This window comes from Stegodyphus dumicola, chromosome 1, assembly GCF_044657685.1.
Source record: "Stegodyphus dumicola isolate Sdum_Otavi_A_Nest chromosome 1, ASM4465768v1".
In the NCBI taxonomy this organism is placed as follows: Eukaryota; Metazoa; Arthropoda; class Arachnida; order Araneae; family Eresidae; genus Stegodyphus; species Stegodyphus dumicola.
Window position 1 is genome coordinate 112,432,663 of NC_140768.1, and position 72,089 is coordinate 112,504,751.

At 33.3% G+C, this 72,089-nt stretch overlaps 1 protein-coding gene and 1 non-coding gene across 4 annotated transcripts; one reads left to right on the top strand and one right to left on the bottom strand.

Moving 5' to 3' along the window:
* Nucleotides 1-1,441: 1,441 nt before the first annotated feature.
* On the bottom strand, nt 1,442-53,884 carry LOC118185593 (bcl-2-like protein 1). 3 transcript variants are annotated; one of them, XM_035355481.1, is made up of 3 exons: nt 53,301-53,883; nt 43,974-44,070; nt 1,442-2,189 (listed from the first exon to the last, which is right to left on the bottom strand). In XM_035355481.1, the coding sequence occupies exons 1-3, from the start codon at nt 53,772-53,774 to the stop codon at nt 2,170-2,172; spliced, it is 591 nt and encodes a 196-aa protein (XP_035211372.1). In that variant the 5' UTR covers nt 53,775-53,883; the 3' UTR covers nt 1,442-2,169. The 3 variants fall into 3 exon arrangements, with proteins under 3 accessions (XP_035211372.1, XP_035211371.1, XP_035211374.1); XM_035355483.2 differs by lacking the exon at nt 1,442-2,189 and adding an exon at nt 40,540-40,744; XM_035355480.1 differs by lacking the exon at nt 43,974-44,070 and having other exon boundaries at nt 53,301-53,884.
* Nucleotides 53,885-71,622: 17,738 nt separating this feature from the next.
* On the top strand, nt 71,623-71,695 carry TRNAV-UAC (transfer RNA valine (anticodon UAC)). The gene has a single exon. It is a non-coding gene; the product is annotated as a tRNA-Val (tRNA).
* The last annotated feature ends 394 nt before the right edge of the window (nt 71,696-72,089 follow it).

The window sequence follows — 72,089 nt, forward strand, 5'->3', positions numbered from 1 at the left end:
ATTGTGAAAATTTTCAACTCCTTTCGACGACATACACCCCCATTCCATCACACCGCCAGCTCCATGTTTGACAGTTGGATTTAAATTTCTCAGGGTTCTGTTCCTGGTTTTCTCCATACAATAGGGTAGCCATTAACATTAAATATTGTAAATTTACTTTCATCTGACCAAATTACATTGTTCCAGAAGTCCTGCGAAGAGTTTAAATGTTTTGGCAATAGCAATTCTTTTCTTTCAATTTGTCTCGGAAATGTATGGCTTAGACCTAGGTTTGCGTCCATGATAATCGGCCTTTAGCAGCACTTGTACGGTTTCAGGAGAAATTTCCTTGTTGCTAGTTAAAAAAAATGTCTTTTGTAATGCTTGCAGCAAAAAGTTTAGGATTTTGTTTAATTCGTAAAAAAAATTTTCCTTCTCTCTGCGTTAGCCTCTTCGGTCTCCCACATCTTGGTTTTACAGTAAGACTACCAGTGTCAAGACAGTTTTGAATAACTCTTTGCACACTAGAAAATGGTTTTCCAATGGTTTTATCAATATAACGAAGAGTTTTACATTCATCTCTCAATTTGATAATTAGTTGTCTCGTAACTAAAGGAATTTCTTTATTGGTTGTCATTTTCGTCAAATAAAACAGAAATAACAACTTCCAATCAACGTGAAATTTGCTTCGGAAGTCAATGACCTTGAAAGTGTAACCTTCTTTGCATTCTCAAGTTTGAAGTTTAAAAGTTAGATAAGAAATCCCCCGCCTCCTTCGCGTTGTACGCAAACTTAAGTGGCCAGAAATCAAAGCCAATAATCTTTTGAAAATTAGTGTGCATAAATTATTAGATATGAAAATATTACAGTTAAATAATTTCAAAGTCCCTTATTGAAACTACATATTTAAAAAATAAAACTTTAAGAAACTACTTTTTTCGCACCTTAAAATTTGGATTTGATATTACTTTTCTTGATGTACGCAGACTTTATTGACTAACTATGTACATCTTAAAATCGACAAAATGGTTGTTAGGCGGCATGTGCAACAAAAGAAGAGAAATTCGTTATTTTTGAGCAAAAGCTTCAACTTTGAATAGTGTTCGTAAAAATTACGAAAAATTTGCTTTACAATCTTATAACAAATAGGAAGATTTTGAATATAATGGGTATACTAAGTTTACAGATATAGCGAATTATATCTACTTTTCAACGTTGTTTTTCCACTCCAGCATTCCTATGTAGAATTCTTAAGCCTGCGTATAATTTATATTTTTTTGTAAACTGGATTATAAAACTATTTTGAGTGGATAAAAAACGCCAGCACCCATTTGCAAAGAGTCGTCAGATTGCTCTGAAGTTATTGAATATATACGAAAATCTTACGTAAAATTCATTTTAATGCTAATCTGACTAATATACATTAAAAAGCATATTCAAACACAAAGGAACTACACACAAATGCATTAAAAATCTTTATTCAGAACATACAAGAAGACATTTGATTCTTTTCAATACCAGTATACGGTTCTCATTAACACAATGAACAAGAAATAAACCTAAGCTTAAAAACATACAGCACGTTTTGACTCTTCACGTATATTATACCAGGATACACATAATTTACCAAGTGAACAATAGCACTTCTGAAAAGAAGTGGATATTTACGTATAGGCCCTTTATTACACGCTGTGATGAAAATTCGAAACATTCACTCATCCAGATTTTTCCACAAAAATGAAGATGACGTAACATGATATTTTTTCAAAAATGAGGTATGTTAAATTTTGTACAGCAGTCAACATATTAAGACTTATTTATTCTTGCAACTTACTGAATTTTCCACTCAACATTATTTTCATAAAAAATGTTCATAAAATAAAAACACATTTATACCTAAAATTATAAACAAGTATGCACGTAGCTATTTGCATGGTGGGTCCTATTGTTTTGACCAACGTACGGCAAGTTAGGAACTAATTAAAAAAGTGATTTTCCAAAGACTGCCGAATTTATTTGGGCAACTTTTCACAAGAAGCTGGTGAAAAGTAAGCGCTTAGCATTAATAACTTTTCTTGTGTGGTTTACTTCCTGCTAAGCAAACCAGATAGTTTACTCGTTAATGTACTCCAGAAACCACCAATTCCATTGACAGGAGTTCCTTTATCAGACGTTTGTTGGTGTTTACTATTAAAAGCGACTAGTCCTTCCTGCAAGAGAAAAATATTTAAGTATATTATACAAAATAAGATTTATTTAAATAAATTTATGCAAAAATGGAATTTTTCACTACAGGACATACAGCCAACTAATTTTCTACGGAAATACATAATCGCCATCGTTGGATAATGCCCACCATGAAAACGGTGTTTATGTTTTTCAAAGTACAATAAACCATCTCTCACGAGTTCCGTTATCGATTTGCCTAAATTTCGCCCGTTTGTATACGAAAACATGAAAAGTATACCGCTCATTACGATCAACAATTCGGTTAACATGATCAAAGTATTAAAGAATAATTTTTTTAAACTAGAGTCAAGCCATCAAATTAAAGTCAATCGATTATAAAAACTGCCAAGTGTGAGTGAAATGTCGCCAAACAGCTCAATTTCGATTTAGAGGGCGATGATCAGAGACAACCTTCTTTAAACAGCCCCCCCCCCAATTTTCTTGCCCATGCCCGGGGAAGGGGTTCTTCCAAAACACCTACGATAAGCTTTTTTTTTTTTTTTTTTTTTGTTTAAAATTTTACACTGGCATATTCTTCTCTTCCAATCAGAAATGCCTTCAGAATATTAAGATGCATATACATAAGATAATCTATGTTCATTATCAGAAATAACGTTAAGCACATAATCTATGTTAAAAATATTATGAACAGTTTATAAACATCCATTTTCCTAATTAAAATGCTAAGAAAATACCTACTTATACATTTCGAGTTGCATTCATATTAAACTTAGTTTTCACTGCTATTTTAAAGGATATTTTTCTTCACTGTTTAATGTTATCAAATCAGCCGTGGTCAAACATTGTTTCATTAAGTGACATCTATTTAAGTACATTATTGTTACGAATGCCCATTTAACACTGAGGTAAAATAGCTACCGCTATTGTGAGGATGGTTTTGGCGACTAATTTTTGCTGCCAAATTTGGTGAGAAAAAATTCGCCACACTTACCGACCATTTGGTCATATACCTATACAACTGTAAGCAAATTCGCGAAATCGAAGGTACTGCTAATTTCTCGGCGGACCGGGAGGGGGGGGGACATTTGATAAGACCGCAGACAGCATCAGTCTAGTTTCAGACTTGAAATTCAGAGTTTAGCTCAAGAGCATTGAGAGGTTCAAGTTTACGCATTTGAAGCTTTTTATATTGGCTTGTGTTTAACATCCTCAGTAGTTTGAAGTGGTAATTACTGACTGTGCTCTGTCATACTTAAGAGGTGTACGAGTACTTTTGTGAAAAGCTACAGAACTGCGAAGTGTTATACTAGACAGATCCCCCCCCCAAAAAAAAACACGTACACTGCGAAATGCATTTATTTGAAGTTTTGCTGGAAGTGATCTTTTACAAACATACTGTGGTGGAAGCCTACATTCCATTTTGTGCTTTGTTTACTGTAATAGCTAAGCATAATAAGAAGCATGTTTAGATAAAATATTTCAACTGTGGTAAAATGTAACGATGAAATCATATTTCTTGTTACGAGTATTAAATTGCTGCATTTTAACAATGGAGAAATTTGTGTCTTCTTGACCTCTGAAGATGAATTCGGAACGAAATCACCGCTACACAATATATATACGCAGTTCAAAATCGTTAAGAAATATAGGTAGCCATCTTAGGGAAGTTTCTCAGTACTTTTTCACTAACACTGCAAACAGTTAAAATATATGGGATGCTTAAAAATTTTAAACATTTGTCCAGTACAATTGGGCAAACGTATGAGAAAAATTTCAGTTTCATTCTGTTAGTTGATATTTAACAGCTCATCCTTCATTATTAAAAATATTTATACATTAATACACACAGTTTTCAAACCAATTTTATGGCAATACACATAATCAGAATATAATTTATTCAATGCCGACAGATATATATACATTTTCCTCAAATCAATTCATTCCAAGTATATCCTTTTCGAAGTCTGCACCCTTCTGGTTAATTTTTCATACTCCACTGAAGTAAATTTACAGTCAAAACTACAGTTCGACCGCCGCAGGCGCGAGCATGAGAGGAAACAAGCATGAGCCATTTGGACCAGTTTATTCATGAATCTAGTGGTTGGGATTTTTCAGTTCTTAATTGTTTCCCCACTTTATTTTCGCAACATTCTAAAAACACAGAATGAAAGCGAAAAGTACTTTTAAATAATCTATGCGGAAATATTGTTCATCCTTTGTAACTGTTTCATTATGCTGTGTTTAATTTCGAGTATTTACTTATATATTGGTAAACATAAGTGTTTTCGGAAGTCAGTTTTGCTACATAATGATAAATTGCAATAAATAATTATAATTGATAATAATTTTACGATACTAAATTGCAGATTATATTTAACAATTATTTAACACTTTTTATCATTGAGAATTATTTAACACATTTTTTTATCATTGAGCTTAATTATATGTATATTACAGGATAAAAAAATTCTTTAGTTATAATAATTAGACAATAAAATAATCATAACATTTATTTTTAATTTTCGTGTTAAAATTATGCATTAACATCAATACTGGCTGCAAAATAAAAAAATATTTTTGTAATAAACACAAATGTCACGTTGAATCATCTACGGTCTGGGAATACCCCGCTAAGGACCATTTTCTTCTACACTATATATACTACTGATAATACAGTTCCATGACCTTTAGTAACTTAAAAAAAAATTTTCCAAGTAAGCGAAGAAATATGCATTGTTCAAATAAAATTCATAAATTATGAAAAAATTAAACATGCTTGGTTTCCAGGTTTCAAAGCAATACGAATCGTAATTTCTGCTCATATGAACCTAAGATGCAAAAATCATGTGATGACAGTATCACTGGATCACACGGGGACTTTCCCTCCTTAGGTAGTAAATTCCCTCTTTCCGAACTGAAGAGAGGACTAAAGTTGTGTTTGCGAAGGTCTAAAAATATTTTTCTAGCTTTTAATTCCGTGTACCGTTAATAATATTTAAGACAAATAACATTAATAATTTTTATTAATTCTTGACAAAAACAGACGGTACTTTAATTTACTTAACAGCCTATAATCATTTTTAAAATGATTACGCTATGATACGCTAAAATGACGTTATGTTAAGAATATTTTCACCGAGAACAAACACTACAACTTTACGATGATACAGTGTTTGCCTGCTACTTGATCACTTCAGCATTCAAATCAAGTATTAACGCCCTCAAAAAGAAAAACCAGCAGACAGGAAGTGGCAGCTTTTCTTTCCTTAAGAGGAATTAACATTCCAGGCCAAAGGACATTTTCTTCTCACACACTAGATGGCGCTGATATACTTAGTAAATAACTGTTGCATTATTCCGTGACACGTTTACCAGCACACAACAGAATTCATAGCTAAGAATATATGTTAACCCCTATACACGTATAAAAAAACAATGGAATTTTTCCCTTAAACTAATATGAAATCTGAATAGATGTTTCAAATTCTTTATTATAATGCTTAAATACTTTATATAAATATTGGTTCAAAATGAAATATGGTAAGCTAAAAATTAACTTTTAGGCACATTTCAGCAATAATTATATTTAATTTAGAAATGTATTATTCTTAACATACAAAATGACTCATGCTGATAGTCGTACCCCCCCCAAAAAAGTTAGAACTCAATACAAGTTTACAACTATTTGCATAAAGTTTTAAAACTCTGCACGTAATGTTTATCAATACGGTGAAAATATTTCCCAAATATCCATTATAAATCTCATCGCGCACTGTGCATTCTAAATTAACGAATCAAAGACTATCTCATTAAAAAATTAAAAACTAATAGAAAAATTAGTTCAAAAATATAGCTTCGAAGCGTTAAGCCTAACAAAAAAAAAAAAAAAAAAAAAAAAAAAAAAAAAAAAAACTGAATTCTTTCTCAAGAGGATGGGGAAATTTCGACTCTTCAAATGGCAACACAACAGTAATTAAAATTAAGCAAAAATTCAATATCATATCGCTGGTTATCGTAGAAATTTCCAGACTCTCCGTACTTATGGAAAGAATTCGTTTTTAAATAGCAAAAGCTGACTGAAAGGGAATTTTGAATCTTCAATATGATGATACTACGCTCTCGCTCTGCGTTTATACTTTTTCCGTATTAAACAAACAAAACGAAGGGAATCTAATCACAAAGCAAACAACACAGCCCCCCTGCAGGGTAAATGAATGGAGACCGGAAATGGGGAACAGCTGATCTCATAGTTAAATAAATTTGGCAAGAGTTGGGGCAGATGCGAATACGTGAATTAAGCACTGGCAGAAAGAAGGGGAGAGGCACACAGAACGCCGTAGTCGGGAAGCAAAAAGTTGTTCTAAATATGTCCGTGTCGTGCAAAGAACGGAAGTACGGGAGAGGCCAAGACTTTCTTAGAAACGTTTTAAGCATAGGGCGATCGCATTTTATGCCTAAGGGAAGTGTTTCTGGCTTGGATTTCTTACATACGTTACAGAGAGGAAGATGCCATGTTACAGAACTTAATTCAGAATTACGGTATACTATTTTTTTATCTTTCATATCGATACACACGTATCTACATGCATTTAACAATAGTTACTTTAATTAAAGCCTTATACTTTATGCTCAAACCGGGACAATTACGGCAAAATACAACAAATAATTAAACTTACTAAGTGTCTACAGTTGAAAAAGGCTAAATAAAGAAATTAAAAACATCAGTATGATAAATTTCTTTTCAAACTTAACTAAACATACCTTAAGTAATATTTTCATTAGCGTGAACTTTCTTTAAAAAATTTCTTTTAATTTTTGACGGCATAAAAAATTTGCTGTAATTTAGTTCATTGCTAATTTAGAAGCTTGGTAGAATTTATGGTTAACTCAGCCATTCTACTTTCCTTAGACCGTATGATATTCATTATTTAGAACTCTTTCGAATGGTGCCGATGTGCCTAGTATGCTGAAAAGATGTATTATTTAAACAAGACCGAGAGATTATTATTATTCTGGAATGACTGAAATGTTTATTAACTTTTCCAAGTTGAATAATTAGCTCATTAAAAAAGGCTTTTGTAATCACTACTTCCTGAAAAATTTGACCCACGTTTATTATATTATTTGAGGCAATTTCATTAATTTTTCGCCTGAAGTTTCAGTTTGCACATTAATCCACTGTAGTCTAGAGAAATAAAAGATTGTGATTCACCAAAAAAGTTTTCCTACAATTCAATGTAAAAATAACATCTGTCATAAAATGTTGTACACTCTTGTAGAACTGTATCGATATCAACAGTGCATATTTAGCACTTTTAAAATCTTCAAAAATAAAGGGATGCAGGGACCACATCTTCAAACCGGACCTGTTCCGGTCAAAGCGGGACGTCTGGTAGCGAAAATAAAAACTGTCAGCATTTAATTTGTGAAAAGGAAAAATATACAGAAGATACTTTAAAAACAAAAAAATACAATAAAGTTTGTATTACCTAGAAAAATTCAGAAATTCTATTAACATCAAATCCCCATGAATACGGCATTACGTTTTATTGGTGTTTAACCTAGTTGTGTTCTTATTAATCTCAATTTCAGGAAAAATACTGAGCACATTTCATTCAGTTCAAAATGAAATAAAAGTATTAAAAAAAATCTGAAAAGTATTCGGAAAAAATTTACAATTTTACGAGTCCAATGAACTTGGACGCAACAGTCACATATATTCATTCACTATGGCAGACTTGTCTTTTTTTTTTTACCTGTTTGCTCAGCCAGCCGCCTAATACAGAAAATCATAAAAAAGGAAAACTATATTATGATTTTAAAGAGTACTAGTATAATTTCATAAAATATTCATTATTTATAATTAGACATTTCATGATTTACATGCATTTTTATTTAAATTAGTAGAAATATATTCTTAAAAAATGCGTTTACTGGTTTTAAATCTTAATTTGTCATGCTACAGCAGACAGGTTAAATTTGAAAGTTAAAATACCTTACGCTTTACTAAATGGCAACACGCTGGAACGTGTAAGATAAACGTATATAATTTCCGGCACTAGCTTGCAGAATTTGTTGATTAAAAAGACTACGGAGCTTACATTTTGCCGAAAAGCAAAATTTTCGCGTGTTGGAGACAAAAATGTTTTATTCCGAACAACCGCTTTTCTTCACTGTTAAGAAAGCAGATTAAGTATTTAAATTGTGCTTTTGTCGTTCGTTTGTTCAATTTTGAGCTAATATGCCATTCGGAATTGGGCAAAAATATTTGTTCACTGAAAGTGCCGTTTTGTTTGAGGGGGCTATTAAATGATTTAAAAAAGATCAATTGGTTTAAACCGTCGTTGGATGACTTAATGGGACCGTAATTTTCGTTATGTTTACCAAGCGTTCCTACTGACTGTACATAAAAAAATAAGTTGCTCCTTTCTGGAATTTGAAGAATCCCTCTTATTTTTTACTAAAATTAAGGATACTAAATTTTAGTAAATTCGAATTCTTTTGTCCTTGTCTTATCGTAAGGAAGAGATACGGTTAAGTCCCACTCCATGCTTTGTTGAAAATCAACCTCATTCACATCTTCACCTCCGCCCTTCCTACCTCCATGTCGGTATGTCGTGAACCAAGTGAATGGAAAAGGGGGAAAAAAAAAGACGCTGGCGCATGCGCAGATAGACGCGTTCCACGAATTCTCCCTTTCTACGGTCACTGAACGACTTTGACGAAATGAATGAACTTGTCTCCCACACCAGCCCTCACAATGTGTGTCTCTGGGAAAAGTTCTACTCAATACTTACTGTCCCATGAATTGCACTTTAACAAAAACATTTGTTCAGACTTTCACTAAAAAGCTACCAATTATCCTCCCCCACTTTTTTTAAATAGACACATCCAGACAATCTCAGACTTCTAACCTGTCTAAATACAAAGATTATAAATTAAATCACAGAATTCCATTAAACAATACTAAATAAATTTCAAGTAATTGTGATATATATTTTAGGAAACTCACGCAGTCAACATAAAAAAGGTATTCAAATTTTTTGGGGCTTCTATTTCTTATTTGAAAAATACAATACGCAGTACGGCATACATCATGGCCGAATGCAACTTTCATGGCAAAATATATCGATGATTATAGAAAATATGCCAATATCTCCCCCACCTAATTCAGAATACATTAATCTTATTAAAATATAATTGAAATTAATCTATTAATTATTCGTTATTATTCTGCAATAAATGATGAGTTATTCTTGGAACTGTGTGAAGAGTAACTAATCAGTACTGCTTAGGCCGTACTGAGCTGTATATTACAGGGAAAGGGGGTGGTTTTATTTCCTTATGAAATTTGATTAAAACTGCATTGTTATTAAACATCGCTGGAGGCGAAATTACATCAGGGGAAAATGCTCCATACTTAAAATTTAAGTGAATGGATATCTGCCGTTATGAAATTTCAAGAAAATCAAAACAAATGATCAATCGAAATACTCCTTGCCCTCAGCACTTTAACAGTTTAGTTTCCGAACTCAGCCAACTTAAGAGTGAATGGATTAATACGGGATAGTCATAAACTTCCCCGATTTATAAACCTCTGTCGGCCTACCTGCTGTGAAATTTCAGATACTCTTCTGAAAGTATGCGCTAGGAATTGTGATAAACTAACAGAATTCTCACGATTACAGTTATAGAGGAAAATGTTTTACGCCAGCAATTTTCGTCATACGCATATTACTCCAACGCCTTTTATGGTTTTTCATTGCACTGATCAATCTGCGCAGGGAAAAAAGGGTGCTGTTACTCGAACATTTTGAAATTTGTCACTTTAACCTTTATTGTTTTAAATGACAAGAGGATAGGGGTTCATAAATCGGGATTTTTTTTTTAACACAAACTCTATAGATTCCGCGCACTAGCTATTACTTCCAGGCAGCTTTGTTTCCTGGCCTTGTCTGCCAGCATTATCCACACAATTTGTTGAATGATTAAATGTAAAGCCCATATAACATCTATACGTCGTGTGTCAACCGGGAATAGGGCTTCAGCTTTGTCAAGAGACAGTCGATGTTAGGTCTATATAGGTCTACGAATTCATCCTGACGAAGAGCCTTGCCTTGAACTTCTTGCTTGACTGTATTTTAAATACCCCCCCCCCCCAGTCACAATAACATACTACAGTACTTTTACAAACAGCCATAACTTCTCTCTAGGATTCAAACATCTCTGCCGAACGCGGGAGTTATGTCAGTAAGACACTGTGCTAAGGATAAATTCGCGTTCCGTTAACTTACAATGGGAAAAACAAGTTGTGTAATTCAAATTAAGAAATTATGTGTAATTTATACAAAACTAAATATTACTGTAATTAAAAGTGAAACAGGAAACTAATGTTAATTGAAACAGCTATTACTGATTAATAAGATACATGATACAATTATTTTTCATAAGTTTTTAATACCTCCCATAAAATGTCCTTTCATCATTTGAGTCAATCTCTTATACAAAATTAAAATTTCCTATGCCTTGTTTACCTTCTTGGGCGTATTTTCACTATCGCTGCTTCTACCGTCGGCCGGTTTGTAACATCATTCAGCCCTTCATATGGCATCCATCTCAAGACTGTCATTCTCGAGCAATTCTTTGATTTCTTCCATACCTGAAAATCCTCCGCCAACTATTGCTTTTGTAATTTGTACGATTTCCTTGGCTCCAATCGATGTAAATCCTTTAAAATTGTTGTCAACTTCTGGCCAGAATTGACGACAGCATGCACTCACTGTTGACGAATTCCTATTAAATCATTTCTAACCAGTGCCTAATTTTGAATTGTTTTAAAAATGCCGTTACGAAAATTACAGTGTTGGGCTTTCCTTCGTTTAATACTTCATTCGCCGAAATGTAAACATGCTTGACATAATAAGCTTCGAATGCTTTCAGGATTCTTTCATGCATTGGTTGAATTAAGGAAGTGGTAAATTTTCTACATTTGGATGCAACGTTATGTTATGAGGTTTTCAGGTACAGTGTTTATAGAGCATTGTTGAGATGAATTTTAAAGTTTACTGCTAAAATGGAGTTTCCTAAGAATATTTTAAAGAATCTTATTGCATTAAAATTGTTTTAATCAACTGCAGCACTTTTTTGTTACACCATTTCATGGACGTCAACTCCTCTGCACAAAGATACATAAATCTTGTAATGATAATAAAAAGCTCAGCAGCGTGCATTTTCAAATAAAGAATGCGAATTCGAAAACCTCATCAAAAATTAATAACGCAATAACAGGCGGCGGAAGCAAAAATGCAACGCGGTGTTAATATAAGATTACGTGGCGAGATATAAGAACATGCAATCAGGTTTTGGCGAGACATTTCGGTTGACTGAAGATTCATCTCGAGGTCTGCTACAACAAAGTAGTACCTTGATTTCTTTCATGAATGAATTTTCAAACCAGTCATTAAAGAGAACTATCGCAACGTGGTTGACGCTGCCGCATATCGTGAACAACTGATACTCTTGCGTTAAATTGAAATAATTAAGATAACGCTTATACATAAAATCGCGTTCGGCATGGGTTTAATCAGTGCAGGATTTACGTACAAGCTCCACAAGCTTTATATAGCTTAGGCAGTCCTCCCCCCCCAAAAAAAAAAAAAACTCTAGATATCCAAAAATCATATTTGGCACTGACATAATATCTGAACTTATAAAGGGCCCCTAGCTTAGGGCTTTATCAAGTCTGAATCCGGCCCTAGGTTTACTGTATCGAACATGGTGGCTCCACGTATGAAGTCATGTACAGACAAAACACTTGCCATTCCCATCAGCATTAACAGGACAATCATTTCACCCAGTGACAGTTTGGCTTTCCAAACCAAACATCGTTTACCAAAGAAATCCTCATTCATCCTCTCCAGAGACATGAGTAGGAAGATAACGAAGTATATTAATGTGCTGTTAATTTTATACCATGCTCTTTATTTCGTATGGCAATCTCCAAATACTACCAAAACACAAGCTAAACGTTATGAACTCGGTAAAAAAAGTTCAGAATATCAGGCCCGAAAACCATCGTGGGCATTCATGCTAAAGCGACTACTTATCGTTTCCAGTCCCAAAAAATTTAAACAGATATTTTACAGAACAGTAAAATACTTTAATGTCTCTCTCCGCGATATCTTATGTTTACTTCAAGGTTGAGGTATATGCTCTTTCGTAATAGATCATTTTGAAGTTCGGGCAAGACAATGGATTTCGAAATCTAAGGAGACTTGAAAGGAAAGCACTTCTATTTCAAAAGACGAAGCGAAGTCCACCGACTTGTTGCTTTTGTCTGGGGTAACGTATTTTCAAGCAAGCTCGATCAAGAACTTTTCTGCCGCCCAAATGCCTTAACTAAGTATTTAAGTACCAGCTTTGCAGTGAAATCTGTTTCACCCATTCATGAAGTGACAGTCGCTGATTTGCGCAGACTGAAAATTCGTCAAAGCTTCTCAATCTGCAAATTCGGAAGCAGCAATTTGTAAACAGGTATTTATCTCCGAAAGTCTAATAATACTACTACATGTACCCGAGTGGCTAGAACATAATATCATCGACTCCCATCTATTCCTAAATATTATGCTTTCAGTCCTGGTCAATTCAGACCACACCAGGATAACTCAAACTATGGTAACATGCATTACTAATGATACATAGTTACAGGTATTAAGATTTTTACGCAATATATATATAAAGAGTCATATTTGGCACTTGTATATTTTCCTTTATAAGGTACAAAATCCTTAGACTACACCAATTAGTTCTGAAGTAAAAATATTTCAGCAAATTCTGGACTATTACGAGTAGTCCAAAAACAGTGTAAAACTAAAAATTCTCTTTGAATGATTTTCTTTCGGATAAAAACAGATTTCCACCTCACATGGCCCGCAGACAACAGTTTTACTGTATTACGAAACATCTTCAGAAAGTTTTACAGCACTTTAATTCTGCTGCATTAGAATTACGATTTTACACGCTGTAATAAACGATACACAAATTACAAAAACTCTAAAAGACGCTTTTAAAGTACATCAAAACTTCTATAAGACGACCATTGTGAAACTGCGATAAGTTCGTTGTTTTGTGAAGGTGGACAGCGTATAAACATAATATTAGAATTCTACGTTTGTGTTGCCCCGTGAAATTGTGCTCACTTTCAAAGCATTCTGTAGCAAATCTACGTTTGTGTTGCCCCGTGAAATTGTGCTCACTTTCAAAGCATTCTGTAGCAAATGTGTGAGATTTTACTTCATTTGCATCTAGAAGCATGGCTGTAAACAAACCATTTCTCTTTGTCGTTTTTTTCTAAATCCCCTTTTACACCAAATAAATTTTTATGATATATCCTGTTAATAAAGACCTTTTCTATTCATCTATCTGTATATTACAGTGATCGTAATGAATATATTTATTAGGAAACAGGATATTCCAGCGAAGTATCCAAAAATACTATGCCAAAAGCGTTCCACACAAGACAAAGAAAAAAGATAAAACACTGCTCTGGAATGCAGCCCCCGACGTGACAGGTTGCGTTTCCCGCCCCCATCTAGGACGTGAGAATCAGAGGGACACGACCTCCAGAAAGCGTAGCCCGTCTCCGATTGGCCAAACAGAGTAGAATGCGAATGTGCTACGTTCCAAGAAGCCGGATTTTGAGAGCACAAAAGTGGATGGCTTCCCCCTTCCCCCAAAGCACTATCCATTCTTAACCCAAGGAACTCGATTCACCTGTCTGGTAACGCTCTCAATTCTGAGCAAAATAAAAACCCATTCCTCTCTCGCTTGATAGAACTGCCATTTAATTCCATTCTACGTAACTTCGGATGGCCACAAGAATTGCCCCGACATTAAAATTCTGTAACTGTAGATAGTAGCTACATTTATACTTAAAAAAATGTAAGATTAAACCAGGATGTTGCCTGGTTAATTATGCTTGCTGATTAAAAAAAGAAGGTTCATAGTTCTAAAGTGTCTGGACAGAGTATGCACTTTTCGCACCCTTTATATTTGATGCGGTTATGAATGTTATATTTGATGCGGCTATGAATTAATTTTAATTTATATTTAAATAAGCTTTACATAAATTATGAGATATTTGTTTAGATAGTAATAATAATTAGACAGTAATTTTGAACAGTAGTAGGATTCTGGACGTTTAGCTTCCGAGTTTTTTCAGTGATCAAAACTTTCTCCTTACTCCATCGTCAACATGCATATACAGCAAAACTATGGGCATAAAAATCATAACTGAATTCGAAGTTATTGTAACCACAATTAAAAGTTAGACACAACGATCTATAATCCAACAGCACTCAATCGCTATGTACGAGATTCCGCTTATTGCTTCAAAACACAGCTTTGACATTGTCAATGCCATCTACTTCATAAATTTCACAGCTAAATAATGACGAAACCAAACTGAAGTTAATTCACCTGTTTCAGTTTAATATTACAGGGGTATTTCATTTCATTCTTAAATATTCATAGGAAACTATTTCCACATGCAACATGGGACGAAGACCTTTTCAACAAACACTCCGAAAGCTGATTCTGGGTATTGGTTGGTGAAGAAAAGTCGAGAATTATCCAAATACAGAAAGATTACTCCGCGGAAGTTTAATTATGGCAAAGCACTCAAGGCCTATTTTCTTAATTATTTGAATCAGGGGGTTTAAAAAATTCTAATAAAGAAAAAATCCTATTGGCGGGATGGCGCTTGCTTTTTACAATATTGCTTGGCTTTTAAAAGTAAGATTTTTATTCGATAAAATAAATAGAAAATAATGGCAAGTAGAAGCAATATATTTATATGGTTGAAGTTCACCAAAAATCCATTCAACAAGGGTTCGAACCAAAGTCGATCTATTAGGTGTTTCTTGGCGGCAAGAGAATTTTAATTACTTTTGAGCATGCGGTTATGAATTAATTTCAGTACAATCTCCACACTGAAATGAAACTAAAAGTGAAACGGGGAACATATTCTAAGGTTTTAACCTTAACCCCCTTGGAACTAAAATGGAGCTGCCTTCACGGACGGTGTAAACACATATTTTAGAGTAGTTAAAACTCAGTAGACCATGCACCCTTTATATTTAATATTATATTACTGGAGCCGTATAACTGTGCATGGTTCGGTTTATTTAATTACGGCAAGGCACTTGAGGGCTATCTGCCTTCGTGTTCTAATGGAAAGTAGCCAGTATACACGTTACACATGGGGAAAATCATGAAAACGAATATGCAGCCAGCCGTTTGCCGAAATCCTATCCCAGGTCGAAGTACCAGAGTTAGCGATTTTACCATTCGACCGCTAGTGGGGTTAATTGTGCAAGCTACACATAGTGTCAAAAAAAAAAAAAAAAAATTAGGACTACATATTATTCATAGCATGCTTTTATATAACAACGTGTTTTATAATATTTATCATTAAAAAACTAGGACTAAAAGATTTTACTTTATGGCCTACGATAAAATTCTCGCAAAACATGCTAATATGCAAGAGTGAAAGATCAGTACAATAATAAAAATACACCTGATATACAGCATGTATTTAATCTATTCGAAGGTTCGAAAGCGAAATAGATGTTAGGTATGCTATATAACAAAATACCCAAGCCAATTATTCACTCATTCACACGCCAAAAACGTTTTGTACTCGCTAACATTTTCAGCAGTATCGTGAAAATTAGTAACTTAAACAATTCTCATAACTCAGGCCAGATAAAATATGCATGCATTTTAACCCTAAAAAAGTAAATCATAGTTTTTAATGTCAGTAACGGTCTCAAACTCAATTGTGTGCTGGATGCACGATCCGAAAACAGCCGACCAGGCAGAATTTTTTAACAAAATGAAAAACATTTTATTAACAGAACAAAATATTTAAATTTAATTCTAAATTCGTTTAATATGTATTTTTCGAAACATAATACGTAAAGAAAAGGAAAAATTCAAACTTTTTATTTTGCATCTGAAATATAGACTGCTACCACGATATTTCTGCTTGGTTACACTTTGTAATTCAAATATATTGACAACTAAATATAATAAATTTCCGGACTACCGTTCATTTAAAATAGTTCCCTTTAATAATTTAAACTGAAAGAAATTATGAAAACTTTAAATTTTCAGAGAAAATTTGCCAACTGGCACAAAAACTGAGAATTAATGACAACTTAGTCTCTTATTTATTAAACACTTCTTCGACACATAAATTACATGTATCTGCATTTAAATAATTATAAACTTATTTCAGCTTCGTACTTGATGGCGTTTCGATACTTATAAAGTTTCTAGCCCTCCGACAGACATTAGTAATTATCCTTATCACGGACTGTAGATGGTCATCGGTCCGGGTTTCTCTTATTAACTTTCAACTGCGTAAAAAACAATTCACACAAATGCATTCTCGAACAAGGAAATAACTTTAGTACAAATATTCGTATCCGAAACTTATTTTAGACAAAAGTTCGAATAGAAGTTAATAAAGTCTTATTTTCAAATCATTATCTAAAACTGCAATAGTATTACAGTACAAGAGAAAAAAAATTGAGAGTTTCACTCACGTGTGTGTCGGATTTGAGCAATACTTATGGGTTCTTACAAAATATATGCAAATCATATGGGGTCCTGGGGGTCGCGAGTGAAAAAAGCTCAGTGATAAAAAGGGGTCGCGACTGAAAAAAATTTAAGAAACCCTGCACAACTGGATACATAGAATTGGTTAATATTAATTTCTGATTTTAATTTCCGCCGGGGAAAGTTTAAGTGTCTTGCAAAACAAAATCTACATACGGAAATATAAAGTGGTTTTTCAATGTATTCATTTATTCCCAGTTTTCATAACATGGATTACAATCGACCCACAGTTTTACTCACGGGAACGACGGACATCTATGGACAGAGGAAAAAATTTAAACCTTGCAAAACAAAACAGAAGCTACATGCACGTCAATACACAATGCATTTTCACCACATTCTTGTATTCCGTTTGCATTACAATGACAACAATAAATGTGCAGCTTTACTCATGGGAACGAAGGATGTTGCACAGTGGAGAAACTTCTCCCCTCGTTCGGGTATATCAAACGCATTCCAAAACGGAGGCCCCCAAAAGTGGCGTCGAAAGTTTCATTGCAGTTCCTAGAAGTGGTAAATAGAATGGCCCCAGAATGCGCCCTGCCCTCTTGAAGAGCAGCAAAATGGCGAATGCCTCTTCTGTTTGCGGCAATTTTTCAAATTCTAACTAAAACAGCGATTGCAGTACTTTTAGTCATTCTGTAAGCCTGGCGAAAAGACTAGAATTACCAAAAATCAAACTGTGATGCAAAATTATAGTAACTACAATTAACGAAAAATATTTTTAAACGCTCTAAATTCATCGTAACCGTAGGGAACTGCTTGTTTTCGCAGCGGTTCGATGCCAACGGAATAATGAATTTAAGAAAAGTTCTGAAAGAAGGTTTAAATTATCAATTTATCTTTGAATAATGATACTGTTTTAAATGATTCATATGAACAAATGTCCACAAACTTCTTAAAAAGTATGTTCCTATTATTCAATATGAATGTATTAAATACACTACGCTTTCTTTAAATACCCCACGAACACTACCAAAAAACCTATAGACCGCCTCAACCAAAAACCAAACAAATTTTGGTTGAGGCGGTCGCAACGAAGCACCCACAGGATACTGAAATCTTCAAGAAATATGTAACTACGCTACAAGCACAGTTGAAAAATGCACTAAAAAGTACAATATACACACACATATATATATATATATATATATACACACTTATATACATCTCTGACAACAATATTTGTTTATTGAGTGCAGCAAGAAACACGTACTGTTTGTTCACATGGTTATATCTCACACTACTTTTCTGAAACTGAATTCTAAATCTTAACTAAAATAACGAGAGTAAAAAAAAACCCACATCAAAACAGAAAAATAACTTGAGGATTTGGCTAACGTTAAATATCTATTAAAAATACGTTCTAAAAAATCACGTAAATCGCGAGTGGTAAAGTAAAAAGTATTTTTACTTCCTTGTACGAAGTAAAAAGGAAGTGTTGTAATCGCGAAAAGTTTCAGGCAGCATATTTCAACGAAAATATCCATTTTGACCGCTATCGAATACAATTTAACGATGTTTTTGCGTGATATCTGTACGTAAGGACAGAATAAAAGACTCTTCCTCCAAAAAATTATAAAACTGCTTTAAAATTAATTCTGAAGAGAATTTTTCGTGGCGTCTGTACGAACGTATGTACGTACGTATCTCGCATAACTCAAAAACGAGTAGCCTCAGAACGTTGAAATTTTGTATATAGGACTGCTATAACAGATGTGCACCTCGTATTTTGGTTGCAAGCGGCCGCACCAAACGTATACAAATATATATATATTATATATATATATATGCACTCTGTTACCCGGCTCAGTGATATCAGTTTCTTTACTCTTATATGTTTGTAAATTGTATATTTTTTGCTTTAAAAATGATTGAATTATGTTGTTTTTATCTTCCGGTTAAGGTTTTTATGCCTTTCGTAATTCTGGAAGCAATATTTTTAGAATTATCAGCAATTTAAAAGCTGTTTAAGTGCGGTTAAGTTTTAAATAACATGGTGGGCATATTTGTTTACATTTGAAACAGCAGAATAGTAGATTTGTTGCCAATCTAGAGAGACTAAGCTTCGCAACAATAAAGATAACGCCTTCATTTATTATTGCGAATTAAATCATGCTTAATCCTTTCTGGAATTTTTTCGAGGAAATAAGTGTTTAAGATTTACTTCGTAATTTTTAATGCAGATATTTTGAGTTTTTATGTATTTTTGCCTTGTCGCGAAGTGAGAACTGAATACTAAATCGTCTGTGTAAAACTGTTTCTTTTCTGTTTTGTTTGCTTAATTTCTTTCATACATCGTTTTAGCTTTATTATAGTATTTGAATAGAACATGTGGCAACGATAATTCTTCAAATGATATAAATTTTGTGCATTGAGAGTGTCGTTATAGTAAACAAATATAGTGAATTTTAAAAAGTGCATTTATTCTATTGTGGTTTATGCGCTGTCGACGAAGTAGATTTAATTCAATCCAATCAATTTAAATCAAAATTCAAGAAAAAAGTGCGTATAATTTAATATTCCGTACAAGGAAGTCATGTGCCACCGGTTGTACACATCAGATTTTTTATTTTACCGCTCACTATAATTTAATAAAATATATTTTATCAGATTTTAAAAACCCTAAAATGGTGCGATTTATGATGTTCTCATCCTAAATTCTTGTAGAAGGGGGGAAGGGAGTGTGAAATGGCACGATATTTGCTGTCACTTTCAGAAAGCCCGAAGTGGGATATCGCGGTTTGCATTAGCAAATTTTTAAAATTCTGCGTGAAACTTTTGATTATTATCATGAATTTATTTATGCACTTGGTAAAAAATTTCATTTGCTCCGACTTCGGAAACCACATTGTTTAAAATAACAAGTAGTTTCATTTATCAGTGCTACATACAACCTGATTTTGAACATTATATTGGATGTTCTTACATTAGCGTTTAACCGCACAATTTACATAAAATTTTTAAAAGGGTTTTGGCGCAACATTCACAATTAACCCATAAGCTCGTTTTACAAGCAAGCAATTCTTGAATGAAAAGATTACAATGACAATACTTATTTCATTAACAACAAATTCGTGAATAAAATTCCAAACAGCAGAGTTTGGATAATACTGCGAAACATACAAGTTTCATTAGAGTGGCGTATTTTTCTTTCATTGTGTGGTTATCTAAAAAGGAAGTCAAAGGTGAGAAACAAGCTAAGTAAACAAACAAGATAACATGGTAAGTTTCCCTCCCCGCCCCTTTTTCAGATGGTTAAATGATCACACAAATTTCCAAGTTTCCAAAGATGGGAAAAGATTTTCGAAAATTAGTTAAGATTACAGAAATTCAGTTTCCAAAATGGAAAAGAGCTTCGAAGATAAGTTACGATTACAGAATTTCAAAGTTTTCAGAAGATGGTTACGATGAGAGAAATTCCAAGTTTTCAAAAACGAAAAAGAGTTTTGAAGATTAATTACGATTACACACATTCAAGTTTTCAAAATGAAAATACCTCTGGTCCTTCTTGCCGATCAAGGTAGATGTTCCTCCGATCTGACGAACTTTGCTTACATGAAAAGAAAAAAGAAGCCATCATGAACGGCGGAATAAAAAATATGCAAAAAAGATGCCTAGGTATTGGCGACGAAATAAAAATAATTTAACCTATATCAATATAACCTCATTCAGTGTCGTTTATTTAACTTACCGAAATGTTTACCAGAATTTTGCAACACCAACTATACATAAACGCTATATAGAAATCATCTTTTCCATGTACTCAAAAATTAAACAGAATTTTTTTTATATTTCCTTCTAATCTAAGCTAAATAAACTGCCCGATAAATGTTCACCGTTGTACACCACAATTTTCTCCCGTCAACGCGATCGTATTTTTAAAAATATAAATAAAAGCTGATGATGAACATCACTTTTTTAACCTTTCGCTCCTGGTTGTCTAATACTGAAACCTTCTATTCTGTAGAACAGGGGCTCTCAACCGGTGGTACGCAAAGAAGCAAAGTATTTTTAACCATTAAATTCAAAAATTAAAACCCCAATACCCTGCTTGAGTTTTTATCTCTAACATTCGTAAATTTATGTGATAATTTACGAATACCTCTGGTCGTGTTGGTAGTAGTACTTTGTAGTGGTGGTACTAAAGGTTTTCAATTTTGTTTAGATGGTACGCGTTAGTCAAAAAGTTGAGAATCGCTGCAATAGAGGTGTGTGCCCATATATAATTTAGTAATTTATTTTGGCTTCTGAGGGAAAAAACGCCCTTTTTACCGCCTTCTGGACAAAAAATCATTGGATAATTTATCCTTGCACAGGTAACTTTCCATTTTGCAGGATAGCGACCAAATTTGCCGCCAGCGTGCTAGGCATTCACCGAATCCCGCCAGGAACGCCCTGGCCAAAACAGCTTTTTGTATATTTGGTGCAATGGCTAGTAAGTTATTTTTCAACATTAGAGTAAAAAAGATATCACACAAGTGCCAGAAATTACAGAAGTTTTGTTCCACACGAGATTCGCCAACAAGCAGCAGCGTATAGGCCCTTATATGACATATCTCGGATGTGGTTTATACAGCACAAAAGATTCATTTCATTGCACAGAAAGGGCAGTGCACAATTTACAATGTTAGACTGCCTGGAAAGGTAAAACATTTCTACAGTACCATCAAAAACAAATCAAGACGCCCAGCCACAGTGGTACTGTAGTGCAAACACCACATTTAACATAAAAATCTTAAAAATTCAATAAAATATTTTTCATATAATTATCAATATATTAACCACAAGACAAGCAAATAACCTTTTGTTGACTTTTTTAGGGGGGAGAGCCAAAGGGTTGAGGCATCCACTTCAGTAGAACAATCATGAATAATCATCTTGCTTTCTTTAACATCGTTCAAGAAACAACTAAACATAATACAACCAAAACAGTTTTAAAGGAACAGTGAACCTTGGAAGGGGAATATTATTTAAATTTAAACATAATACTTTAAGCAGTTTCCGCGATCTATATTAACTCCCTGGCATTTCTAAATGGTATTTAAAATTTGTTCCATTTCCGTAACTCGAATGTCGGACTGCAACACAATGCCTGATGACAACATTAATGATTACCAAGTGGATTAAATGGACTGTACTGAGTCTAAGTTAATCGATGAAAATTATGCAACCAAAACTTACATTCCGAATTAAAGTACCAAGTAGGTCTCCCTATCAAATAAACGCATTCTCCAGTCTTTCAAGTATTTGATTTTACTTGTAGTTCCTGATATCCTTCAAATTAAGTTCAGAAGAAAAACCACTTTTTGAAAAGCCAATTTCAATATTGATATTTTTTCTCTCTACAATTTGAATAAGATTTCGGAAAATCGAATTAAAAAAAATTACGATTCTAATGTTTGCCTCGTACAACTGTGAAGCATTAAAAAAAGCAACGCTGAAAAATTTCTGCTGGCGGCTAGTACTTAAAGAAGGAAAAATTGCCCCAGAACTACAAGGCGGCTTTTATGAAAAAGGAACGTAAAAGAAAAATATTTGAAAAGAGGTTCCAACAAGGGAAGGACAATTCTAAATTCTAGTTCCAGACGAATGTAATGGGGGGAGGGGGAAGAAAGATTTCCTGCCGGTTCCATAGACATAAAAGGAAAAAAAAAAAACTCAAGATCAAAAGAACGGTAGCAATGGATTCCCACTCATCTGCTTCTCTTTTAGTAGTTTCGCTTCATCTTGTTATTTAAGAGTTAAGATTTTGAGTTAAAAAGGCAAACCTCGAACTCGAAATTAGGCATCCTCGAAGTTCCGCGTAATTTAGGTTTATTTAAATTAGAAAGGGAACAATGTACGTTACCTAGTCTAGCCAACTAATTCCAACAACTTCTTAGTGGCATTCATTTGAATAACAGGATTATAACAAAACCTTTGTCAAACGTAATATATTACGGGTACGAAAAAAGAATATATACAATTTTTAAACAAGCCTAATATCGTTGAAATTAAAGAAAAACAAATGTTAGCTGAAATGATTATTACCCCTTAATAAATAAGGAATAAACTTTTTATTTAAAACAAAAAAGGTGGTAATTGTTTGAAAAAATGACGCAATTTTAAAAAGTTTCATGGCAAAGAAAGCAGTTTTCGAAATGCTTCTGATAAAACTCTTCTGCTTCTGCATTCAGGCCAACCTCCACAGCAAAATCGGACAGTTCCTGTGCCTTTTTAAAAAATTCATTACACTTCTTGCAAATTAAAGGCGCTTCTTTATTATCACTACTTTCACCGACTACTGGTAAGATCTTCCCATTTCTTCATTCATCATTTCTCAATTCTTGGCTTCTTCCATAACTCAAAAATCCTCAGCCGCCAGTTGCTTTTGCAATTCGTAATACTTCTTTGGTTTCATCTCTCAATCGATGGAAAATGCTTTAACATTGTCGACATCTGGTAAGGCATGATGCTAGGAAACGTTCACGGTTGAACAAATGCTGAACCGCAGATAAAATTGTAGCGTTGGACAAACTGGACAGAAACAAGTTAACGCATATACGAGAAATCGCGCTCCGCAAATCCGCATTCGGCAAGGGTTTGCTGTACACTAATTTGGAACGTGGATTAAACATTTAAAAAATAACCGACACAGCGCTGTAGGTTTTCAAAAGACAACTTTCACAGCGATAAAACAAAGGATTGGCAGTAGAAACCATCTTATGTTTAATAAACTCATTACATTGCTTAGTTTTTAATAACTGCCTAACAGACAACCAAAACACATGACACACACGTACGTAGAGAATAACTTAACGTAACTTCCACTCGGAGTGTGATCACTTGAGTATAATCAGCCTCTACAACTAATGTCCAAACTCAAACATGAACTCACAGCTTAAATTTTCAGCAGGTCTAAGTTTCAAGCATTTTAAAAGCTCTGATGTCTATTCAAGTGGGCAACAAGAATTTAAATTAGAACAGACATCCAAAATTTAATTAGATATGGACTCGGTTACATACGTGTCGAATTTATGTGAGAACTGAATAAATAGTAAAACATACTTGGCGATGTTACTTACCACCCAACGTGATGGCGCCAGCTTGGGGCGATACCGCCGAAAAGGGCAACCGGGTTCGACTTCTCGAAAAGGGTTCGCGTCGCTTACTCAATGACTTTCCATGCAGTGTTGAGAGGAAGCTGAATGGAGGAGACGCCTACGCTCACGTTAGGTCGTCATACAGGGTGGGGAAGCGGTTATTTAAAAAAGAGCTTGCACCTGTATTCAACTTGAAAGCAGCACCAAAACAAGGTTAAGTAAAATGTTCACACCGTACGCAATTACTTTAATCACCTACCTTCATACAAACAGACTTCAGCTCGCACTTCCGTCAACTAATATTGCAAACATCGCTCGCTTGGAATTCATAATTTTCGTAAAGGGGATGGATTAGCTACAATTGTTTGAACTTTAAAAAGGTCCAAAATAGAATTCTCCGCGTGGTGTTATACTTGTTACATTTATAGGAGCACAAAAACAGATTGATAGTTCAAAGTGTTGGAGTACTTGTAAATTAAACACATTTACTTTTAAACGACAGAAAACAATACTAGCTCTTCTCGTACTCTTGACTAATGTTTGATAATTTTGAATATCAAATCTGACTGAACTATGTTTAACTTTTCTTTTTGTAGTATTCACAGTGAAAATGTTTAAAATTCCAAACAAGTTTGCTTTCGGCCGGAGGGGGACCGCCCTGTTCGATACGGTGCTTTGTGAAGGCGGCTGCGGCGCCGTTACGTCAAGATTGTAATTACGAAGAAAGTACAAATATCTGTAGTTGTTCGTTGCGATACAGTGGTTTGGCTATTTTTGCTGCCGTATCTGTGGTTTAAATCCAGGAGAAGGCATATATGGTTTGTAAGTATGGGGCACTTAAAAATACTGCCCAGCCGAAAGTCTTGTCGAGAGGCTAATGGCAGGCACATCAGGGGACCTTCGAAGTGGTTCATCAAAACTGGGATCGAACAGCTGAGTTAATGAGGTAAGAACTATTAGTGTGAGACAATTTAGTGATCCCGGTGTGCCGCTAACTTCTTCCTTTCCTGTAGTTGTCTATACTCATTTTTCACACAAGTTGATACCGGTCGCACCCTTGAGAACGTTCTCGGTGATTGGACGGCTAAAATGACCAATGGTTTCATCTCATACGGATACTTCTTGTTCAAGCTGCCACCACATACGTTTTTAGCGACAGTTAATTGACAAAAATCACAAAACTAGCGCTTAATCAAGCGTTTTGACTAGTAACCGCGACGACCGCTTTTAGCAATGGTCAAGTTAATTGAATTTGAGAAAACACAGGGGTTTCATGCCTAAGGGGGAGGAATGCCTTCGTAAAAAGAGGCTACTATTAGAATCATTTAACATGGAAGGTTGAAAGGAGTGTTTAGCCCCTGCAGGGGAGGGGGAGGGTCAAATAAAGCTGAAAGCATTTTCCAAAAATGAAATATGCAGAGATATTCGAAGTATTCAAAACAATCATGAATACTCTAATAGCAACACTAGGTTTAAAATTGTTAAAATTTCTTACGGAAGATAATAGCCCTACGGTAACAAATTATTTGCCCCTTTAAAAATAGGGTGAAGTATTACATTAACATTTAATTACGTTACGGATAGCGTAAAGAAAACTTCTAATTCAACACAATTCCTTCAGCCAAAGCATTAAACAAATCCAGTTACATAAAGCATTTACAGTACGTTTCACTAATTTAATGGATTCCTAAACTCAAGTACAGCTATTCTGATGACTCAGCTGAATCACTTGCCATACGGATACATTTCATTCCACCAATATATAAGTTGATAGCTTATATCCTGTTTAAAATGAACTTTCTGTAACATAGCTTGATATCGGTTCCCAATAACTGTGTGCGCACAGACGCCAGTTTGATAACCCGTCGAGAAGCTAATGCTTGGTTTTAGTTCATTATGATAACTTGAGTAATCACGAGTTCTTCCGAAACCAAAAATATTTCATCTGATTACAGACTTTTTTCCTTTGCAAAAACTTCTGTTACATGAATAGTTAGTTTCAATGATAACAAAAAGCAGACCACTCAACATACTTAAAAATTACGATCTAAACCCGTTCTTCCCTTATCACTAAGTAATGCAAAATTACACTTTCTCGACAGCCGTATTGAAAGTAATGCAGTCGGTCCATGAAAAATGACATTTTTGACAGAGCCCTCAATTGCAATTAATTTCAATACCAGCACAGGCGACTAAATGTTAAGAAAAACCGCTTTCTGATTTTATACCATTCTAATTTATGAAAGGTTGAAAAATGCTCATAAAAGTGGAGAAACCTGTATATACAAAAGTACTTTTTAAGATCGAATTTTAAAGTTGATTACATCACAGCACGCGAGAATTCACCTAAAAGGAGAAATACTTTAGAGGTAAACTTTTTAAAGGAAACTGGCTTGTAGTTCTTACGCATAAGGCATATTATCATGCTTCCGTGAAGTCAGTCCCTTTTTAGATTTTCCCCATTTCATACTTCCTAGGCATGGCAACAATAATCATGGCATTTCAGGCTCTTTTCTACTGCAGGTGTTAAGGATGAGAATATTACAAATTACGCCACTTAGCTTTTCTTCCATATAGTATGAGAATTCTCTTTATTTACCTGATATTTAACAAAAAGAAATCCAAGCATATCATAGCTTAAAATTGTATTGCGTACCAGACTGGTTTTCAAACCACATTAAATCTGCTTATTAGCCATTCAAAATACAAATCGGATTTAAATTTCAAAAATAAAATTGCGAAATTGTAGGTAAAACAAGAAAAATCAGAAAATAGGGCATTTTTCAAAGGAGGGCAGAGAACACTTCACTTGGAAAAGGCAATAACTACAATTTAAATATACAGTAACAGTTCGGCACTCTGACATTGGTTTATTTAATTACGGCAAAGCACACTAGGGCCGTTCGCGGGATTCGAACCTCGGACCGAACTACCAGTGTTCAGCAACTTTACCGCTGGGCCGCTGGTGGGCCTCGGCACTCTGTCATAAAAACAATCTGTCTTTCAGTATAGCTCATTCTCCTCGACGATAAATCATCCATCTGTAAAGAATTAAAATAATGAGCATTCTATTAATACTGTGTTAGCAATATCACAATTTTCATGAGTCCAGAATATTACTTTTAAAGCGCAGGAGGTCACTGAAATCATTTCACAATTACATGAGTCCGATCACGTTTTTTTCGGATTTAACGTTGAACATTGAAACGAAAGGCAACGGGAACTCTACCCAATCAACAAATCTTGAAATGAGAATTTTTTTTCAAGCGTCGTTTGGGAAAGCCTACGCAGCCAGCCCATTTGTCGACAGAAACCACCGAACAACAGTATTACGCACTTAAATGATTAAACAGTTTAAATATTTTACAGTTGAAAGCAAGTGGATGTTTTCAGAACATTCATATTACGATTCAAGTTGATTAAGGTTACGAATATGTATTCCTGTTATTTACAAAACTAAGAAAAGAAAATCCCCATCCACTCGTAAAACTTATTTGTTCCTTAAAAAAAAAAAAAAAAAGAAAAGAAAACCGGTGAAATGCTTTAAACTTCTAATCTGCACCGCTTATGCAAGTCATATCACATTCTTATAAACCAGTTTTTATCCTCAAAGCTATCATCTCCTGTTGATTCCCGCACCTGCCTTTCCTTCAGTAACCCTACTTCCCAAAAAGGCATTCCCGCCGTATCAAAGTTTACCTTCCACATTCTTCTTCGGACCATGACAATGACCTAGAAATCGCATCAGCTTTCTTATTTAACCTTGGACAGTAAACAAACCCCCCAAGGATACAGCTTTTTCCCCAAACACGTAATATTCAGAAACATTTGCTTGTGCCTGTCAAAAGTTCTCTGAAACTGCATAAATATGCCGCAGTCAAGTAATCAATCTTCTGTAAGACGTCATCTGGATGCACACAGCATCCACTCGCGGAATCACAGATAAAAACTACTTAGTTGCTTACTAATGACGCATGGCGATATATTTATTCCAAACAGGTGATTTTACAAATGCAAATACTTTTCCAGGCAACTGACAACTAAAACTGAAGTGATTGCTCAGAAAAAGGGTAACGTCGTTTCTTAAGTGATGGGACATCACCATAATTACGAAGCAATAAATAAGGAAGCAGAATTAGATGGTCTAGAAACGACGTCAGTAAATGGATGAATGAATAGAACTTAACCAACCAGGTAATAAAACGCTCGGGTTAGCCATTTTAGAAGAGTCACAAACCTGTGCTTTTCTTTCTCGAGCAGCAAGTTTCTCACATAACTGAAGCAGGTTTTTTTTTACATGATGGAATGGAATTCAGGGTGTGCGAAAGAGGAGGGGACAGCGAGGCACTTGGGATACTTTATCCGCCAGAGCGTGAAGAAACGAGAGAAAGCATTGAATGAGAAATCATCCGGAAAACCTGTAAGAAACTGAGTTGGGCATGTGTATATTATTTTGCTGCTAATGACAACGCAATCTGTTTTATACAAAGCAGCGTAAACAAATTTTACATGAACAACGATTTTCCGAACTTTCTTTTCATACCCCAATACTCCTGTACTGAAAATAAAATTCAAATAGACCTGATTTTAGATAACATCGTGTTCGTATTAATAATGCTTCACGGAAACATTTTTAAAATGTATTTCCGTGAAAACTTCACTTGGAAAAGGTTCTATCGACAAAACTGTAAAAAATCACTGAAAATGAAACCCAAAATGGCTATATTACAATTATTTACTTACATACTGCAGACTAGATTTGTGGATATGCAATATAAATGAAGACTTGTGCATACCTTTAATCTGCAAATTGCGATACAATTATAAATCTCATTTCAAAACTAAATTTAATGCAGCGAGACTTGCTTTTTTTGTGAACACAGTTTAAAAGGATAAATAAATAAAAAAGTAACCACGAAATTAAAAATAAGATTATCTCAAGTTCATAAAAAATAATTGTTCATGCGCTTAAACGAGACTACTTTGCACAAAAAAATGTGCTGAACGTTCCGTCAAATTGTAGCAGAGCTTCCCTGGTGAAATCTTATCCTGAAATATAGGATTATTCAGATCAAGGTTCTTTAATATTAAAGGTTCGGCCAGGAACAAGAAAAGCGTGCCATTGGTTGCTGGTAGTGACGTCACCCGGGTGACAAGACATATGGGTTGGCGCGTATGCTACATGATTTTGGTAATGGGAAAAATGTAAACTAAAGCAAAATGATCTTTTTATATGTGGGAATTATAAAATACTGGAAATACCGGGTATATACTTTCTGATTAAGCATTTTATTAAAGCGAATGTTTATTTTATGCACAGAATTCGTACGAATGCTCAAAATAATTATAAACATTACATCCTTTCCTTAAAGGAAAGCATTAGAAAATGAAAAACGATATTTAGGTTAATTAAGGGACAAATGTTGTAAAACGAGGTATTTTCCAATATATTTGTGCTGTATTGTCTGCATTAAGTAAATCTTTTTTAATAGAATACATGAAGGCATAACTGCTAAAACCATGGTAATAAGATAATAAAGTATTTTCCAATTTATTTTCATTGCTCATGCATTTTTTTGATACAAATGAATTTTGACATTTCATCAGAAATATACGATTGTGATTTTCATTTAAAATTACATAAGCAAAAATATATATATAAAATTCAAATCAATAAATTCAGATTTAATTACCCTAAAATTCTACAAATTTCTTAATATCACATCCTTATACTTTTAAATAGACTTATCACATTCTTTTAAAGTCACTTATACTGATTCACTTCAAATTTCAGCAGAAGTGTATATATTTTCAGTATTATCTAAAACAAACCAGGGTTTAATTTCTAAAATTAGAAATGTCGGAGCCCTATGGAAGACCGTCAGCAAAGAGGAACAGGAGCAAATAAATACGACTATTAAACTCGTTAATAATTTTAAAATTAAATATTTAATTATCAATTTAATAGCTAATTACTGTTTTTAAATTGCTGTTTAATCAAAAATTAATTATAATTTAATTGTTAATTATTAGATAAATATTATTTATTGAAATAATTAAAGATTAAAGCAATTAAATAATTAAAATTAAATAAAATGTAAAGAGAAAAATTAAAATTTAATAAGCGATTAATAAAATTTTATTGTTGAAATGAAATGTTAGGAATTCTAAATTTTTTCCCTTGAAATTGTGGTTCAGTTTTATAAAAAGAAGTACCGGAGCTTTCCCTAGCGTGCCTTCGTGGTGTAATGGTTCTGCACACTGAGCCGGTATTTCAGAGGTCCGTGGTTCGATTCCCGGCGAAGGCGGTTGCAATTTTTTCATCTTTTCTGCTTCCAATTAACCTAATGACTCTACAAGATCCTTCTTATCTAGGGCTCCGCTGCCCTCCGGCTAGAATTGTAATTTATCTTAAAAATTAAGAAGTACCGGCGAAATTTAAGCGCTGCATATAATATTTATCCTAGCGTGTTTATTTGCTATAAATAATCTTCGATTTTCACGCCCTGTTTTTCCCTCCATACATTAAAAATGGAATAATTAAAATACATTTCTTACACATAAATGCACAATAATAAAACTAATAAACTTGCCCTATATTTTAATTTCAATTCAGCCTGTATTCAAATTAAATATTTTTAATTAATAATGTATTTATATCAGGTTGTTTCTTAAAATTCTTTTGTTATACTCAAAATAGTGCTCAGTATTCAATTATTTGTCTCTCTTATAATTAAGAAGAAATTATATGGAATCAAAATTAAAACATATGCAGCAGTTAAATAACACTGAAGACATTATCTTACTTAATCTTTCGCTATTTGTATTCCAGCACAATACACAGATTTATTTTCCTTCAGGGTCAAGCATGTGCAAGTTCACTTAGTTATATTAATTAAATTATATCACACATACCTGTATGCATCAGTTAAATAACACTGAAGGAAATATGTCACTCACTCATTCGATGTTTGCATCATTGTGTGGACGAGAAATTGTTCTTTCCTCACGGTGAGGCATGTATCATTTTACTTAGTTCGCAAAGCTTAACCCAGACGCTGCTTCAATACATAGAATTACGTTTCGGATGTAAAGAAAGTAACCAAAACATGTGAATGAAGTTGGATACGCGAATTTATTAACTAATCATTCAGGTATTCAGTATTAGTAAACATGACACTGAGTTTAAATATCTCACTACGATGCAAGTCTAATACACAAAATGAAGATTATGATAAAAAATAATTTAAAATGAGAAAATTTTCAATTTAAATGTAAAATAGCAGTAAAACGAAAAATAAATGTAAAATTACATCACAGTTATGTATGAAAACTACATAAATTCATTGAAAAAATAGTTATTTTATCTGGTTGTAAAGAGTGTTTTCCGCCAAGAAACTTATTAACGTGTATAATTCTGACACAACGCTATAGCACAATTTGCCACTTCCGCCTACGTATAATAGCAAATTAACAAATCAAATCAAACTCTTGATGCAACGAAAGTAAACAAATGCCAAGAACTAACGCTGTCACCCACATAACGTCATGCGTATTTGGCATAACTTTCTCCCCGCACTACGCATCGCTCTTGCTCCCCCCCCCGTATTCAGATCATGGAGGTAGGAAGTAAGATGGAGTAGCCCTAAACAAGTTTCTCCGTACCCTGCTCTGAAGCACCGGCGATCCCTACGTGGTGACCAAAACATTGGGTCATTTACCATTGAGTTCTATGGGATTTGATGCGTTCGGGTGTAAATATTTTGTCATTACGTCGTAAATATACATATAAATGTATATATTTTCTTTTTCTACAACACTTCAGAGTCCTAAGTATGTGAAAACAACATATTTTTAAACAACATTTCATTCTGAACGGAATTAAATGCTATACTTTTCACAGGACAGTTTTCTCAGAATGTTTTAATTTGAATGAAATATTTTCCACAAGTTTTCGTTAATTACATTAGAAAAAAAAATTAATTTATGTACCTTAACCGAATAAAATCGAATTACCTTAAGATCAAAGTTTATTGTATTAATATTAAAATTATGCATTATTTCTTTTCTATTTATACAGCTTCTTCCTAAAATACTTTCTTAAATATGACATGATTTTTTGGCTTCTTTTAAATCGAAAAATGTAAGTCAATTTATAATTAATGCTCTATTCGGTTCATTTTAAATTAGAGAATTATTATTAAATAGGTATTAAATAGTACTTGACTTTCTCTGAACATTTCTGAAAGGGAATAAAAAATTTTTTTTTAAAGTATTATTTAAAACTTGTAACTGAGTTATTATAAAATGTAAGTGGAATAATTCTTTTAATTATACTTATCAGATTTTTTTTTTTTTTTAACCCTTCATTTCAACAATTCATATTCCAAAACTCTTTATTACGTTCTTAAGTGCGCATATCATAGCTTTTGCTTTATAATGCCTTTTAACAGATTGCTTTCCAATACGAACAATTCTTGCTTAAATAGTTTTATAACGTATTTGTCAACAGGATTTCAATTTATGTTTACAATCCAATATTAAGGTTATTATATATTTAGATAACATTTATAATCATTATAAATTAGATACATTTAATAATTAGATTTCTTCACAGTACTTTCACAGTTATTTATAAGTGAATAAATTCTTCATTTCAAATACATTTATAAATAATTTAATGACCTGCGTACGTTAAGAAGCCAGCATAAAACTCAAATTTCCGATAAAAAAAGACTTGCGTGGGAAACCTTTAACAATCTGGAATCAATAAGAGGACCATTCATGATCGGACCTCCTTTGGCAGGATATACAAATGTTTTCACCTCCGTCGATTACCCTATTTTCAAATTCTTAATAAGCTGTCTTGATGATGTAGCACGTTCACATGGTCACATCATCTTGACTGCACATGGTACTTCCGCCAAATTCGCAAATGTGTCCCTCTTCTGTTCCACACATTTCGTAAAACTGTACATAATTTTACACAAATGTGTGGTTCCAAATCAAGGGAAAGCTAACTTATTGGCATATCTGTGTGTATATTTATTAATTTTGACGAGGATTGCAGCATTTGATGGTAATTTTATTTTTAATTAACCCAAGTACACTCATGTCCATAAATTAAGGATAATGCAAAATCAGGCAAAGGAAGAGTTAGAAGCAAAACAAATTTGACTTATTTGCAAAGCTTATTTATTAACTTATTTGCAAAGCTCTTTATTACGTTCTTAAGTGCGCATCTAATAGCATTTGCTTTACAATACCTTTTAACAGATTGCTTTCCAATACGAACAATTCTTGCTTAAATAGTTTTATAACGTATTTGTCAACAGGATTTCAGTTTATGTTTACAATTCAATATTAAGGTTATTATATATTTAGATAACATTTATAATCATTATAATCTAGATACATTTAATCATTAGATTTTTTCACAGTACTTTCACAGTTGTTTATAAGTGAATAAATTCTTCATTTCAATACATTTATAAATAATTTAATGAATATTTAAGTATTTTGTCAAAGGCAGATACATGCTTTTTGCAAGCACATGCATAAATACCCATACATATTTCCTATTTTTCATTTCGGGCATGTGCAAATCTTTAATTTCTATGCATTCACTATATTTTTCGTCTAAAGTAATTTACACTAATTTAGCATACACCCGAAAATTTTACATAAAAAATATATAAGAATATAATTTGAATGAAAACAAGTATTATTTTTAATACCCACTCAAAGGTCAGTTTTTCTTCAAAATTCCTCCACGATGGCATCTCTCTTTAGGCAGATAGCCCTTGCATGTGTTACTCTATTTAATAAAAACTTAATCTGACCTATGTGCCTAATTACAAATATTTTAACATACATAATTTTATATTTACATTAAAATATCAAATCAAGTTTCAAACTTTTCAAATCTTCTAGAAAATAAATTTTGGCAGATCTCTTTTAGCAATTTTCTTAAAATCTATATTTTTGTAGTGCAACAGCTTAGAATTTTATAAAACAAATTCATAATCAAAATCGCTGTTGTTAGTTATCGAAAAATAACCAAGATGTGATTTTTGCGTAAGTGTCAGTAAACTATACAAATTGCTATTATCCATCACACTATGAATGTTTCTTTCATGCGAGAGTGTCCCTTTTTCGATTTCTATGGAACTGTCGTGTGTCGAAATACTATCAATCTTGTCAAGCGACCTTCTGAATGTAAACAAAGAACACCCCGTCTGGTGACCCAAGCTTCAAAGCAGTGCTTACTTCTAGCGGGGAATGGCCCCTCCTCCCTTTCCTATCTCCATGATTCAGATAATGGCAAAGCACTTGAGGGCTATTTGCGTAAAGGGTTAGTTTTGTTCATTTAATTATGGCAAAGCAGCACTTCAGGGCTATCTGCTAGTTGGATGCCTTTGTAAAAAATCTAAGAACTGGCTCGTCGTATATACGTCAAGCACGGGGAACTACGAAAACGCCCATGCAGCCAACCTATTTGTCGGGATTCACTAGGACCGAACTACCACTATTTAGCGACTTTACCGCTCGGCCTCTGGTGGGCCACTGTCCAAGGGCAGGCATGTCTTCAGAAAAGACTTCAACGGAAAATGCCTCATGTTGACGTTATACGTGAGGAAAATCATTAATGCTCCCATGTGCAGTCTGCCCATACGTAAGGATCTGAACTCGGATCGAAGTACAGAATTCAGAGATTTTCAGGACGGCCGCTGGCGGGTCAAGAAGCTGTTAAGCCACTATCGTGAAGAGAACAAACATAACGTTCAGCACATTTTTTGTGCAAAAAGGTCTCGTTTAAGCATATGAACAATTTTTTTATGAACTTGAGATAATCTTATTTTTAATTTCGTGGTTACTTTTTTGACTTTTACAAAAAAAAAAAAAAAAAAAAAAAAAAAAAAAAAAAAAAGCAAGTCTCTAATGTTTGACTGCATTAAATTTAGTTTTAAAATGAAAACCCAAACCAGAACTCTTCGCAGGAATTTAGTTCTTAACCAACCGTACGTTCGGTGAACATGGAACAACTGCCATCTTAAAAAAATTAATATTTTTATTTGAAACCGTCCGTAATCGGAACTTAAAAATATTCTTTGTTACTGATGATTCAGAAGATTTATAAACGGAAAAAGCTCACAGAAAGTACTTAAACGGCTAAAAATTAAGTTCCTTTTCAAGCAGATTATCAAGAAATCAGAGTCCAGGAAAGTATACACGAATAACAAAATAAGATATTTCTCAATATTCGCTGGGTATTTGCATTAAAAGAAAACATCTGAAACAGGTGGTTCGAGTTACTTCTTTCTACGCACGACACCTGAAGGCCAACAGTTACTTGCAAAACTTACGTTTCATAAAGATTAGCTTTGATGAAATGATTTTATTAGGCTCTGAAATGAACTACAGAAGAATGTTTACCTTGCACATGTGCATCTGTCATCCATTTAAGGCTGGCATAGACTGTCGCACTACTTGATTTATCATAATGCTTAAACTGGGTTACTGAGCGAGCGAAATTAAGAATCAAATCTTCGTAGAGAGATAACAGTAACTTATATAACAGAAATTAGCTTCGGAGAATTGCTTTCTGATCAACACTGTTTAAAAGTCCAAATACAAAATAAAATAAAAAACTATGAAAAGAAGTCATCGAGATTTTTAGCTAAAACCAAAATTGTGACGCTTAATGGAAGCTTCTACTAGGCAACCAACACCAATTTCCTTTAACTTAAATTACTGACTTTAAAATAAATAAAAACTATGACTTTAGGATTTTAGTAACTACGTATTAGCAGCAAATAAGATGGTTGTACATAAAGTGCCGTATACATGTTCATTACAGTCTTATAATGAAACCCTGCTGCTGTGTTATACGAGAGTTTCCGCAATTTCTTTATTGTATGAGAGCTAAACTGTTGTAGGAAACCGTGTTTATAACAGGGATACCTGTTTTAGAGTTACATAGTTAACCTCAGACGAGAGGGAAATTCCGATACTTAAATAAGAAGCCTATCAAAGCTTCTGCCGTCGAACATGCCGTCTTTAAATTCACTTGTCAAATCAAAGTATTGATTAAAGAGATAAAAAAGCATGCGAATTATAATCTAAGATTTATAGGGTAACGGGCGCCGAAGAGTTTTTTCTGTAGAAAGACATATGCGCCAAAGTGGCCTAGGGCTATCATTAAATGTTTTCTTATACAATTGTTTACAAAGTAAATGTCAATAAAAGTGTTTAGGCAGTGCCAGTCTTTTTTTAGTTTAAAGAAATTTTACCTTTGACCGCAGTCGGAATGAGCTGATGACAAAAAATGTGCTTTCGTGCCGGAAGCTGGTTATATGTACCAAAATTGTTTGACGCGTGCCTATCACGGAAAAGATACCTCGGTATTTTCAATACACCCTCAAGTTTTTACAGACAACACACAAGCAGTGGAGTCTACTATGAATAAAACTTTGCTATGAGCAAATTTTCCCACAGAAAAAATCTTTGAAAAAATGGCAAGTGAATTTCAAATTGCATATATTAATTTCATTATGAATCAAGCAGGTAAACCCGGAGAACGAAGACAATCGTCTCAGCATTTCACAATAGAGAATGCAACGCAATAACTAAAAAAAGAAGGGATTAAAGTTCATTAATTATTACATATGAAATGTTGAACGAATTCCGACCATGTCCATTTTTACGACTATTTCGCAGAGCAGATCCCCACTGTGCGCATTTCTGAAGTTTTTAATATATACACGTATACTCCACACCACCTAGAAAAGTAAAAAAAACTTGGAAAAGAAAACACTGCCTTGTTTATACAATTAAACTAAAGAACAAAATACAATTCCACAGAAAATGGAATGGAAAAGAAACTTTCCTGTTCGCAATCTAATCTCTCTCGAGGGTGGAGGTGGAAATTCTTTTAGAAGAGGAGGAAAGAACAAGATGCTAAGCGAAATTTAAATCAAAGACGCGCAATGTGTGGTCTCCTAAATGTCTTGGAGCTGACAGAAGAGAACCAGGGATTGCAGGCTAAAGATCGTTGGGTGGTCCCAAGATGGAAATCTAGATCAGAAACAAGAATAGCGACTACATTTCAAACGCTAACGGACATAGTTTCCAAAGCTAAGCTTCGTAAATTTAAGAAATACTTATATCATACATAAATAAATATTTTAAAGAAATTATTCAAAGATGTAACGAACAGAAGCACTAAGGAAAAACTAGAACAATGATGTACATGGAGATCCTTAATTACAAACTGAACAAAATTACTTCTCGTTCTGTACATAATCATGATTTTGCGAAGTCTATGAGAAAGGAGAATGTATTTACTTTACATACGAGGAAATTCCAAAATAGCTCATACAGCCAGCTAGGCGTTGTCATGAGTGAAATGACACATAATTAAAGTTCTTGAATAGAGTTCCCTAATTCTACAGAAAAGAGACTTCCATTTCGAAGTAATTTATAGTTCCGGATATCTTAGATTATCTATATATGGCTGAGCACTCGAGGTCTACCTAAGGGTGCGGTGTATTTAATTATGACAAAGCACACGAGGACTATCTGCCTAAAGGAAGGGATGAGACTTCGTGGAGGACTTTCTAAGGAAAACTGGCTCGTATACACGTTACACATGGGGTGTGCGCGTCTGATTATGGCAAAGCATCGAGGGCTATCTGCCTAAGGGGAGGGATGCCTTCGTGGAGGACTTTCTAAGGGAAACTGGCTCGTATACACGTTACAAATGGGGAAAACCACGAAAACGCCCATGCAGCCAGCCCGTTCGCGGGATTCGAACCTCGGACCGAACTACCAGTGTTCAGCGACTTTACCGCTCGGGAAGGGATACTTTTGTGGAACAGTTTGAGAGGAATTGGCTCATTCACACATTACACATAGTAAGAACCAACAATGCAGTCAGTCCGTTTGCCTATATTCCAACCCGGGGCCAACTACCCGCACTCAATCACTCTGCCACTGGTGGGGTTGGTGGATGCAAGAAGCAGCAAAATGCAGTAGGAAATCTATCCAAGGACAGAAGTGCATTCATGGAGTTTTTCTAAAGGCAAATGGCTCACGATACATACTTGAGTTTTAATTTTGCCCTATAGCCAGCTTGTTCGGCTTGATCTGAGCCCGAGTCGCACTACCGGTGTTTGACGATCTTAACTTTCAGCAACCAACCACAAGGGAACAAGTCGATAAAGATCCGAAAGTACGGTAAATTTTAAAAGGAAAAATACCCGGCGAAAAAATTCAGAACAGGTACATAACACTATTTGCTGATATTTTTGAATGAATTACATAGAAAAGATTGGCAAGTCCAAGATTAAATGTGCTCCATATTTTCACTGAAAATAAACATACCAAGTATTTTTCCCCTGATAAATAAGATTAATTAAAACATGACGTTATGGGACGTATATCTAAACATACTGGTTTTAACATATTCGCTACACCGAATGACGCAGCATATTTTTAAGGAAAATTTGTAATTTTTAAAGGAAGGAAAACACTCGCGATTGACAAATACGCAACCCACGAGTGATGCAACTGAATAATAAATTTAGCCACTGTTTGCAGGAAGTAATCATTCAAGGAAAACGTGTGATAGAAGACTAAATTACAACACAACCGAAGATTGTTGAATGAATTTACTTTTCACGATAAACCAGCAAACTGGCAATTTCAATACAAGTTTCCCCGCTTTACGAAACCAAAGCGATCGTGTGAAATCCTTCCGTACGGTGGAAATGTTGAAGTGAAAAAACTATTAATTTAACCGGAAAAAAGTTCCGGAGCCGTACAATATTTAATCGGTGACAATGGTAGATTTTACACGACGCATTTCAAGTTGAGACATCGGAGATTTTGGATTTGTTAGATTATGGCAAAGAGTTTATAGCTGTCTGCCAAAGGGTCAAATGCTTTCGGAAAGCTCTTTGTAAGGATTAGGTAGACGAGTTATCTGCCAGACGTCAGGTGAGCCTTCGCGGAGGACTTTCTAATAAAATCTAACTCGTATTCACGCTACACATACTGGGACAGTTTTCGTATGGAATCTGCATGGGAAGTACCAGTTCCCAAGCAGATTGGCAGACTAACCAGTGATTAGCGGTGTTATCCGTTTGACCGCAGGTGAGTTCCATTTGATAGCTTGAGATAAGGAAAGAAATACAACAGGAGTAAAATACAGTAGTACAACTCTGGATCTTCCCAGCACACTGTGAAGAGAAGTTCAGTGGAAATATAAGGATGTAAATGAAACACTGATAAAGCAGAAAAATATGGCTCAAATCCAAAACTATTTACTAGTGACTTCTAGAATGTGAACACGGACATCAATTAACTGATCTCCTAATTCCTTTTTAGGCTACCACCGGCCGAGCGGTTAAGTCGCTGAACACTGGCCCGAGGTTCGAATCCCGCGAGCGGGCTGGCTGCATGGGCGTTTTTGTGGTTTCCCCCCATCTGTAATGTGTATATGCGCCAGTTTTCCTTAGAAAGTCCTCCATGAAGGCATCCTTCTCCTTAGATAAACCTCAAGGCTTTGCCGTAATCACAGAAACCAAACCAAATAAAATTCCTTTCTGAATCTTCTGAAGAAGGTGATTTAGTACACCAGCAAGCATACTGACAGAATACCACTATACTATTGAGATTTGACTATTTTGGCGCATTTCTGGATAAAATTTAATATTTCTGCCCTGAATTAAGGGGACAGAAAAGTTTCACAAGTTTGAGGCACATCAGCTTCCTTTAACACTTTAAGCAGCTAGTTGAATTGCGGCAAAATACAGGTTTTACTTCCTCCAGAAAGTACACATTCGTGAACTTTGTGTCTAGTTCCATACTAAAGGTACATTGGAGTAATTGTGATTGCGTACATATTCATTTATATATTCAAGCACGTTCTTAGAGTTTATATTTCTATTTTCAGTTTTCGTATCCTGTCGCAGGACCGAATTTCAATACCCATCATCAACACAAAAGAAAATGTAGATACTTACACCCGTCGCTGTGAAGTTGTTGCGTTTCAGTGCTAATTATGAATAAATGTAATTTCACAACTCACATCTGTGCTTTCGTTTGAATGATTCACGATAAGCTTTTGTTTTATTAACAAAGATATAAATTAGTTATTATTGGTGTATTTGCCCTTACATTTTGAAAGAAGTTATTAAAAATTTGAAACGTGCCTTCTACAGAGTAACACGCAGTCGATCATTGTCAAAGTTAGGAGATTGCACCACCTATTAAAAAAAAGAGTTTGTCAGATGTCAGCTGAATACGGTCGACGTAACAGTAATAGGTTGGTACTCGTAGCGCTTCTAAACAGAGCGGTTCCGGTTATATCGGAAGGCGTAACAAAATAGAAGAAATTAGTTTTTAAACGAACAGCAAAAAGAATGAGAGTCGAACACTTTTAAGCATCAGTTCATTCAGAATTTCGAGGGTACGACTAGCACAACATTTGGGGGATCTACTCTTTCACAGTTCAGTGCTAACGGACATTCACGGTCGAAGGTATAATACGAAAGTACCAAAACATTTTTCCCTCCATAAAGATTAAAATGCTAAAACAGTAGGTATAAAAATACTTTTATTAGAACAGAATTCGATTTACTGACAATAGTAAAAAGTATACAACATTTTCTTTTGAATTTAAAAGTTAAAAACAGATTCTTCTGAGCTTTTGGCCAACTGCATTTCATGCCTGTTTACATTCAGTGTAGACAACTCTTCCGAGTCTTGGTACAGGATTCTTCTGAGTCGTCTTTACCTTCATCCTAGAAAAAGCATATTCTAAGCCATCGAGAGGGCTAGTAAAACAGTTTTTTTAAATTAAACAAAACTCATAAATAATCGAGGGTAATGTCCGAGTTTTAATCGTCTATTAATTACTACCCTCCACAGCGAGTCGAAAGGAACATTTTCGCGAAATTTCGTTTTCGAGATATCCGACTGGTTGACTTAAGCCAAAACCAGTTCTTTGGGAAGATGCTACAAGGAAAACAACTTCAAGCAAAACATTTCATTTTGACTAAAATTAAAATGCTCCACGTAGTTATCCGAGGCATTACTTTCAATGAAACATGTTTCGGTTAGGAACAAATAGTAGAAGAAAAAGCTCATTTCTTGGAAAGCGTCCTTAGATTAGATAATCCCACTGCGTTCACAAGATGGACAATTCGCAGCGTCGACACCGGCTAGTTACTGGCATGACTACTTGATAAAAATAAATTTTGATGATATAACGAGCAAGAATTAATACGCATGTCGCCTGAACAGTCAACCAATCACCACTTCAATATTTCAAAATCAACTAAACTTATTCGGAATGGAAAATTATCAACGCTTAGGAACTGGACGTCTTTTTTATATCATTTGCAATACATTTCCAAAGCTAATCAGACATGCAAAATATACCAGGCAGCTAGCTTTCCCGAAAAACACACAACAGTCATTCCAAGTCGTGTTCATAGACCTTCGGCAGAAACATTGCGAAGACAATCGTTTCGTAGTTTAAAACTACGAAAGCATTTGATAGGAAACTTTCAGGCAAATTTGAACATTTAACATACTAATCTATCAGAGGTTAGCAGACGATGGAAGTGGGCTGAAACAACATCTCTTAAGTTATACTGTTAAAATTTTTTAATATTGATAAAATATTGTGTCTACAGGAAGATAATGTGTACAAAGTGACCAGTACAAATCTATTAAGCATCACAAGCTACTGATACAATATATTAACGCATTTCAAGGAAGACATGCAACACCCACAGCAGGAATAATGAGAATTTTCTATTTGAGTAAAGATTTCTGGTACAGGGTATATATTTAAGAAATATAATTACTTTTTCCCATTATTTATACCCTGTACGAGATATTTGTTCTTGTATGAGAACAAGGGCATATGTTTGAACAGAAATATATATAAAACCGAGGTGAACACTTATTGAAAAGTTTCTAACAGAAATCACCAGGAAAATGTTCGCCAAACTTGCATATTTCTTGGAGGAGTTATAAACTCAACACCTATCTTCTTGGCCGTTGTTAATGTCTTGTTTCAAACACCTTCGGAGATTTTTTTGCACTTAACCCAACATCCAAGTATGCTTTTAATGCAAATGACTCGAATATCAGCATGCTAAATCACGATAAATTATTACTGGTTCGCGACTTCAAAAATCTTGTCAGACAGGAAAAATATTAAATTGTATAATCTTTTATTTTCCAGCACAATTAAATACAATAGTGAATACACAAAGTATTCCGACTTTTTCCCTTCTTTGAAAACAAGAATTATTTATCAACAGAACCGCCAGATGGCCATTTTTGCCCTAAGATTTTATATCATAGTTTAAAAATGAAAACAAAAACATTGTATGACTACAATGGCTATAACTGTCTCGATTTTACAACAGTGTCTAAACCAACAAAAAATAACCGCCATTACTCGGCTGCTATATAATGAAAGCCGCAAGACCTAAAGTTTCAATTTCAGCATTCCAATGAACGAATAAATTCCTAACAACGTGACTGAGTACCAAATTTAGTACATTCAACTACACGCTTGACTGATATCTAAGAAAAACTTCAGGAAATACCAAAGAAGTGCTAAGTCAACCTATACACAATGGCACTTTCTAAAACATCAATTGCGTGACTATTGTCTCCGAGGTACACCCAGACAGACAATGCAGATGTAATCTACGACAGTTGAAGCATTCCATTCACAACAAGGCTATCTCCTGCTGATTGTCTTCGCATTCACAAAATTGCAAAGGAGTTACTCCAAAGGGATTTCATGCAATTCTTAAAACAGCTTCAGCAAGCTTTCTCTAAACTTCTAAATAGCAATCTTTAGAATTTTGCCCAAACTAGAAATGTTAAACATAATATTTCAGTAATTTGTTAGCCTGGTATCTCGATGATGCGATGTCTGCCATTACACAAAAACGTGAAGCGAGAAAAAAATGCTTAGGGGGATGAAGTTAACTGCAACAAAAAGTAGGGCATTACTACAGAAACGTTTGTATAAGAAAAACACAATTCTGCCAGCTGAAAGGTAAAATCCGCAATGAATGAAGTTGGCGCAACTATCAGACTTCATTAAAATTTTATTCTCTAAAAGTTTTATCGTTAACTTAGAATTATCACTGTACTTTTATGAAAACAAGTGAAGGTTCAATGTCTATTCAGAAATTAAATATTACGTTTCCATAGTTACGTAACGTAAAGAAGAGAGTGAATTCACGAATATCTGAATTATTTCGCGGAAGGTTTCAACGTCGTAGAATGCATGAACGACGATTCGCGGCATTTCAACCGAAATCATACTAGGCGTCTCCGAAATTATCAAATCCTGTGCTGACTGTTACATCACAAGACATTCTACAGTTCCTTACAACAGTCTTCACCAGTGGCCTAATGTATAAGAGCGCTGATACTGGTCGACTGTTGCATACACGTTGGCTACATGTTTAATTTTCGCATATGTAAAGTGAATACAAACCAGTTTCCGTTAGGGAATCCTCCAAAAGGCAGATAAGCTTCGTATAATTTTAGTAACGTCAATTTACACTACGAAATGGGATGTTAAATATACTTCAAAAGATTACTGGCAAGAAGCGTAATCTAGCTTAATTACCATGCCTAACACGTTCACTGCATAACGTGACATCGAGCAAGGAAAAATTCAGCCACTTCTTCGGCCTTGAGAAGCAAAATAAGTGGCACATTTTTAATACACAAACTATTCACCAGCATTTTGTTCTATCCTTTGTTGACGCATGTTCGTACTTTTTAATTTCGTACTAATTTAATAACTTTAAGTCTACTGAAGACGTTAAACTGCCAGAAGAATTAAAGTTTATGCGATTTCTCGGTAACGTTTAAAACTCGGACGACTAATTTTGCTAGCACCGCGCTTTTACAGATTATATTAGTTGTCTAACTGTGTCTACAGAAAACTAAATTGATAAAAGAAGAGTTGGATTTTTCAATAATTACCATTACGGCACTTGCAGAGACTGGACTGAATCCTCTTAAAAACTCCACGTTTCTGTGGCAATTTTCTGCTTTTGTAGAACGCAAGAAGACCTGGATCCTAAAAACAAAAAAATCCTGCTATAGCATTTAGCATTCGGCAATGCATGCATAACCTAAAAATCTAGCGTTCTTCAATTGATTCTCTGTTCACTAGACCGTAAATATGCCGTAATCCGTGGGAAAGAGAAAGAATCTTCAGTTCCAACGACCAAAACGCAACAAACAATTACAGACACTGACAATTAAAAAAAGACTAACAAAACGATACACAGGGGAAAAGAGAAGCTTTGATATAGGGAACAAACAACATGTAATTTGGTCTCTTATTTCATTCAGTTAAGAGACCAATCATACTGCCTCCTTTACTTTCCGTACTTTTTTTTAAATCGCAGAATTTGGAATCATCTTATTCATGCCATTTTATAACATCTCAAAAGTCACCAAAATACAACCATGAAGAACTGTTTTATATGCTAGCTTATACTTTAATGACACACTATAAGAATTCTTGTATTGCCTATATGTCGCATACAACCAAAAAGTTAGCAAACTGAAGGAATTTGAAGACTACATACCGATCCAGATAATCGCAGTAAGCGCTGAAGGAAAAAATATTGAAGGTTAATATTACTTTCCAAACGGATATACGTTATTTAATAATGTACAAGGAAGGAGCTCCCTGACAATCAACCTCACTTCTTTTTTCCTGAATTTTAATTTCTAGCGAGAAATTGAGCAAACTTTATTCACTTATTCACGCATGACCAACTTTCTCCATGCAAACCTGTGGGATACCCTGAACGCCATATAAATTGGAAAAATCTCGAGTAACCGCATTCTTCTACAACAGTTCAGTTAATACTGCTCGCCGATTTTAAGACATATTTAAAACTATGCACTTCAGATAATATATATGTAGATAGTAAATTAAACCGTTCAAGGAAGTTCCCTTGGGAATTAGCTAGAAGTTAATTTCGTCTTTTAATCGCTTGTCTTGCTATCGCGGGAAATCAAGAAGGGTTGACACCTGTAATAGCTAACTGCGCCATTCAAAACCAGAAGATTTTGGGACCAATATTAAAAGAGTTTCTAGAATAAAATTTTCTAAAATATTCAGGCAAATATGTAAATTATCATCGTGATAGCTTTATTCAGGCGTGGTGGTAACCAAGTTCAAATTTATGCACCAATGAAGTAATTTACAACACAGCTTTATATAAAACTAGGGAGAATTCAAATTCCAAGTTATCCCAGAATTCTGGTTTTACGTTGCAACATTACAGTATTTCCACAATGCGACAATACCAAATAACCTTTGAAGCAACCAAAAACAAGTACACAGGAACATGCAATTCACACGGCCCAATCAGCCTTGTTTATGTTATGTTAACACGCAGCGCGTCTCTCAAATTAACATCTGGACCTTCTTAATTCAACATAAACAAAGTCTGATATCGAGATTAAAAGCGGCTTGGTTTGGATTTCCTACAAGTTTCAGCACAAAACTTCTTTTCAATTAATGGCATTCATTATGGCCCCTTTGCCATGCATTCACAGTTAAGCCTCTTCATGTGACTACCCTTAGAAACTTTATCAGTGTTTCGGTACTCAGCGGTACTAAAACACACAGAAAATCGTGTTTTGAAAGGCGGCCTTCTTGTGGCGGGTAAAAATATCTTTGGTGCTGCTTAATGTGTTTTAACTAGTCGTCGTTCGAAAATTGCACTGCTTTTATATAGTTTATCTGCCTAAGAAAAGGATCTCCATAGCCTGATACAACATTTCTTCAACTTGCAACCCAAAAATTTGAATCAGCTTATAAAAGTAACTGGAGAACACAATTGGTGATTATAATATACGATACAGTGGCAGAAACATATTCAATCCCCGATTACCCATTTCTGTGGGCCTACGAGCAGCGAGCGGATTATCAGGTGTTCTCAACCTTTTGTGTCTCACGCATCCCTTTCACCACTGCCAAACCATCATTCCCCCTTTCCCCTCCTCGGAAAAAATATACATACATTCATTAAATTTTAGCCTTTAATATGTTTAATAAATTAAACAAGAAAAAGTATACAAAATGTTAATGAATAGCAAAATTTCAACACAAGTGGTTTTTTTATATTCATAGACTAAACTTAGTACTTCAGAGGTAAACAAAAGCTGACCTCATGCCCCCTGAAACAAATTCTCCTCCCTCGGGTTAAGAACTCCTTGGATAGACGATAGCTTAAACTCCGAGGAAAATGCTAGTAAAATGAAAATGTTTGCGGTTTTTACTCCTGTGAAACATAGATAGGAGGTACTTTCCTTCCAGATGCCCTATTAGGAATTCTCCATTTAAACAGATAACTTGCTCTCGTATAATCCAATAAATTCCATTTTTGCGAAACAAGTCAACTTATACCGCCTACCAACAGAATCAAATCGAAGAAAATTTTAAGTTCTGGCGTTTTATAAAAATCTAATCCAGCGGAATTGGTTGACAACTGTAAAGCAAGTTTTGAAAAACACCAAATTTTATTTTAAAATTAGAATTACCTTAGTTATAACTTGCGCATCGTCGCGGCTTAAGTGACGTCTTTATTATTGTTGCGCATACACCAACTTTCTTTCCCACACGTTTAAATCGATGCCTAACAAAGCAGACCCAAAGAGAAACTCCCAATCAATTTGTGAGTAAGTAATCTGCCTACGGCGAAAAAAGTAATGAATGGAAAGTACCAGATCAAACCGAAGTACCACGTACTATAATTAAACAAGAATAACAATGTTCTGCGATAAAAGCACGAAAGTTAGCCAACTGTGAAGAATGAGAATAGTCACCAAAGAAATGAATGGACGAACCCAAGGTATGGCTATACTACGTCGCCTAACGAGAATTATTTCGGCCCATTATTAAATGCATCTTGGCACGAAACCACGAAAGAAATCTTCAATAAGACCACAATACAGATGTAAAAGAAACAGATATGGGTCACAGAAACAAAGCATCGCTTTAAGAATGAAACCAGTCTTTGGACCACTGATAGCATACTCATTAAAAGTTTATCCTTGAATGAAGGATAAAAGGTCAAAACACACAGCATCGCGCATCGAGCCATGTACGAAATCAACTGATAAGGTGTGGGAATACAAACACATTTTAAGAATCACATGCTCCATGTGCAAGTACATTTCCACCCGAAGAAATAATGTTAATGAAGAAAGAATGAACGAAGGCTAGAATTCAAGAAATGTTTTTCTGAGCTGAAAATTCATGCAAATACAGTATTTCAGTTTACGCTTCGATAGAGAATTTAAATGTTGCTGGCAGCCAATTAATGCTATTTTTAATAATTTTTTCAAGGATTTGATGAACATTCCAATGATTTATTTTCATATTTTATCTTCAACATTATCAAACTGAATGATTTTCAAACAAACAACTAGTTAACTAAATCAAATTTAAAAAACATCAATACGCAAATTAAGCACTTAATATTATGCTTCAGTGATTTGAATAAAACTGCACAAGCAAAACAATGCAAAATCTATCATTTCACATTGTGAAATAAATTTCGAAATATACTTCATTCCATGCAAGTAACCTATTTGGTGAATGAAGAAGTCTAAAATTTAATAGCCATTTATTTCTCTCATTGATTCTTTTAGTCCAAGCTTTATGAACAATTCAGAAGAATCTGCTATACAAATTCAGCAAAACTATGACATAAACTAATATCAAATCAAATTGAAAAAGCGAAATATGCTTGGAAATAATCTTGAATGAAAAGGAATTCGCTAATCTTTGGAATATGCTAACAGGTAGTTTGGCGAAATTTTGGTAAGGCGGTAAAGGTTGCCTAACTAGGACTTTAGCAGTGTACATGGATAAAGTGAAGAGTGTGCGCAATGCCATTTTTGTGCAATTCTGGGATTTTTTTTAAAGTGAAAAATAGGTCGACGTGTACATGGATACCGTGTATGTGCAATTCTTAAAAACGCGGCACGCAGTGGGCGATTCTGCACTTTCCCCAATTTCGTACCTAATCTTCGTCATGATTAAGCACTTTTGTTCCATAAAAGTTCTAGCACAGCGCAATTCGGCTAGCAGATTGTTGGGGGGAGGGGGAACATGCTTTTACTTCGTGAAAACAAAATGGCGTCCAAAAAACTAGCAGGTTGCTGTAGCAGGGTTGGTCGCAAAATTTTCGCCAAAAATTCGCCAAGTTACCATAATCCGAAGATTAACCATGGAATTCAATAAAAAATTAGACCTGAAGTCAAAGAGCTTGACAAATGAAAAAACTTGATAATTTTAAATGCAAAATATTATAAATATAAATTTACCAAAAAATTTATTGATAAATTTATATTTATAATATATTTATATTATAAATATAAATTTATCAATAAATTTTTTTAACTTTATTTCATGACTTAAATAAATACTAAGACATTTAAAATTAGATTTTAATTAAATATTGTATTAAAACCAAAAACTAATTTTTAAACCAATAAAAATTTCTCATTTATTTAATACTTAAAATTTTATTTTCTAATTATTAATATTTATTTTAATTCAGCCTAAATTTCTACATTTAGCATAACCATCATAAAATTTTTTTAAGCGAGTAGTGAATGATGATCAAAACGGAAATTTGACCAACAAACTTAATGGCGTCCAAATACTTTTCTTTTCAATGGATACTTTAAACTGTAAGTAAGCTGCATTTTAACTTAAAACGTTTATCATAATCAAGCAATTAGATCATTAAAAACAATATTTCTAATAATGTAACTCATATTAATACTTTAATAAAAAATTAGGAAAACAGGCTTTTCTGCCTTTAGTACTTATTACAAAATTACTAATTTACATGATGAAAACTGCTGAATATGTAATTTTATTTCCTTATACGGGTTTTCATCCGCAGAGAACCCGTTGGCGCCGTTGCATTTTTACTCGCCAAGCTCGCCGTTCATCGACGATGAGCCGTATAAACGTGATATTTTGTAAACGTGAGTGCATGTAAATTCAAATTAGCAGACAAAACAATATATTAAGCATATGGTAGTAAAAATTCACAGATAATAAGTATGTAGATGTAAAACTAACCGGTTAAACGTGATATACGAAAATTTAACTTTTAGCACAGAAAAGAATATATTAAGCATAAGACAATATATAAGGATTTATAATGGAAATAAAAATTCATTAAAAAATATAAATTAGTACTAATATACTGGTGATGTGGTGTGGTGTGGTGTATTTAATTATGGCAAAGCACACTAGGGCTATCCGCCTAAGGGGAGGGATGCCTTCGTGGAGCACTTTCTAAGGGAAACTGGCTCGTATACACGTTACACATGCAGCCAGCCCGTTCGCGGGATTCGAACCTCGGACCGAACTACCAGTGTTCAGCGACTTTACCGCTCGGCCGCTGGTGGGCTCTAATATACTGAAATTAACCGGTTAAGCGTGATATACGAAAAAAATTGGTCTGAAATTCCACTTAACACAGAAAACAATATATTCCTTACACCAGCAGTGGTTTGCCAATTTTGATGACCATAGTGATGCATCGAACTATTCTGTCATCTTAGATAATCAATAATATTTTTTATTTCAATTTAATCATCTATTTATGTCACACCTGCCATCCTCTGAAAGGTTATTGTTAGAAAAGCATTAATAATATATTATCTTATTAAAATTTTACGCTAAAAATTGATTTATTCTCATAATTTTAGATGACAATAACCAATAATAAAAATAAAAGCATTTCTAAATTATTTAAAATGCACATTTCTGCGGCCTACGAAACAAATTTTTTAGAGGTTGGAAACCTCATGGTTCTTAAAGCTGTTAATAGTTAAAAACACAACGTGAACAGCCGTGTTACAAATTAGCATTCACCCCTCCCGCCGTATTTTCTTCCTTTCATCGCGAACCGAGAACCGGCATATATCTACGAAAATATTTCGGTTTAATCCTAGTATCCGGTGCACACAGGATTTGGCTACTTTTGGCGACTTTATGATGAGCAGTAAAAACGAGACATGTACGATGAGTAGTTAACGGGTAGTATATACTATGTTATATACACACATAGTATATAGTGTGTAGTATATATATAGACGTTCTTTGGATCATTTTTGGTGTTGGCGATAATTTTCAAAGTCGCTGCACCGTATATTAGGATTTTACCAATATTTCTATCTATTCGTTGTTAAAAAATTTAGAAAAAATAATAAGAATAATATAAATCTGCAAATGCGAACAACGACAGTGATAATTCAACAAAATGAACGCATGAGGAATGGTTGCAAACTTCGAACAAGCAAATAGGATAAATCCGATGGGTTACCAGGTTTAAAATATTATCGCCAAAGTTTGCGATGTTTACATTTTCCGGGTTCTCTGCGGAAGTGCTTCCCATTATACTTCAAAGGCAAAGAAAATCTGATACAATTAAGTTTATGTGAAAAATTATTCTACTTAAATGAAAACATTTTCATCTACACTTCTTTAGTTTTGCAAACATTTTCTTTTCCAGCCTAGATAAAAATATCTTAATTTTGAAAGAATTTCTCATTCCATATTAATAATTCAAATCATTGCAAAATTAGACAATGCATTATAGAAAAAGACATGTTACTATGCCAAAATTCTCTATTACACTAGGTGCCGGTTAATGTCATGCTTGCCCGCGACTATTTTCATAACATTAAGTGATAAGGAAAATATCCTTCAAACTATTAAAGAATTAGAAACAAATACTTTCACAATGTCTAATAGGGCAAAAAGTCATTAATAGCTGATTATATGGAAACATTACACAGAACTTCGTTTACGAACTGTTCATGATAGAAATTTGTTTAAGAAAGAAACAGGGAGACAGGCATCTTCTGCCATGAATGCTGCAAATTAATTTTTCCATCAATATCCACCTAAACGTTAAATTTCTTACAATTCATGTTAGCAGGACCCGTTTTTAGTTATCCAACTTCCTTTACCTTTTGTGAGTACTGGTTCAAGACTAAAATGCTGTCCCAAATCAACATTCCTGGCGACTTAATTTCTCACTCGGCGACGTCTGTCATTTGAGAATTTACATACTATATTTCGGCCTTATTCAGAGACTTATCTTTCACTTAACGTCTTTATTTCAATTTAAAATATTTATCCTATAATATTTTGATAACATTAACCGAATTTTGATCACGAAAAGCGATGTATTTCCACGTTTTCGTATACACACAGACGAACTTTGACAATATTCGAAGGATAACATTAACCACGATCTATTTTGCGGTGCCTGTACGCTAGTCAGCAGTTACTGCGTATATTATAACAAATGAATACCGAACTCCTTGGCGAAGCTATGATAAGGAGTAAGAAAGGGGAATGGTGAATCGCATTTTTTTTAACAATGCAAGCCTTTCAGAAACCCTAAAGTAGGTTTACATTTGAATTATCCTGAATTCTTACGTCGTTTGTTGTACCAAAGATTAAAAACGACAAGAATGTATTATTCCTTCGCACAAAGACTAATTCATGTTATATTACACTATAGTGGCATTAATTTTTTCATAAAATGGTTCGGTTTCCATAAATATCTTTAATAGCTAATATTTCTTGGAATTCGTGCACACAATATACCATCCTCCCCTAAGCGTGTTTTTAAATTCGTTTTCCCCAATCTTCAATACAACTTTTTTTCCTTTATCTTCAACTGCGGAAGGAAATTTTATGCACAGAAATGAAAGTACTAGGCTATACTATATTATTAGCAGATCACTATATTTTAATCTTGATGATAAATAACTAAAATATACGAGTGCAAACATTAGCAAAACAAAATTATATACGATATTAACTACATACAGTTAACACAGTACACGTATTACCGGTACTTCCTTGCTAAGGTTGCCCTGCCTCACCATCGGCCGAGCAATAAAGCGGTTCCGACCTGTGTTCTAGTCCAGGCGAAAGAGCTCTGGCTACAGGGGAGTGTTTTCGTGGTTTTCCTCATGCGCAACGTGTATACGTATTTCCCTTAAAAAGTCCTCTACAAAGACATCCATCTCTAGGCAGATAGCCCTTGTATGCTTTGCTGTAATCTCGATAAGCACCAAAACCTAAAGTTATTGCATAAGCCCTGAATGACGCTATATATTGGGCAATTAAGTTGCCCAATTTTGCCGAATAATCGCGGAGGCCGATTTGACAAGAAAGTACCTTTTAAGTAGAAATATTAGTACGTTATTTCTAACAAAGGGTCCGCAAAACTTAGCGTTTTTGTAGTCAGATTTAAGAGTCGCCTTTTGGTAGCAACGTATGCACGAGAGATCACACTTTGCATTATAGTTTACAAAAAGGTTTGAATTTTCTACATCCAGAATTTGACAAATTGTCAATACTTCAGTTTACATCTACCATTTTATCATGTATCGGTAACGGTATGGGTGAATTCTGTACACTTCGTTTGCACGTACAGTTTGAAAATCTAGGGCCTTAATTTGCGATTTCTTTCTTTAGATGGCATCACTTAAATACTACTTTTAAATTCAAACGTATGATAAAATAGCGAGAAAAATAATTAAAACCACTATCATATAAAAAATAACTATAAAAGGTAGATGGTTAACCTATTACAGTTATCAATTTATTTTTATAATGGTACCCATTTTTTTTATTAAATTACGGTACCTACATAACCTATTTTTCTCCCGTTAATCATGAAACCTTAACGAAGTCTCTCTAACCATGAAATCATTAAAAATAAGCTTTCAGCTTCTCACTTCTTGTACATACTCCAGAGATAGCCAATGTAATTCAAATAGATAATATTTTCATCCATCCTGAATACAGTATTAGTTTCGATAACATACCACTTTTTTAAAACAAGCATTTAAAAATATTAAGCACAACTTTAGATTAATCTTCACTCGCAGACAATTCGATTTCTTTCTACATTAATCTTGCAGAAAGATTAATGGGAATGGTATTTTCAAAACTGAATTCAGAAATACCGAATTTACAAAAAACTAAAGACTTGCAGTTACAAAACAATACCGATCGTCTGCATTGCAGCTGCTCTTGATGCTTTGTTTTTTTAAAGAGGAAAGTGCAATGCAGTATTTAGGAAAGTGTATATATTATTCAAAAATAACAGTCCACAATTCCTCATTCAGATAGGTCGCTGAAAAACCGGAAGCAAGTAAAAAAGTTGTTTTAAACTTTTACAAAGATAAAAAAAATTTAAAAATTTTTTGTCTAGCAAAAAATTCACTTACCCAACCACCATTGTCATTAATCCAAGGTAAAAGTTGTTCAGTTATATAGGCAGCTAATGAGTAAGCAATATTGTCTATTAATTGCGGCATACTTTGTTTCGCACAATGTACAGCCAATTCACCACCAAAAACGAAGAAAGCAACAATACGAGCCCATTTAACACCTTCACTGAAAAGCTCATTCGCTACACCTTCAACAGTACATTTTATGGTTTCTTCCCTCACATCTAAACTCTCACACATGTCCACAAATTGCTGCTTGAACTGTGCAGCAAATTCATCAGCTAAACACTGCAGAGCTTTACCAACTTTTTGAATTTTAGCATCTTGATTTTGGTATCGACTACGACTCTCCCACTGAATACCGTTTTCACTGACCTTGTGATCTAAATATTGGTAAACGAAAGTAGCTACCGTTTCATTAACTTCGTCCGAAGTAATTGTTATTGGATTAACACGATCGCATTCATCCATGTTTTCGTCTTACTAACTGTGTCGATTTACATATATATCATACCGTTCTTCTGCAATATTGCTTTCCCTCAACGGTGAAACAGAACCGAATTCTACTGGCGGAGTGGAAGTTACAAAGATTATCTCACCTTAACGGAATATATTGCGCATGCGTCAATTGCGCAAGCGACATCTATCGACCATTTCATCGTTTTACGCAAATCTAGATTTCTAATACTGCTGATAATAAATAAAATATACTAATGAATTTCTAAAATATAATTGATTTCTAGACTTGAAGAAAGTATTTAATAATCTACTTTTCTCCTAATTTTTTAATTTAGTAAACGTGTATACATTGTGATTTTTTTAAATTCATTGTGCTAATATTATTTCTGTCGACGGTAAAATCGTTAATATTTATTTTAATTTACGCTCTTAAATTTGGGAAGGTTTTTTTTAAATCAGTGAAACAAATGGCAAGGTTTCCAGATTAGGAAGAATAAATGAAAATTTGTTCTAAAGTACTTGTTGCGCAATTAGTGTGCATTCTGCGAAATGAATAAAAATTTATTATTAGCCTTTATTGCTTTGATTTAAAATTAAATACATAAAATAGCATAAAATGCTCAAAGCATAAAATTGCATTAAGCCCATTTAGAATTTACGTGTTGTAAAATATGTAAATATATATTTTACAAAAGAAGTCGAAAGTTACATAATTAAATTAGCATTTACGGTAATACGTTGCATACACGGTAGTACCGCAAATGCTAATTTAATTACGTAACTTTCGAACTGAATATTAAAATAACTTAATTTTAATGTTTTATAGTTAAGATTATGTAAAATTATGTACTCTCGTTCTTTATGGTTTAATTTAAATTAGTAATGATGTTAATTTATAAGAGTACTTTTTTTTTATTCTTCAAAATATATTGGAAGTATAATACGGTACTACATAATATTTTTCTTTTCCACTCGCAAAATGAAAACCCTTTCAAGTATCAAAATAGAATTTTGTATTAGATACATACAAGTAATGATAATGCTATTTTACAACATTCCTGCATGAATATATGCCAACATACATACACAGACAGAAATATTTTAGTAATTTTTTGTTCTTTATAGTAAAAAGTGAAGTCTTAAAGCGAATTTTGCTTAATTCATATATTCTTTAAGTATCAGTTTACTGGATTTGAATAAACTGATACCTACAAGCATACAAATAGTCCTTATGAATTTGCATAATTAATAATATAGTTCAGAAGATGTGTATTCTTTGTTCCACCAATAAATTTAAACTCGATACTAGCTTTGAATAACTTTGCAATGCATTTAGTGATAATAATTATAAAAAATAAATAAGAAAACTTAAATGCAGCGAACTCTTCCTAAAACGACCACCTAGTTCGAAGAATTCTAGTCTTTTGCGGAAATGATTGTCTGACAGAGATCATATTTATGTTCTCAGACATGCTGGTCACATTTAGAGACGGTCTTTTCGGGAGGATGTTAGACTGATTTTTTTTTTATACCAGAATTTTTAATAATCTGAAATTTCTGAAGTTTCGACAAATAATTTTGGGTAAAATAATTTTTCTATGATTGATAAAAATTCAGGATATAAACGTTTAAATAAAATCTTTATATCAAATTATAAAGCAATTTGTGCAATTAATACAAAATAGTAAAAGAAATAATAATAATAAAAAAAAAGAAGTAAATCGGACATACCCATAAAGCTCTAAAGAACAAACAAAACACGAAAATTATAGCTAACCGAAATTAAAATTATCGCTATTTTACATAATAATTATTAAAATAAAAGTAATTGCTACGAATTCTCTTTACTTGACGCTGAATTACTTGGCAGTCAGCTTCTCTACCAAGTAAATTGCGACAAATTAAAGAGAATTGTAAACATTTATAGTTTACGATATTATAAAAATGCGGTGCATAAAAACTCTTCCCAAAATCATCAGCAGATGGCGCCACATTTTCTCTCTTTTCTACTTAACTTCAGCATGTAAAATTTAAAAAAAAGAGAAAAAAAAAAAAAAAAAAAAAGAATCCAAATCCCAAAAACAGTTATATGAGACGCAGGCACTCAGAATGTGAAAATATTACAGAAATCCTATTCTGCCCCTCCCAGAAAAAAGCAACACAAAATCTTACAAAAAGAAAAATTCGACTGAAATGATAATATTTTATTTACGTTAGAAAGACTTCCATTTTCATATCATACAAAGATTATGCATAAAAAAATAATAACGCATTTCATTAGTTTTTATACTCCCTTCGGATGGTTAAAAGTGTGCATTTTCTATTTGAGGTATATGTAGCATACTGACGAGTAATCATTTTTCATTATGGTTATTTTCAGTGGTCACTCTTGGGCCCCTATGCAAAAAATTTTCCTGGGCCCCTTTCCCAATAAATTTAATGTTCTTCCAAAAAAAAAAAAAAAAAAAAAAAAAAAAAAAAAGCGAAAAGTTTAAAAAAAAATCAAGGATTCCAGGAGGCAATGTTTTTATGATGATTTTTATCACATCTGGATTAATTGCTAAAAAAATAAAAGCACGTTCTTAGGGAACCAGTTGAAAGGTACGTAAGATGAAGAAAGACTAAAAAGGAAAATAATTTCCCTTGACCAACTAGTGAAATGAAAATTTGCTTTAGACTGGGTATTTGACGTCAGATGATTTTAATTCAGCTACTTAAGACTTTTTGTGTGAGTGCGAGAGACAGATTTTTTCTCCTTTCACTGAGATGCATACTGATAATAAATGAATAAGTCTATATAGAAAAAAGGAACATGTCGACGTATAGCATTAAGAAAAGGAAGAAAGCCTAGATTTGCGGAGATTTTTATGTAAAATCCAAGAAGTTTTACATACTAATGTTTTAAATTTTTATGTAAAATCTGCGCCTATCTAAGTTTTTTCGCTTAAGTTAGCAAACTTATAAATAATTAGTTATATTATAAACTGACAGACAAGATAATTGATAAACGTTCAGAAAAGCTATTACATTAATGTATAGTACTCTGTGATTTACTCAGCTTACGAACATGATTTATGCAATAATATACAAGTAATAAATAAGAACTTTTATAATGTAAATGATACATTTGTTAAATATAAAATATATTTATCATAAACTTCATACAGAAAACTATTTGAACATACAATTTTCGTAGAAAATATGTAAAGTTTTTTTTAATCTTTTTAAAAACCTTTTGGTACACTAAACTACTTGAATACATGATTTTTATAAAAAATATGAATGCTAAAGTTTTTTACTGTTTCCTTTTAATTTTCCTCAGTCCGCATTGCTCTTCTTCTCTAATTTTTTCCTCCCTTAATAAGTGTAATGATAACATTGGTTGCCAAAATTCATCATAAAGAAAAAAATCTTTCTTTTAAAATTTGCGTCTCCTAACCTTCCTTTCCGCAAAATTATTTATCAATACTTGGACGTCCATTTTCTCAGCCATCTCAGCTTCAACGCTCAATAGTGAAAGGTTTGACAACCGATCTTGTGTCATGCTGTTTCTTATATATGTTTCTTAAATATGTTTTTATTAGTCTCAGTAGTGAAAATGACCTCTCACTCGTGGCTGTGGTTACAGATAATGATAAATACAATATAAGTGAATTGCACACTCCCGAATAACTGCTTGTCATGTCATAATATTTTACAATTGCTAATTTAGCTAAATCCTTAAAGGATTTCAAATTTTGGATTTCTGTTCTGAAAGTATTTATAAATAATAAAAGTTGTACTTTCAGTGCAAGTCTTCTTTATATGTTTTTTGTATTTTTGAAACATTATTAATAATTTTCGTATTTGTTAACAATGACAGTTTTTTAGGTTCTTTATTTCTCTTTTATTTTCCAAATTCAGTTTCTATGCCCCATTTATTTGCAATAAACTCAACTTCTTTCATAATGTCTTCAAACTTGTTTCTCATATCTTGCATATTAATAGAAACGCTTTTTAGATGTTGATGTGCTCCATTCAAGTCGATTCATTTTCGATTGTCGAGCCGATTGATTGGTTGATCGATCCTGCAGTATAGCGCAGGATGTGTTTAAGAAATTTTGTTTTTAATTTTGGCCTGTTATGATGTTTCTTAATGTATGGAAACATAGATTATATTTATATTTCATATTTATCATAAAAATATTTAATTAAATTAATATTAGTAGACATTTGCATTGTTAATGGTGATAATTTTGGATTTTTCAGGTAAATGGATTAAAAGTTTACGTGAATTGAATTTTTAGCAAGTTTTAAATTATAAGAATTTAGTTTATGATTAATTTAGATATTACAAATCAATAACTTACCTTTATAATGAAGAATTAAATTTGAGATAACTTTGAAATTTAATTTTAAAGAAAAACTTCTGTTTGTTCTCGCCATAGTCTAGAGAAATGGCATTAGAATAAGAGCAAGTTTCAGTTAACTGTTCTGAGTCATCAGCCAATTTACAAGTATTGAGTTGTAGCGTTTCACACTTCAATGCGGTGGCTTAACGAAGAAAGGGACCTGATCACCCTTCAATGCAGCTGTTTAACGAAGAAAGGGACCCCGCCTCCACTATAAATTTACAGTGTCTTCCCAAGTTGAGTCACAGTAAAACTTTCATCCAAGACTTTACTGTAAAGATGTCCATTGTCCATTTCCCTTTTAAAACGCTGAAACATCTGTTTTTTTCTTTTCCCCTTCAGTCAAATTGTACTATTATTATTATTGCAGGTGATACATAATACATCACCTGCAATATCTTTCTACATTTCCTCTGTACTATAAATGCATTTCAATTAATGTATAATTATTAAATATTTTGACACTAAAAATTATGTATATTCGAATATTTTTAGGAAATTCTTCACAAATTTACGATGAAATCATAAACAGGCAGAAACAAATTTTATTGATATGTATCCAAAGTGCTTTGAAAATGATTGTGTAATACGAAATGGAAATTTTAAAATTAAACACAAAATACTTATGGTATGAGGATTTATCTAAATTTAAATACCCACTATAGCAAAATATGACGATTCCCTTCCAAATTTCAAGGTCCCAGAAATGTTTAATAATTTAGAGTTAAGCTTATTGACACTAACATATATTTGAAGATGAGTACTCACACTCTATCGCATGGATTCTAAAAGTAGTACACATAAATACTTGTTTAGGAAACCAGTATAAAGTTTCTTCATAATTAGTAAAAATAAAATTGTATGAAACAAGTTTTGCGTACTTCGTATAGAAATGCGCAAAACTTCATTTAATGAAAATAGGTTTGTTGTACCCCAAGTGGATCAGAAAGCAAAAATGAATTAAGAACAGCGGCTATATTTTAGGAGCATTAATATTAGAAAGCTACGTATTTATATCTCAGAAATTAATCACCTCAGATTTCCAGTCTTTATATTGCTTATAAATTAAGCAGTATCAATTTTTTAGCTTAATCATTAATTTATTAATGACAAAAATAAAAAATAATAAATATAATGTATGAGAACATGTATTAACGAAAGCTATTTATGTCTTAGAAAATTTATGCAGTGATGCCGAAATGAAAGAGAATAATGTACAAAGGGATTTTGTAAGTGAAAATCGCATCTTTACTATTAAAACGTGTTAATTAAACTTTTTAATTTGCAAAAATTATTGAAATATTGCAATAACGGGGCAGCATTCTTTGCTGAAATATTCCATTTGTTTGTGTAGTGAAAACAGCAATGTAATTCACGTTCTTTCAGATGTTGAAATGCAACTTAAAACTATTAGAGCAACGCTGATATTGATATCTTTAATATTTTCAGTAATTAATTTATCGAAATTTACGAAGTAGTATATACTTTTAGTTGTGTGATGCCATTTTTATTATCATTACATTTATATATCTAAAATTACTCCAACACATGCAGATATAAAAGTGCCCTAAAAATGTGCCGTGACCAAGAAGCGTAACGTCTTCATGAAGAACTTTCTAAGTGTTTGGTTTGGTTTAAATTATGCCAAAGCATGTGAGTGCTATCTGCCTAAGGAGAGGCATGCCGTCATGAATTACTTTCTAAAGGAAACTGCTTCGTATCTACGTTTCACATAAGGAAAATCATGAAACGCCTACGCAGCCCAGTTTTTTGTCTGAAATTTAACCCAGGTCAAACTACCAGTGTTCAGCAACTTTACTGCTTGCCTTCTGGTGAGCTGAGCTTTCAAAGGGAACCTGACTCTCATTTACATTGCACATAGGATCAAGTTAGTTTAACTGCATGTGGAAAAGCACACGAGGGCTATGTGCCTAATGGGAAGCATGTCTTTATGAAGTACTTTCTGAAAGAGATTGTCTCATATTCGCGTTTACATGTGGATAAAACCATGTAAAACAATCATGCAGCCAGCTCGACCGCCTGGGTTCAGGCGATCGAGGTTGTTAAACCAACCTAGGTTGAACTACTATTATCACCTCAAACCAGGTTGAACTAACATTATTCAATGGTATCATCAACTCAGCCAGCGGTGAAGCTACTTTTTTTATTCATACGAAAAAACATGAAAACAGCCATGTGGCCAGACGGTTCATATCGAGTTTCGAACCCAGACTGAATTATTAGTGATCAGCGGTTTTATCTGCTATTTCATTAGCAGACCAGTGGAAAATTTAAAAGACTTTATGTTTCCCCTAATAGCAATATCTGCTAAGGGTTATACTTTTATTATTTATTTATTTGTTTGCTTTCTTATTTTCGATTATTATGGGGAAGTACCAGGGGTTATTCGTCAATGGGAGGTGCTTTCGTGGAGGTTTTTTTTAAGAGAAACTGTCTCGTATTCATTTTACACATGGGAAAATCCCATGCACTTAGTTATCAATCAAATGTTCAGCAGTTTTACCACTCTACTGCTGGTGAAACATATATTAAGGCATACTGATGATAAATGCATGACAGCGTAACTTAACCTGAAGAATACTAACACTTATAAATTTTGGAAACACTAATAGCTAATAGCTAAATTATTTCGAACACTAATAGCTAAATTATTTCGAACTTCAAAAGACAGATTTTGGAAATTTTGCCTTCATGAAAGCTAATCTGGAAATCTACTTAGCATCAATAAATCTCAAGGTGAAGGCAAAAGGTATGATGTAGAATTCTGAAATAGGGCATCCAAATTCCAAACTGAAAGTCCTTTGTTACGTACATGCTGTGAAACTGACAAAAACTTGATATATTTTATCAAAAGTCTTATTAGCGGTATCCCATTGCAAGATACTGAGAATGCATCGAGCAACCTGAGAGCAGAATTACGTGACCCACGAAGATAGGGAAAGATGATAAGAATGAAAAGTGATTCGCAAACATGTTTTCTTTGCTGTTCTCAGTACTGATTCCCATGGCTTAATTTCTAAATTTAGAAATGCCGGAGAGTCAAAGAAAATCTTCTGGTACGCCAAACAATAATAAATTAAAGAAATATTATTAAAAAATAACAAGCAAATAAAAATAATTTATCATATAACGTAATGGGAATGAAAAAATTTTAAAATAATTTATCATATAGCTTAAAGGGAATATTAGATGAAATAATTCTTTTTACAGAATTACAACTGTAAATTTTGAAATTAAATATGACGGTCAATTTTTGTGGCTCGGAAGTGAAACTTCTTGTATTTTTATTTTTGCATAACGAATATAAAACTTTCTCAGAAATAAATATAGGAAGTGGGGGACCACTTTAAAAGTTAGATTTCGTTATTTGAAAAGAAATTATTATTATTATTATTATTATTATTTAATTTGTAATTGCGAACATGAATATTTTCGTCATTTAAAAGAGTTCTGTAACTGCAAGTACATGCCTACGACCAACGATTGCGAAAACAAATGCCGGGTGAAGACTTCTAAGCCGGCTAAGGGGGTTGGGCATATATATATGCCCAACCCCCTTAGATATATATATATAGATTCTCATCACCAGCACATAATTACTGGCAACCTGAATATCATACAAAACCATCAACTAAAAACACTTATGAGTTATGGTACAAAATTTAGACCAGTCAGAAACATGATTACAAATTACTGTTACAAGACTTTCGAAAACAACATCAACGAATTTATAGTTAAAGCAAGCTATCGACTGAATTTACCCATAGATACCTTCTTAAAATGGAAGGCTAAAATTCTTCAACGCATATCCACCGAAATCAGTCACCTCAAGTTTAAAAGTACACTGAATTGGTCGCAACTTACATCAGATATTAATAAATTAAAACAGCTTTTTACTATTACAAAAATAGATAAAGCAACTAATAACTTTAGCATTATATGAAAACTATTCTACGCTGAAATTATTCATAAAGAACTTCTCAACGCAACTACTTATCAATTGGCCAACCTTACAGAAACATCTATAATAAACAGGATTAAAACTTTTCATAAGAAACTCAATATTACTTTCAATGCAAACTGCAACAGATTTACTAATCTTTGTGCGATTCCCAAATTCCATAAAACACCATTAAAATTCAGATTTATAGCTAATGGAACTAATAATTACAAAAAAAATGTAGACTATTATTTTTCAATTCAACTTAATAAAATCTGTAAATTTATTTTCAATGATTGTAACACTAATCATAACTATTGCTGAATCATTCATAATAACACTCCTGTCATTAATACCATTCAAACCATTAACATCCAAAACATTAACTGCTATGACTTTGAAAACTTATATACCTCACTTCCTCTAGAAGAAATCTATACCAGTCTACTTGATCTACCTAAACTCTTCCCTGTTATGCTCAATATCATGACTCTTGACAAATGGAAAACCTACCTAAAATGCACACTTTTTCATAACTACATCAAGTTTCAAAATCAACTTTTTAAACAAGTCAGAGGATTGCCAATGGGCTTACATTCCAGCACCTCGATCTGTAATATCTTTTTATTTGTCAAAGAATTTAACTTCCAAAAAAATCTACAACCACAAGAGTTAAATTACTACAAACACACCTACAGATATATTGATGACCTTATTACAATTAATAATTTTGGTAAAATTGAACACTCCGAGATTTATCCGAATTGTCTTACGCTTAATAAAACTAATAATTCACAAAATAGCATAGACTTTCTAGATCTTCAAATCATTAACTACAAAAAAATTTTACTTTTTGACAAAACAAGAAACTTCAATTTCAATACTAACAAATTAATAAATTGGAACTCCAACATATCCAAAAAAGTAATTAACAATACTATAATTAATCAAATACAACGAATTAAAATTATATGCATAGATACAATAGATTTACAACGCGAAATTTTGCTCCTTATTAAAATTCTCAAAAATAATCTAATTCCCATTCAATTTATCAACCATTGCCTTAAAAAAAACAGGCGTTAAAAACTCACTCTAAATCATTTAACTGATAGAGATATGATAATTTGTTCCTAAACCTGAGAAGGCGGTATAAGTTGGATGACTGTCAGTTGAAGGATTTGTATATAGTGTAATTACTCAATTGTATATATTGTGAAAAGCTAATTGTCTTCAGACTTATACTGTTACTATACTGTTACTAAAAAAATGGGCCTATTTCATGACTTTAGTCTGTCTAATAGCTCTTGGACAGTGAAAATTCCTTTTTCCTTTCTTAAATTCTTAATCATTGCGACACGACAATTAGCCAGAAATTAATTAATTTCCATTCACTAGTATTTTCAAAAAAATCTTAACAGACAGTCTCACTCAAATAAGAACTCCATATAATACATCCCTCAAGAATTCCAAGTCCCACCCACTACTATAAATTACTTCACCCAAGTCTTACCGACTGATATTATTCAAAGCCCCCACTGCCGCTAAGAATTTTCGGACACCCTACATTTATGAGTCAGACACGAAGAGAACACTTTGCCGACTCCCCCACTAGAAAGAATGTAAGTTACTTAATACCTTTTCTGGCCTTTATATCATCATGCACATTCACTGTTCTTATTATATATTATTTTTTATATTATTTTTATATTGTCTATATATGAGCATTTGGAGACCATTGTAAGATTTTTCAAATTGAAAATTTATTTTAGAATTTATGGCCCTGAATCTCATATATCTGAGAGGAACGAAACCTGTATTCGGAAGTCAAGGATCAACTTCGTTCCGGGCTTCAAAACACTTTTCCCTTGATAAGATCTCTTTGAAGCGTTGAACTGAGGAGAACAATATTTATATTTTTGCTCATCTAAATATGTAATGCTTTCTATATTTTAATTTTTAAATTTTCATGTACTGCCTATGGGTACGACTTTCTTTAAGGTAAAACATGGTTAGGACCTTGAATCTATAGGGATTGCAAACTTGCATTTCAGCTACAACCTTTTGCTCTTCTTTTTTAAAAAAGTTATACATACACACACACACACACACACATATATATATATAAAGTAAGAGATTTAGAACTAATATTTCATAAAGACCAGAAATTGAAATTCATAATTTATAAATTTCAAATAATCTTACAAATGCAACTAAGAATTTAAAAAAAGTGAAAACCAAAACTTTTCAAAAATATAATATATATTAAATAATAACGAATATGTATGTGTGTATGCATATTCTTCACACTGTGGAAAAACGGCGACACCTAGAAACACCAAATTTTGAACACACGTAATCCTCCAAAGGCATCCAAATTCTAAATTTATTTCATATTTGTGCGAATTTAAACATAGGAATGTATGTTCTCTTCTCTTCAATTCATAAGGAATCTATAATCTCCTCTCTTGAGTTTATAAGGCATGTTTGGCTTCTAATGGTGCAAACTTCGAGCATCTGTTGTAACATTCAAGCTATCGAAACACCATTTGTATTCATGTCCAATTAAAATTAATCACTCTCTTGTTTCCTTTCCCATCATCTACCTCTGGTACCACTTACCCCTGACATTTCCGGGCATAGGTTTCTATGCAATTCTTAATCCTTATGATGTGCCCTACCTTCCCTAGAAGTTTGTCGCAACATTTACGGTACACCTTGTATATATATATATATATATATATATATATATATATATATATACATAAAATAAGAAATTTAGAACTAAAATTTTACAAAAACCAGAAATTGAAATTCATAATTAATAAATTTCAAATAAACATATAAATGCAACAATTAATTATAAAAAGTGTCAAAACCAAAACACTTCAAACAAGCCAAACCCCTTTCATAAACCATGAAGTTTTTAAAGTAAATCAAACAAAAAAAGGAATTCAATTAATCTCAATGTCACTTCATCGGAGGGGGGGAAGGAACTTTAAAACTAATTCAAATCTCTCTTCTACCAAAATCCTTGCTTTTCTGCATCCAGAATTAGCCGATGAACAATTTCAATGTTTTTAAATTATACATATAATAGTTCACCCGAAAATTCTGGCCGTTCCTCAAAGCAAGGAAAAAACAAAGTAAATTCTAATTACAGACATTATCAGGACTTGTATTCCTTTTAATCTGTTTTGGGAACATGGCGTGTCCTGAATGGGAACAGGAAACTTACTCGTTCAAATAGGTGTGGAATGGAAAACACAAGCAGGAAGACTTAACTTTACCCTTTATTTTCTACAATATTACAGGTGCTCCCGCACTTCGGGACACAGAGACTTACCACTTGTGGTTTGAACGTAAAAATGTAAAACTAACTAAAATTTTAAATAAGAGCTGACTTTGAACAGTTTACACAAATACCTAAGACTGGCTTTTTAAAATCTTACGTATGTAGTACGCAAACTGCCGAAAACTACAATACGTTTTAAATATCAAGAGGACTAAACCTCTGGCCTTAAAGACGGACAGCAGCTGATTGAAAACTCGTGAGTAATGCAGTGGCAAGGTGGCTTTCTTTCTCTCTATCTAACTCTTGGCAAAAGCCACAACTTAAATACTAGGGTGTTAGCAAGTACAATTTGCATAAACAAGTTAACACTTTGAATTCTGGAGGAAGTGGAAAATAAGAGGGGTTAGTATAGTTTTAAAACAAAATAAACGTTAGTACAACTTAAGATCCTTACATTATCTCAAAAAAAGAGAGCTCCATCTCTTTAAAAGAATTAAAAACTGAAGTGAAAAACAAAGTGAAAAAACAAAATACTTCAGTGAAAAGGTTTTTAAAATTTAAATGTCAACTTTTAAGCAAATAGTCCAACGAATTAAGTAGTTGATAAACCTATTTAGAACCTACAAAACGAACTTAAGAACTCCCTTCACTCTCAGAAGACTATATTCTAAATTTGAGATTCAATACAGAAAGATACGTACATTTTTGCCATTTTGGTATCATTGGCGAAACTAAAAAAAAATTTTTGTACGTAAATGTAATTTTGAAACTAATTATTTAATGTAAAACCTAATTAAATTTAGAATAATCTTACAAAAGACTTCTATTATTATTTTATATATATACAAAACACTTCTATTATTTTATATTTATTATTATTATATTAAGTATTGAAAACGGTACTTTTTTTTGTGTGTGTGTTTTGTTTTCAAAAGACTTGTTTTGTAATTTTGTATATATATATACTTTTGGTATTACCGATTGCAATAAGAAAGGGAAGTACACAAGTAGATGTTACAGCAGTCCCGTATACAAAATTTCAATGTTCCACGGTTGATCGTTCTTGAGTTACGGGAGATACATACGTGTATGTACGTATGTACAGACGTCACGAAAACAATCTACATTGAATGCATTTTACAGTGCGCTTTGGAATTAAGAGTTTTTATTCTGTTCATATGTACAGATGTTACCGCCCTCCTCTCAAAAAAAAAAAAAAAAAAAATTCCAAACGGATTTGGGAACGGTCAAAATTTATATTTCCGTTGAAATCTGATGCCCGAAATGTTTCGCGATTACAATACTTCCTTTACTTCGTACAAAGAAGTGAAATTACTTAAAGATACTTAGATTTAAATAAATATCACTTACTCAAAATAAAGTGTGATATTTCTTACTTACTTAAAATAAGTATAAGTAAGTAATAGTTCTTATTACTTAAAATAAGTATAAGTAAGTATAGTTCTTACTTCAATACTACTTACTTAAAATGTCGTCCAGACGGTATAGTGGTTAGGGGAGTCTAAATCTCCCTTATTAGGGAGGCTAATTACTTAGGGCTCGCCTAATAGTAGGCTCCGGGTTCGAATCCCGGAAAGACACGGATGTTTGTAAATGTATAGTGTCGGTGCTGCATGGCAGCACTCTATATATGCGGCGATCCGAAAGTCCTCTCCCGTGGATTGGTGGGAGAGGAGAGGGATGGGAGGATCATCCCTCCTCCGGGGTGCTCTCCCTCAAAATCGGGGGTGGGAAATAGAAGTCCAACCTCTCTTCGGAGTAGGCTCTGGCAAGCATTGTTCCATGTAATATAGACAAGGCAACAATAACAGCTTACTTAAAATAAGTATAATAGTACTTACTTCAGTATTACTTATTTAAAATTTTTATTTAATCTTAAAATTAGCCTGACAGAAAGTTAAATTTCAAATGTGTATACACCAGAGTCAGAGATTACACAAAAAATAGACTCGTATAGATGTTATCCAGCGCTTATTTTTAAACATCGGCTAGTAAGACGCTAAAGCCGAAATAACAACTTAGGTAGAGCTGGTGACAGCAAGAAGCTCTAATCTAAGTATTCAAAATTCTAAACTTAAATACACGAACAAGTAATTTGTATTCTTGTGAGAACTACGGAAAGGAGAAGTTACAGTAAAGGCTTATTTCCTGATAGCTGTTTAATTAATTAACATAAAATACCTTACAAGCGTCATTTGCAAATTTCCAGGGCGTTACTCATCTTCGGTTTCAGTAATCAGAATACTATAAGAATGGACTCCAAAACATCGAAATCCTAAATTTTTTATTCGATTTCTCGTCATAATTAATTTACGAGAAATGTATTCATGGGTCGTGTAAAATTGTTTTGGGGGCCATGGGGCGGAGACCATTGTCACAGAGCAAACGAAAATTAGAAAATTAGTGATAACAGGGTATAATACCAATAATCGTCACACACGCATCTTTTTTTTTTTTTTTTTTTGAATGTCCTTTCTTAGAAGAGATGAAAACTAAAGGTTTATTCTAGCTTCTGATGTGTTTAAATATTTTTTGGCCGGATACAGACAGGTGAGAAATTTTTCATTTCCAGAAAGGATCGCATTTCAGCAAAGGATATTTCTTTCCCAAGGTTTCCCGTATGCTTCATTTCCAAGGCCAGAAAAGTGAGACTGTGTTGCATGAACAACAGAAATAACAGGATTTTTATGCTAATAATTGCTATTCAGTTACGTAACAAAGCGGCACAAGATTATTTTACTTAGGGCTCAGGATGGAAACACGATTAAAAAAAATATCAAATTTTCTGTTGGGTTCTCCGGAATTTAAGCACCGTTGATTACATAGCATTACCTGGGTTTAGCTTCCATTTAGATGAATCTTTAAATCTACATTGACTAGCCGCTTGTGTGACAAAACACCTAAAATAGTTATCTTCAAATATATATATATATATATATGTATGTATATAATGATTTAAATGAGTCTGGTTAGTGTCATTTCATAAAAATCTTTCATATTTCTAATTCGACATCTCGTAACTTAAATACATTTTCATTTAACTCAATCAGATTCAAAAGTAGAAAAAGTATTCTTAAAAACTTTAAAATTGCTCAGTTTATTACGCAGTTAACAAATTGATTGAATTTGAAAATCAAATAGCTTACCCTTTAATAAATGTCAACACGCTGGCGGATGAAAAATTTTATTTTGGAAAACGGCAAACAAAATTTACAAAAGCCGATATTCGATATGGCATGAAGTTATTTACATTCCTCTTCAAAAGATTCTACAAACTTGGCAATTTAGTTAGCTAATTTAATGGTGTCCTGAGAAAGCTGCATCATTTTCTCAGCATGTCCCAGATCTGATCTATTGGTGACAGTTCTGTGGTCATGGAAGTGTATTAAATCCTCGAAAATATTGTTGAGAAAGTAATGCAGTATGTGGTCGAACGTTGTCTTATTGGTAAATTGTACCTAGGTGACTTGATAATAATCAATATAATCAGCTGCAGGATGTTATCCACATACATACGAGATTTCAGACTGCTTTGCAGTATGAAAGAAGGGGTCTGACTGTCAAAAAAGAGATAGCTTTACAGATTGTCACACCATGTGCATGCTTCCCAACAATAGATGTGGAACTGGAAAACTGGCTGTTTATTCTCCTCACATGCATGCAGCTGTTATCAGACTGAAAGAGATGCGATCATCGTCGATAAGACAACATACTTCTAATCAAACACTGTCCATGATGACGGAGCTCGGCATCAATCCAAATTGCTTTGCCTATATTGAGCAGGAAAGTTGTAATCTTTTTAACGGACGTCGTAACTCAATCCCAGCTTGCATACTGTAACATTACCTGACACAGAAGGCTTCTAATAAATGCAATGAAAGCAAATGCCTTCTAAAAGGGATCATAGATGTCATTAGTGAAGCACAGTTATTTTCTTATTGCACTTCTTGATCATTTGTGCTCCTGAAACGTCCTGAGCCTCTTCGTCGGTTATATGTGCTTTCACTGATTCACTGTTGCCCACTCTGAAAACCTTTTCTATAGATGCGATCAAAATTGTGGCTCATGTATCTGTTGAACCAACGCAATTCTTTTTGGGCCGATGATGTTACTTTTTTCTAAATCAGACAGTTTGTTCATAGCGCCTTCCAGTAGATCTTGAAAACGTCTTTGTACACAGCTTTCAGTAACTAGGTAGAAAATCCAATTAAAGTTGTTTCTGAATGAGAATACTAACGTTTGTTAAATATAGAATGAGCCCTTTACATTCGCTTTGAACAAGCCTTATAAATTATTGGGTTGAAATTCTGATCATTTGCATTCTAATCATTCTTTAAACAAAATTTGTATACTGAGCTTCGCGGCTGTAGCCCACTTTTTTTAACGGATGCATATAATTTTAATTTTAATTAATTAATTAATTTATTTGTTTTTGGCAGGAAAACGTAAAACATATTTTTCGTAACGTAGTAAGAGTATTTATTTTGTTGTTTATCGTATTTTATTTATGATTATAGGATTTAAAAAAAAAATGCAATGTTATTTTTATTTCCGTTAAACTTGATGCAAAACACGTTCTTTAATACATAAAATTAAAATTTTTTAAAATTTATTTTTTATTTGCCTACTTTATACAGCATTTTTATTTCAACTAAAAAAAAAAAAAAAAAAAAAAAAATTTCAGATTTTAACCGTCGCTCAGAATGATGGTTGCTTAAGGTTTTTTACGTTCTTGCTGAGCTGGCAGTCTATCAGTCTGCTGTTGCAATTACTTCTGCAAAGCCTTTTTTTGTTTAGCTTTATTATTAAGCATCATTTTCTTTGCGCGTACGCCATATACAATTCAACATCAAAATTATAAGAATTTTAACAGCAGCATAGCAACACATGTTAAGAATTTCAGATGGAGTGTTAAATGTCGGCATACATTTTTTATTTTTTTTCAGTTTTTTTCTCTATTCATAATACTAATGTTCAGTTCTCTTAGTAAGATGCCTTTTTATTATTAAGGTTTCGTGTGTTAATTTTACTTATTATATTTCTTTCTTCACACTTATGCCAAATAAAATTAAATTCAGCGGCAAAATAACAAAATATTGAAAAACAGCATAACTTTAGAATTTCCCGGAGATACCTAGAATTTTTTCCGTGCTAGAAATAAAAGTATTTTATTTCGTGCACTGTTGCCGTTGCTCGCTTTGAAATTGTTGAGTTTGTAAATAAAAAATTCGCTACAGTTTTACAAAATATGAAATAGATTATAATGTAAATACGAAATTCAAAATTCGAGCTTGTAGATGCACATGTTCGGGTAAAAGTCTGCGTAATTCAAAATTTGATGCCTCTTAGTACCGACCTTTTTTTTTTTGCAATGAGACAAACATGCATATATGCATGCAAATTCTTCATTATTTAATATTTAAAGAATAATCAGGGTGATAGTATATGGTGACAACAATTTGAAAAGAAAGAATTTGAAAAGTGATAAGTCGTTTATAGTGTTCCAACGCAAAATCCCGTTTCGAGACTAATAGCCCATTTGAGCTAATCAAAACGATGATTGTTTTATCGTTTGTTCTTTCTATTTTACTTTAAATTATATATATTATTTATGTATATTTTAACACTAAACACATAATTTTGTTTTAGCTTTTCTTCACTGTTTTGAATTAAACAACAAATAAATTATCTTTTATTTTAATTGAAAACGGATAACCAGACTTCTTAATGTTCAATTAAAACAAAGATAAAAATCTTATTTCGTTTTTAATCTATTATAAGAATTTGTAAGTAAATAAATCTTTGTAATATAATAATAATATATATTTTTGTATCATACTTAAGTTTTGGGGAAAAAAATTAAAATGAGTAAATAAATCAAGAACGAGAGTTGAATATTATGGCTGAAAAGCAACGTCAGTGATCCGGATAACTGTAGTAAACCTAAACACTTTTTTAACTTACATTTCTGCTTCTTAACATTCCTCTTTCTTTGCCTCACTCTTTAACGTTGAATAATTAATTTCCTTAAATATTTAAAAAAGTAATCTCAATATATATGTACTTTCCACGGAGTATAATACTACGTGGAAACTCTTTATACTCCGTGGTACTTTCCTATTCTAATAACATACATCTAATAACGGCATTAATATTTAAAAATGTATACTTTCTTAAGAACCAGCCCACTGGGGTTCCGTGGTGTAGTGGTTATCACGTTTGCTTTACACGCAGAAGGTACCCGGTTCGATCCCAGGCGGAACCACGTAATGGGTATAGTTCTTTTTACTTTAATATGACTAATAAAATTTAAAAAAAAAAAAAAAGATTTGATTAAAATTTTTATGTACTAGTCAAAAGATAAAAACAGTTTCTGCACTAAGAATGAGCGCTTTAAAAATACATTTATATGCGAACAGCATTTTTTCGCAGTTCAAAATTAGTAAAAAAGAACCCGAATGTCAGACGAGCATATACAATCCATGTCATTATCAATTCTCAAATTTTGTCCCAACTGGCAATTTTCTTCGAAAACTTAGAAAGTTTTCATGATTTGCTTAATTTCAGCTTATATTAAGTAAGCTATTTAATGCTTAATTAATCATGTAGGAATAACTTGAAAGAAATGGCAATCTAAGAATTAAATATTTTGATGTCAG

Bases quoted from the DNA above. Each gene is read 5' to 3' on its own strand.
- LOC118185593 (XM_035355480.1), bottom strand. From the start codon at position 53,774: ATGGATGAATGCGATCGTGTTAATCCAATAACAATTACTTCGGACGAA. The intron at 2,190-53,300 runs GTAAGTGAATTT...TTTCTCTTGCAG, and splicing joins TTAATGACAATGGTGGTTGG to GAAGGACTAGTCGCTTTTAA.